The sequence below is a fragment of the Papaver somniferum genome, chromosome 5, assembly GCF_003573695.1.
Source record: "Papaver somniferum cultivar HN1 chromosome 5, ASM357369v1, whole genome shotgun sequence".
NCBI classification, from domain to species: Eukaryota; Viridiplantae; Streptophyta; class Magnoliopsida; order Ranunculales; family Papaveraceae; genus Papaver; species Papaver somniferum.
This window is the reverse complement of record NC_039362.1, coordinates 167,917,181-167,989,269: the sequence shown is the minus strand read 5'-3', so window position 1 is coordinate 167,989,269 and position 72,089 is coordinate 167,917,181. Positions and strand designations below refer to the sequence as shown.

The 72,089-nt window shown below is 36.7% G+C and overlaps 1 protein-coding gene and 1 long non-coding RNA gene across 4 annotated transcripts; one reads left to right on the top strand and one right to left on the bottom strand.

Moving 5' to 3' along the window:
• The first annotated feature begins 34,873 nt into the window (after positions 1-34,873).
• Positions 34,874-40,773, top strand: LOC113283569 (squamosa promoter-binding-like protein 14). Its single transcript, XM_026532884.1, has 11 exons — positions 34,874-35,227; positions 35,607-36,291; positions 36,524-36,717; positions 36,807-37,633; positions 37,721-37,795; positions 37,893-38,000; positions 38,088-38,205; positions 38,355-38,490; positions 38,607-38,745; positions 38,849-39,448; positions 39,620-40,773. Exons 2-11 carry the CDS (start codon positions 35,657-35,659, stop codon positions 40,052-40,054), a joined length of 3,267 nt encoding a protein of 1,088 aa, XP_026388669.1. The 5' UTR covers positions 34,874-35,227; positions 35,607-35,656; the 3' UTR covers positions 40,055-40,773.
• Positions 40,774-59,779: 19,006 nt separating this feature from the next.
• Positions 59,780-62,833, bottom strand: LOC113278096. Of its 3 annotated transcripts, XR_003325293.1 has the most exons (5): positions 62,495-62,833; positions 62,177-62,310; positions 60,954-60,989; positions 60,618-60,806; positions 59,780-60,174 (listed from the first exon to the last, which is right to left on the bottom strand). It is a non-coding gene; the product is annotated as an uncharacterized LOC113278096 (long non-coding RNA). The 3 variants fall into 3 exon arrangements; XR_003325292.1 differs by having other exon boundaries at positions 60,954-62,310; XR_003325291.1 differs by having other exon boundaries at positions 60,618-62,310.
• Positions 62,834-72,089: the final 9,256 nt, after the last annotated feature.

Genomic DNA, 72,089 nt, shown 5'->3' with positions numbered 1-72,089 from the left:
TTAGGATGTCTTTGATTTGAATCCCGATTGGTGGGTCGATTTCAATTTGAAGCAATGGTTTGAGTATTAATTTGAAGAATTGAGCTGTATCCACAGAAAAAACATGAATTGAGCTGTTGTGATTGGTGGGTCGATTCATGTTTAAATCCCGATTCAATTTGAAGCAATGGTCGATTTCAATTTTTTGAATTGGGATTTACAAGTGTGGAAGATGGTGGATGCCTACCGTTCCTATACAGGACTTCTTCAAACAGCAACCAAGGAATTGAATCGGGGGTTTTGATGTAATCTGAAGATGGGTTTTTTCCCAATTTGGTTTTGATCAAATGGTGGTCATGAATTACAGGAGACGGTGGCTGAGATTGGGTTTAATGGCAGTTGTTCTTGGGTCATTGTAAGAGTGGTGAGAATCAAGAAGATTCTTGTAAGAAATTGCTTATATGTAAAAAAGATATATAGTTCCACTGATACTGGTAGAGGGGAGCTGCATTGCAGTCAGTTGTGGATAGTGGTATTCTGGACCTTACAGGAATTTTCGGCATATATTGCAAGAAAGAATGTAGAGAGTGGGATCTGGAACCAACTACTTCACTAATTCATATTGTCTGCATCAATCTACGCACTTACTCCACAAACATTGAATGTGCTGATGTCACTACCAAGAGGAAAGTGTGTTATGTTTGTGATTACACTCAGGAAATGATTAAGTTAGAGGTCTTTTGGGAAGTTCTCAGATCGTTGGATTCGCTAATTCGAGACAAGAGGCATGTGGAAGCAGTGGGTAAGCTGATATGGCAACTTAATAATGTTGTGTCTAGTAAGATGAGGATCTTAAGTGCGAAATTATGGCAATCTGATATTAATGTTGAGAAAGAGGAACATGACCTCATGTCAAGGATTCAGTTAATGATAATAGCACACAATTAAACATCATGTGGTGTCGAGGATGGCTGGATTATGTCAAGAGTTGCTTCAGGTTTGGTACGAAATTTTCCTTAGCCTTGTACTTCTGGAGGTACAAAAGAAACTACTTGGATAAGTACGGACTTGGGTTACATAGCTCATATTTTGCTGGTGATTTTGAATTCCTTTCAAGTCGAGAGTGGCAGCAGTTATACTGGAACATAGGATACATGAACTGTATCAAGTGCATTATAGAGACAGCTGGGGTTTTTGTTGCGAATACTCAACCTCTTTTTAAGCAACTGCAGACCTCCATATATCATGGAACAACAACACGAGAGCAAGAAGAGGATATCAACTCCATGTCATCTAGTGCATCACATAAGATGCTCATTCTGCCGTTCTCTTTCTCACAAATCAGCCGGATCAGTTGAAGGTGTTGTTTCGTCCAAGTGAGAAGACGGAGAGAGGCAAGGTGTATACGCTGGCTGATGGGCTTTATCTGCAAGTCGAGAAATTGGTATGGAGTCTCGTCGTTCTCATGATGGTTCATGGCAACATAACAACGCAATGGTGATTGAATTGGTTTTAGACGGGTACACTATGAATTTGAGGGCGTATATGTCTTTTACTAAGCTGGATAACTGTCACCTATGCATTAACTGATGGCAACAGTTTTTTTGGATGGAAAAGGTCAAATGTGTGGCATTAAATAAACTCTGAAAAAAACGATGGCATTTTCTTGAACTGCAAATTGGAAGTGTGGCACTTTATTAAAATCCCCTATTTTTATCACGACAATAAGGCCCTTACTTCATTAGTGTTAATGATAATAATTGGAATCTAACATTAATAATTAATAGTTAATGTTAATGATTAGTGGTTAATGTGGATGATTATGTAGTCTTAGTTTCAATGTTTTTTTTGAGAGATAGTTAGGTTGGGGTTTGTTAATGATTAGTAGTTAGGCTTTTAAGATTTGCTGAACTAATAGATAATTAAGGTTTGTTAACACACAGGTAGACTTCAAAACGAGGTTTAATGTCCTTTTTATAAGTTGAATTTGTCAAAAAAGTGAATTTTTACAACCTAGATCTACTGACCAGATGAACGGTTCGGCTGATAGCTGACAAGTTATCAGCCAAACTTCACTCTTTTAGGTTCGGCCGAACTTCACTTTGTAACTGACGAGTTTAGATTCGGCTGATTCGAATAAAATATTGAACATCCGAACTAAGTATGTTTTTTAACACAGTGAAGTTCGACTATCATTTTCATGTTTAATTATCAGCCGAACTGTTCTTCAGAAACATAAAACAAGAAGGAAGAACAAAGATCTGGGTTCCAATATGCGGATTTGAAGCTAAATCTCTTTGTGAAACTACTTCACACGACTCATTTTAACCAATGATCGAAGATTTATGGATCAATAATTAATTACCGACGAAAAATAAAATCAAAACTGTTTGATTAATGATTAAATCAGGTTAGGAATGAAAATGATTTTTTATTTTGGAAAGAATTTAGATTTTAGTTAGTTTAGGTTTATGTTTTAAATTTAGGTGAAGAGTATTTAAGTAATTTAAAATAATTAAGGATAACTTAGTAATTTTCCCATTGCTAGGGCACCCCTTGTAAACCCACCTTAGATAGGGAAATGGTTTTGTATGCCTCAAAACATTTGATTATGCCTCAAAACGAGTTCCTTCTATTAGGAAGGATACTATCCATAGTCCAGAACAGGCCTAGCAATGGGCTAACCTAGGCTATAGACCGTCCTTGTTTTTAGCCAATATAAATATTTATACATTTAAAAGTATGCATGTTTCGCCCATTCCTATAACATTCCAACCCATTAAAGGTATGTTTAGTCCACTTATGTCACTATGATTTCAAAGTCTAGTTATAATTAGTCCACTGTAAATTTATCTCGTCATATTTATTTGTCATCAAATTTCTTTTCTCAACAAAATTCTATCTTATTTTCTTCCGTAAACTATAAATTTCTCTCCATGGTCACTTTCGGTTATTAATTTTGTTCGTTTTAACTCTTGGTCGTCTATCTATCTGTTATTCTATTTGTGAATCAGAATTATCAATTAATTACCCGATTCATTCCAAAAGAAATTGGCGGCTTTCGACTTCCCTGCAAATTAATGACATTCCAACCTTACCTAAGGAAGAATCCTCGGTCCGTCCCTTCCCTAGTCATAAGCATATGGCACTCATGAAAGTGTGGTAAGAAGGTATTTCCCAAACTATAATTTTTTATGTGGTATGTCATACAAACAAAATTTCATTTGAGGTTTTCCTAAATGGTAGTAATGAACATTGTTGGAAGCTTCTCTTTTTTGCGGTAAGCCAGAGAGTATGAACCACCTCTTCATCCCTTGTAAGAGCATCACTCATGCGACCTTAAAGGTCTTATATTTTTTGGCCACATGAGGTATTTGATGTTTTAACCTAAAATTGCCTCTAATAGGGATATAAATGGTAAACGTCAGGTAGTTATGTAGACACTTTTTAAACCATCCTCCAGATTCAGAGGTTCCTTTAGAGGTTGTAGGAAACCTAGTCACCATTATATATGGCTATAATTACATAAGCAAATAACCCATTTTAAATCAACAGTTTCAAAAATTCCCAACCAAAATAAAGATAATTAGGGTTAAAGATGTTCTTTATTCACCTCCTTAAGGAGATTTTTATCTCACGTCTATAAAAAAGAACTTCAATATAAGATGTTGGAGAAAATGAGTTTTTAATAAATGTTTTTAGTCTTGATGTGGTTTGATCTTAGGACCTAAGTGTTCTACGAATGTTCACTCATTTCCTTTGAGTGAATGACACTTTTTAGTCCCACATTGTGGAATAAATTTTTGATGGGGCATGTGGGACAAATCAGATGTTGACACGTGTTTTTCTTATTAGTTGTTTCAACAAATTCTGTTTCAAAAAATATCAAAGATAACATATATATAAACAATTAAGATAACCAACATTTTCTCTAAAAATGCACTTCTTTTATATTTTTGGAAATAAAATTTGTTGGAATCAATTAATAGGAAATACACATGTCAACATCTGATTTGTCCCTCATACTCCCATTAAAAAACTCTCATCAAAAATTTATCCCACGTTCGGTATACCAGAGTAGAATGGCCTCCATATATCTATTATGAATAGTATATAGTATAGCTAGGTGGGTGGGAAAGGGAGAGACCCGGGACAATCATGGCCTAACTTATATCATATATGTGCATATACCATGCACCAAGTCTTGTGTCTACTTGAAATTATGTTTGCAAGTTTTTCTTTTGGAAATTAATTCCAAAAAATATTTTCCTTACGTATTTTAATTATGGGAAAATTCCCTTTTGACATTTATCTTGATTTGTTTAACGAGAAATTTGAAACCCTAGATTTACTTTTTTCATATAAATTAGAACTCGATTTTTGTTGCGTCCATAAGCGGCTATTATCTCGTCTTCTTTTCCATCTTCTTGCTTTATTTTGTGCATTAAGTATTTATTTATTTCCAATCCATGTTGTTAAATTCAAGATCAGGTAGCTTACATTGTGCTAATACGATATATATAGGGAAGTTTTATCCCGGAAACATCTTTGCCCGATGAGGTTTAGCATTTCTCATTCTTGAGTATACCCATGAACTAATATGTAAAGGACAACTTGTTGAACCTGCGATTCTGCCCTCGTCAGGTTGTTTGTGGTTGTGTTATTTTCATTTGATGTTTCATTATTATTACTTGATACATCTAACGTTGTTGTTCATTATTATAAGATCCTAACAATCTTAACACATCATTATTTTTTGTAACAATGGGAAAGAACGACGTTGAAAGACCACGGAAGTTCAACAGAGAGGATTTCAAGAGATGGCAATCCAAGATGTTGTTTTTCCTGAGTCATTTTGGATACAGTACTGGTTCCTTTTAATAAATTATTGAATGCTGAAGATGATAAAGTGTTTTACAAGAGGCGGAACTATCTGGCTAAAAATCATATTATGAATTGATTGGAAGATGGGATGTATGATTTTATAATGCTAATTTTTTTACAGTGCTTATGATTTATGGACTGTGTTAGAAGCAAAGTACTAGGCAGAGATTACTGGTAGCAAGGAATTTCTGGTGGCGAAGTTTATGGATTTCAAGATGATGAATGATAAGCCCGTGGTTGATAAATTCCTTTAACTTAAGCAAATCATTAACGAGATTTTTGCTAATGGTATGGTCATTGATGAGACGTTTCAAGTATCTGCGGTAATTGAGAAGTTTTCGTCTTCTTGGTCGGAGTATAAGAGAAAAATGAGACACTGATGAGATCAAATTCGTTTAATTGGGAAAGAAGATTCCAGTAGAAGAATTATTGTGCGCCAAAAACAAGAACGTTTCATCTGCAAGGGACATGACTAACAGATCTCATGTGACTAAACACAAATATTCCAACGCTGGAAAAGGTGAGAACAAACGCAATTCTAAGCATGGTCCTTAGAAGAAAAGTACGTTTCGTAAATTAAAATCTAGTATTACTAAAACTAGGGATGCTTGTTACGTGTATGGAATCCCTGGTGATATGGCAGTTCATTGTAGACAACAAAAGTACCATAATAAGAAGAATAATGCTAATTTCGCTGAGAATAATAAAGAAGAATTTTTTGTTATAGTGTCTGAAGTTGATAGACACATTTTGATGTCTCATTTGTCTCGATTCTATATATTGATAGTGCTCATTTTTGTACTTATTATGGTGTTTTATGTGTGTGTAGGTATTTTTGGGAAACAAACATTTTTGGAAAACTTGGCTCGAAAAGTGGCAAAGGCACCCTCGCTCTGGATAAGGGCACCCCAGTAGTGGATAATGGGAGGTCCTCTTCTTCTTCAAATTCAAATTCTGGTTTTTGGAGGGAAAAATGGCAGCAGAATTAGGGTTGGAGATTTGGATGAATTTTAGAGAGACTAAATCGCTGATTTCTTTGGGATTGACTTCTTAGGCCTAAACAGACCTGGTATGGGTGTTGGATTGAATTACAATTGGTTGGATCATGGTATTTAGGGAAAACAAAGAAGGAGACTTTTCACGTGTTCTGTTTGGCTTGATTTTTGGTGATTCAGTGAGACTAAAGGACAGATAAGATTTGCTAATATTTGTATCAATCTAATAGAGAGTTTAGATGGATTGGGACATCTCGGAAACGCGTGAATAAAATAAAGAAAGATATTATTGTCATGACTTGCAGGGAAAGAATAAAAAGAATTACTCAGATTTTTTAGGGTTCTTTAGGGTATAAGAGGCGTGGTCGAGTCCCGGAGAAGGGAGACAAGTTTTAGAAGAAGTTTGAGAGAGTATAGAAGAACACAGAGGGAGAAATCATGAGTTGCAGGAAATCGGATTCTGCTGCTGCTGCTGAAGAACACGAAGAACATTTAAGCCTCAGAACAGTCGTTTATAAACCGTCACCCTTTCCTTTTGAAATATTGTTGTGTCTGTGATGCATATATTATATCGTGTTTTCTGTAACAGTGAGTTTGCAACACTGATATTCGCTGCAAATTCTCTGTGTTAGCACTGTGACCTCTTTTTAAACACTTTTGAGCTATGAACCATTATTTTGAGCAAGTGATTGATATGAGGAGCTAGGGATGTCAATGGATATTCGATATCCGGTAGCCGTTTCCGAATATCCGGATTCCGTTATGTTAATATCCGACATAACGGTTATCCGATATCCGATAACCTTAACGTAACAGATATTCGTCTATTAAAATAACGGTACTGGTTAAGGGAGTTTCCGTTAGGTTAATATCCGATATCGTTAGTGTATAACTATATCATAAAATCTTCGGAAATTTTCGATACCTAATACCCTTTAGGTTTACTCATTAGCCATTTGATTACGTCTTTCCTAAGTAAATATCGGAAATTATCGAATATTGGCGGAAATTAACGGAAATTATCGGAAATTATTGGAAGTTTTTTGTATCATGAGTAGATAAAGGAAATTATCGGAATAATATCTGATATCCGATAGCTTATCCTTAACCTTATCGATATGGAATTTTTGAATTCCGTCGGATATACGATAACCCTTAACCTTAACCTTAACCTTATCGGTATTGCCAATATCCGGCGGATATTTATCCGTTGCCAGCCCTATGAGGAGCTAAACCCCTTAGCTGGGGCGACGGAGGAAGCCATTGTTCCAAGAAAAGTGGTATATTTCTATTTTAATTGATTTTCGCCATTTCTTATATGATAATTATTTGCTTTGAATAAAAATTGATTTAAGGATTATTATAGAGCAGTTGTTATTTCTTTTGATGAAAGAATGCTTAGCCTAGGGTTTTTGATGTTCTATGCTTTCGATTTATAATTGTTACTTTGAAAATCTAATTTTGCAACATATTAGAATCACTTTTCACGTAAAGAATTGCATGGATATTGATTAGATTGAACCACTCAATTGGTTCATGGTGGAATCTTGAGTCTTGGTACTTTTTATAATATTGATACCAACTTTGTTTTGAATTTTCTAGTTTAATTATTAGAATTTGAGTCTAAAATCGTCTTTCATAAGTCCGAGCAACGAATCACTTTTTACCACTTTCTGCAATCACATCAGCGACCAATGAGATGGACTAGTGGGTAGACTCTAGAGCTACTAAGCATGTTTGTAGGAACAAAAATCTGTTGACCTCCTATCAAAGGGTAGGGATGGCGAGAAGCTCTATATTGTTAACGCAATGCATAAATTATCTAGCGTAGGCTGCATACCCAAATTCATTATGGATAATGATAGACGCATTTATGTGTCTATTTTCATCTTGCTTTTCTATATTGTTAGTACCCATTTTTATACTTATTTTGGTTTTTTATGTCTTTGTAGGTATTTTTGGAGAAATAAGCGTTTGCGGCGAAATTGGCTCGAAAAGTGGTGATTGAAGTCCTGGAAGAAAAATGTTAAAGGCACCCAGAAGATGTACTAAAGGTACCCCAGAAGTATGTTGGAGACATCCCAGAAAAGTGTTATTTGCATCCCAGAAAATTACTAAAGGCACCCAAAAATCGTATTTGGGCACCCCCTAGAACAAATGCTAAGGGGCACTCATCTTCTTCAACAAGTTTGAATTCAGGAATTGGCAGGAACTTGCGGAAGAATGGAATTAGGGTTGAGATTTTGGAGGGCATTAAAGGAGACTAAAGGGATGATTTTGTTTGGGCTCACTCATTATGCCTAAACAGGATTTATATGGTTGTTGTGATCGATTTGAATGGGATATATAACCGGGTTTTCTATAAAATATGGAATAAAAGATATCGGGCAGGTTTCGAGTATTTTTGGAAATTCAGGGAGATTTAAGGGAAGACAACTCTTCTGGAGATTTGTATCAATCCAGTAAGGTGTTTGGAAGGAATTAAACAACTCAGATACGCGTAAGAAAATCAAGAAAGAAGATTTTTCCGTAACTTGTACGAAAAGAGAAAGGGGAAATTTAATCGGAATTTTGGGAGATTCAATCGGCCAATTATGTATAAATATGATAGGTTGGTGTCACAGAAGAGGTACGTGGTTTGGGAAAGTTTGGAGAAGAATAGAGGACGAAATCAAGAGTTGCAGGAAAGTTGTTATGCTGTTGCGGCTTAAGAACACGAAGAACATTAGACACATCAGAACGGTCACAAATTTTACAACATATGTCGTTTATGTAACAGTGTATTGCAACACTTATATCCGTTGCAAATCTCTGTATTAGCACTTTTCACCTCTTTGTATACACTTTTGATCTATGAAACAATATTTTGAGCAAGTGATTGACATGATGAGATAAACCCCATTGCTGAGACGACGGAGGAAGCTATTTTTCCAACAATTATGTGGTAACAATTATTTAATTAATTTCTACAATTCTTCTTATGATTATTTGCATTGAATAAGAATTGAAATAATGATTTTTATTAACTAGTTGTGTTTCACTTGATGGTGCCTGCTTAGCTTAGGGCTCTTGATATTCCATGCTTGATATTAACTAGTTGTGTTTTGAAAATCTACCTTTGGCAATATTTTAGAATCAAAAATTCTTTTTATTGGAGCTATATTGTCTAAAATTGCATGATAATTATTAATATTGAATCACATGAAAAATTGGAAAATAGTGGAATCTTGGCCTCAGTGTTCTCAATACTCTTGATACAAACTTTTTTAATTAAATTTGTTACCTTTAATCGTATAATTTAAATCTAAAATCGAATCTTTATAAGTCTGAGAAACAAACTTCTTTTTATCACTATCACAACTACATCAGATAACAATCATAAGTATGAACTTTGTGTAGAATGTAAACATACTAATAAACCATTCAGTAAGAATGTCCAGATAAATTCTAAACCCTTGGAATTAATCCATTAAGACCTAGTTGATATGAAGTCAATTCAAACTAGAGGTGGTAAGAAGTGGTTTGTCACTTTTATAGATGATTTACGAGGTACTGTCAAATATACTTTCTTAGGAGTGTGGATGATGCTTTAGAAGCTTTTAAGATGTATAAACTAGAAGTTGAAAACCAGTTGAATGCTACTAGGAAAACTATTAGGTCTGACCATGTTGGTGAGTATGGAATCCCTATTGGAGAATTTTATATAGAATATGGTATTTCATGAAGTTACGCCTCCTTATTCGCTGCAGTCTAATTATGTAGCTGAATGTAAGAACCGTACTCTTAAGGATATGATGAATGCAATGTTAATTAGTTCAGGATTGCCTACGAACTTGTGAGGGGTGGGGGGGTGGGGGGGGGAGGGGTGGGGGGGAGGGGGGGTTATCTTCCCAACTTTTTATATCTTGAACAGAGTACCTTTTAAAGTATCAGTCTCCATATGAGTTACGGAAAGGTAGACAACCATCTTATGCTTGCTTCAAAGTGTGGGGGTACGTATTTGGAAAATGTGACCATCCGCCCACCTAAGAACTAAGATAGGGCCCAAAACTGTTGATTGTGTTTTTATAGGGTATCCTGAGCATACTACTGCTTATAGGTTTATGGTTGTGAATTCTGAAATTTCTGACATAGGGTTGAATACTATCATAGAGGCTAGGGAAGCTGAGCTTTTTTAGAATATTTTTCTTATAGAACTTAAATATCGAAAGAAATGTTTAGATGATTCTCTAGATTTTTTATCAACCAGTCAGTCATTACCTTTAGAGGAAGATGAACCAGAAATAGAAACTAGAAGAGGCAAAAGGGTTAAAACTGAGAAAACCTATTCTAGTTGCATTACTTATCTAGCTAGCCGAGTCTGAGTCACATGCATATAAAGAATCCATGACTTCTTATGAAGCTCCATGGCGGAAATAAGCTTTCATTAGTGAAATGGATTCCATCCAACAAAATCGTACATGATACAATGCAGATTTACCTCCAGGGTGTAAGGCCATAGGTTGTAAATAAATCTTCAAGAGAAAATGTAAGATAGATGGAATTGTTGGAATTACAAGGCTATATTGGTGGCTAAAGGCTACAAATATAATAAAGAAGGTATATATCTCTTTGATACTTATTCACATGTGACCGAAATTACTTTCATTAGGATGTTAATTTCTATAGCTTCTGTCCATAACCTTGAGATACATCAGATGGATGTAAAGACAATAAATGGTGAGTTAGATGAAGATATTTATATGGAACACCCTGAGGGCTTTGTAGTGAAAGATTGTGAAAAAGAAAAAGTGTGTAAACTGGTTAAGTCATTGTATGAATTGAAACAAACACCTAAATAGTGGCATGAAAAAAATTGACCATGTGATGATTTCTAGTAGTTTTAGAATTAATGAATCTGACAAGTATGTTTAAACTAAACTTGTTAAAGATGCATGTGTAGTTGTATGCTTGTATGTTGATGATATACTTATACTAGATACAAATATGGATGTTATTAACTCCACTAAGAAATTATTGAATGAGAACTTTGACATGAAAGACTTAGGCCCCACTGATGTGATATTAGGGATGGATATTATAAAAAAAAAATCTAATGGCCATAGTCTGAGTCAATCTTACATTGTTGAATCCATACTGAAGAAATATAATCAGTTTGACTGCAAACCTGCTAGTATTCCATATGATTCTTCTTGTAATCTCAAGAAGAAAAAGGGTGAAGGAGTTAACCAACTTGAATACTCAAGACTCATAGGAAGTCTGAAAGTACCTATGTTGTGAATAGGTTAAGCAGGTATACTTGTAATCTAGGGCAGATGCATTGGGATGCACTTATAGAGTGTTGAAGTACTTAAAGTATAAAATGACCTTCTATTTGAATTAGAAAGGGTATCCTTCCATCTTGGAGGATCTTGTGATGCAAAATGGGTAACTAACTCAGAGGATTCTAAATCTATCAGTAAACATGTATTCACTCTAGCGTGTGTGACTGTATCTTGGAAGAGTTCCAAACAGACATGTATAGCTCGATCTACTATGGAATCAGAGTTTATCGTGTTAGATAAAGCAGGAGAGGAAGCTGAATGTCTAAAATGCTTTTGATAAGACATTCCTCTGTTGGATAGGCTTATGCCATCTCTATCTATATATTGTAATAGCAAAGCTGCTATATCTAGAGATAAAAACAACATTTATAATGGGAAGTCTATACATATACGTCGAAAAAAAATTCTCTGAAACAATTAATCTCAACAGGCGTTATTTCCATTGATTTTCTAAGATCCAAGGAGAATATCACAAACCTTTTGATAAAATATTTGTATAAAGAGATAGTTAGTGCTGCATCGAGGGGGTGAGATTTAAACTCATGAAGTAAATTTCCATGAAGGATATATAATCAACATTGCCGACTGGAGATTCCAAGATCAAGGTTTCGTATGAGATAACTAATTTATGGTGATTAAAGGTATGCACTATCAAGAGAATTACATTATCTGTCCCTCCCTATGGTGCATTGTTGTGATGGTGTGACTGCATGTGAAGGATGAATTTTCAAAAGTCTCAATGAGTTTTATAGTTTCAATTTTAGACTGAAGTGGGGTGTAGCAGTAACACTCTTGATAGAATCACCTATATGAATGAGGAAGTGGGCCTCTTCCTATGAGAATCTGAGTTTTTTATAGAGCATTCTGAGAAACGGGATACGTCGAGGGACAAAATGTATACAATGGCATGAACTTAGAAACGCCTGGAGGATATCATATGTGGTTGTTATCGCGAATTGAACCAAATGCTAGCAGTTCAAGACATCGAGTTCACTGTCAAATAGTTATGATAACTACTCAGCAAGCAGCGATTCAAGACCTTATGGACACCTTTACCTATGTGGTATTTTTCACTTTTTGCGAGATTTCATTCACGTGGGGGATTGTTGGAGAAAATGAATTTTTAATAGATGTCTTTTGTTCTCCGTGTGGTTTGATCTTAGGACCTAAGGGTTCGTTTGAGTAAATGGTACTCTTTAGTCCCACATTGGATATACTAGAGAATGATGGCCCCCATATACACTATTATGGATAGTATACAATATGGGAAACCGGGTACGGACATGCAAAGAATACATGGCCCAACCTATGCCATATACATGTATACGATGCACCAAGTCCCATGTCTACTCGGAATTATTTTTGTAGTTTTTTATTTAGGAAATGAATTCCAAAAATATCTTCTTTAAGTGTTTTAATTATAGGAGAATTTTTTTCTTTGAAGTTACCTTTATTTGTTTTAAAAGAAACCTAAAACTTGTTTTATAAGAAATTTGAAACCTTAGATTTACCTTTATCCTATAAATTAGAATTCGAGTTTTGTTGAAAACTTGCGTCCAGAAGCGGCTGCTATCCCGTCTTCTTTTGGAAATTTCTTGCTTTGTTTTGTGCACCTCGTGTTTATTTACTTCCAATCCATGTTGCTAAGTCCAAGAGTGGGTAGCTTATGTTGTACTAACACGAGCTATATCGGGAAATATTATCCTGGATACATCTTCGCACGTTAGGATTTAGCATTGCTCATTTTCGAGTATACCCGCGAACAATTTGTTAAAGACAACTTGTTGAACTCGTGATTCTTCCCACGTAAAGTTGTTTGTGGTATAATTATTTTCATTAAATATTTTGTTATTATTACTTGATACATCCAACGTTGTTGTTCGTTGTTGCAAGATTCCAACATAAGATTCACACTAAATTATCATTAGAGGTGCTCTAAGTGTGCTTATGAGTTGTGGAACTTTCGAGGAATGAGCTAAATCTCTATTTCATTGAAAACCCTTATTACGTCTTGGCACTAAAAGCTACACGAATTGTGGTAACTGACCTTGCAATGATTCCTTAGACAATATGGATTGAGAAATACAAGGCTTTTTTCCGATAAAAAGATTGAATTGATGGGTAAAACTGCTAAGGCAAAATAGTACTTCTTCACCGAGCTTTAAATTTTATAGAAATCATAGGAATTTCTTTTGAGTTTGCGTTAGGATCGGAAATAATTATATTTTTCGAGTTGCTTTTTATTTTCATCTCCCGCTCTTCTCCTCTTTTTGTGGTTTCTTGCGTCTCCTTTACTTCTCATGTCGCACCTATATAGTTGCTCACTTTTTGTTTTTTTCTATCTTGCATTCATATTCTCATTAGATCATAAAAGTCTCTTGTGCTCTTTTTTCTTTTAATCGATGGAAATTGTGCTCCATCAATCAAAGAAAACAATTTAATCAGTTGGGGCAAAGCATAAAAATTATAAATTGTGTTTAACCTTGCATGGAGCAAACATACATTTGACAATTAATGCTTGCACGATTAGATTGCACGGTGATTACTGCATGTGCTAATCGGATGTGGACATGAAAGGTATCAAATCACATGTTAATCAAAATTATGAATGGACCTAAATAAATGATGCAGATAAAAACATCACATGTTAGATCTTTAATGAAAGGAAAATTCCAAACACAAAATTGGTTAAAAAGATCAAAATCAACAATTTTTGGGTGAAATGGACAATTAGATTTTGATACTGTTTAAATGGACAAAAATGTAAAAATAGGCAGGATGTAACCAGTTTCATCGTGCCCATTTTCAAATATTTTTTTTTTATTTTTAATTTACACAGGATGTGACATCCTTCCTATTTTTTAAATTTAAGCTAGGATGAAACCAGTTTCATCCTTACTATTTCTTTTTTTTTGGCCATTTCACCCAAACTATTTTTTGCTCGTCCATTTGAACCGTGATTTAAAAATATTTGGTCAAATGACCCATTTTCCGAATTCCAAAATGTACTTAAATTAGTAACTTCTTCACCGGACGTATAAAACAATCATTATATAAATGAGTGCAGTAATATATTTTACCGTTTTCGGTGTCTCAATAAATTCTTTCTCAGCCATGTTTGAAGGTGATTTGTTAAAATTTGTAGCTCTTTCCATTGCATCAGCTCTAAATTGATGGAAGAGGCGGGATGAATTCCCACTTGCAGTACGGGGGATTTGTTGTGTTGTATATGCCCTGGCTTTTGTGGTGGTCATCCTTTACGTACCGATATCAAAATGGAATCCGGAAAGGTCACTCTTATGAGCTTCACAGTTAAGCACCCTAAAAAGTGAAAAACGAATCTCCGTACAAGTATCAGTGAGTTTTATACGTTCTACACAAGACACAATTTAAACGTCTGTATACTTATCGTTTAGTTTTTTTTTTCTTTTTAAAATAAAAAAGGATCCTGTGTTACTTGTGTGGTGGCTAAAGATAACTAGTCGATTACTGTGTAAACTGTATTTTTAATATCTGAATCCTGAAAAGGTCGGCCATTTTCTTCATGGAAAAGGAAGGAAGAGGAAAGAACTAGTGGGTGGAACCCGTAAATGGCAGGGCCGAGAATAGTATTGGTAAGTACAATTGGTCGGTGCCTCAGTGGTGGGGGAAAGAGACTTGTGTTGTGGTATAAAATAACTAAAAAAAGAAGAAGAAAAAAAGCTTGTATCTGTATTCAACGGTGTACAAGTGGAGAAAGATAAACGGAACAAAAGTTGTATTTTACTATGCATGTGCTTACGCATCAGCAGTTCACAGTCTACCACGGATAATTCTAGGTTTACAGGAGAAAATACCCAAATAAATCCCGTCAATCACAAAACAGCGGACTCATTTTTGTCTTCACCTATCCAAATACCAGAAGCATCACCGTTCGTTGTTCATCGGATCCTCTAATGGGATTCTCCCCGATTATATTGGGTGCTAACATAGATTTATTGGACTACCACCGCCCTTAGCTTAACATCATCGAGAAGATCTCTGTCCATAATAAGCTTTATGAATTGTTTCTTGTAATTCCGGAGAATCCACTTACACTTCTCTATTTCCACCCACTTTAAGCTAATATTCGGGAATATATTTCTCTTACAAAGTTTTGTGTTTTCTACAAGAAAAATAAGTATATATCTATCAAAGTGATTAATACATGTCTTTGGACATGTGCACCTTACATGATTTTGAGTCGGGAATTAAACAGAAACCAAATGTGGAATGACGTGTGACATGGCCTTGCAAACAAAAAAAACTGTTAAGTGGATAACTTTATGTATATTCAGGGCGGAGGTAGAATTTTTTTGTTGGGGATTAATATATACCGTAAAAAAATTTATTATAATATGCTACCGCGGCCGCAGGAGGCTCCAAATTTTTAGTGTTTTTTTTCCCGATTTTTTTGTTGCAAAATGTGCGTCTGAGGTTCTACAAAAGTTGCAAAATGCTTTAATCTAAGATTAGGTTAAATAATTTTTAATATTTTCGTTTATTTTCACAAATTTTGATAATTATACAAACTCTTGGATTATCTGAACTTATTAATAGCATTTCTTAAAAAAGGAAACAAAACTTAACATACGAACTTATATTATTTAGGCATGTTGTAGTAATTTATTGAACTCGGGAGGTGTGATTGTAGTGGTGGTGGCGGCTAATCCTATATTGAGAGGACCGACATTTATGTAAAATTGACATTTTCCAAACCTATTGGAGTAAATTTGTAATTTCTTCTATTGAATGGTTCAAGCAGGAAGAGGAATGCAGTTATCACCACACAATCATTCAATAATTTTAATAGTACATTTGTACCCTTTATAAATAATTGTACTTTGGTTGAATGACTTATTCAATCGTGTAATATTAGTAGATAATATCACCATTCACCAAGATGAAACAAAAAATACTCATTCATATGATTAAGAAAACTGATTTAGTTGATATAGTCTAATCTTAATTAGTTGAATCAGTGAACTATTTAATAATCTTAACAAGAGCTGAGAAATTATGTGTGTGATAGGATCCGGAGATGCCTATATGTGATAACCGCAATCGCACGGTATCTACAATGTAGACAGAGACAAGTACGGGTCGTTCCCACGAGGAGCGGTGGAAATACTATAACCAATATCTCTAATTGAATAAAAAAAAATGATGTTTTTGGATTTTTAGAATTAAGGATTTAAAAAGAACGAAACAAAAGAAACGAAGATTAATAAAACACAATGAGAAGGAGTATGTAACTAGGGTCTATGAATTCCACTACTTTTTATAATTGTGCACCGAAAAGAACTCTAATTCCAAATATGTGTTTATAGCTTTGTTCTATTGCAACACATATTATTGATATAATTTCCGATCATAAACTCGCATTTGGTGGAAATACTATAACCAATATCTCTAATTGAATAAAAAAAATGATGTTTTTGGATTTTTAGAATTAAGGATTTAAAAAGAACGAAACAAAAGAAACGAAGATTAATAAAACACAATGAGAAGGAGTATGTAACTAGGGTCTATGAATTCCACTACTTTTTATAATTGTGCACCGAAAAGAACTCTAATTCCAAATATGTGTTTATAGCTTTGTTCTATTGCAACACATATTATTGATATAATTTCCGATCATAAACTCGCATCTCCTAAGTATAGCCCATCAAATTTCTAAGCATGACCCATCAAATTATAATAACGAGAGAATTATCGAAAACATAATTTATAGATTCACAATTATTATTTGCTTCGTCTAAGCATAACCCATTAAAAGAATCAACCTAAGCATGGATTATCAAATACTAACACATAAAATTGTAACCTAAATGAATTAATGGACTTGGGCTATTGTGTCATACAAAGCCGGTGAAGCAACAACATGTATTCTTTTTTAAAATCAATAAACCATAATTATTGGATTTCAAAACTCAATTCATATAGCCTAATACCAAATTATTCAAAATCGATTCAAGTGGTCTTAATGATGGAAATAGTTTTCTCCGTAAAACCCTAACTACAAAAGAAATCTAGCAATACATCAAAATGGATTTCTCAAAACCCATAAAAATAATCAAGAAAAGGTAGAGAGATTAAACCAAAAGAAACGTCTTCCCCTCTTCCCTTTGTTACGCACACGCTCCAAGTTCCTCCTCCCTGGCCGCCGGCCTCCTCCTCCGTCTGTCACTAACAGAGAAGAACCAAAGATGATTCTCCAAAACTGGCCTCCTCTCTTGATTTTGTCTCGCTCAGAATATATCGTCTTGTTAGGGTGTCCCGAGTAAGACCTATCAGATCTCAAGGCCCAGTCCACTAACCCTGCTTCTTAATCTCTTTCCGTCCATTCCCTTTGCATTTTATGAACCTTCCCAATCTTGGCCATCCACCGGTTGTACAATAGTTCAACCAAATCTTCACAGTACGAACTACTTAGCGTGTTGCACGAGACAAGACTGAATCTAGACGTCATCAGCTCCTTCTTTTCAGCAGAAAACATCACCATTTGACCGCCTGCCAATAACAGCCAGCCTTGCTCTTCTCGACTCAGGTCACGGCACCACTTCTCCAAGTTCTATCCTTGCTCCGTATCACTTCTCCAAGTTCTATCCTTGCTCCGTATCTTCTCACCGATCGACGCCACATCATTCAAACCTGCAACCCCGGGCTTCATCGAATCACAACTCCATCTTCTTCTCCGCTGGTTCTTAATTCTACAAAGAATTTCTGCAGCAATTTCAGGCCAAGTATGATCGATCTTAATTCAGCCATCATCAAGCTTCTTGCGTCTTCTCTGTACGTGACTCGAACCACAGTCCCCATCAAATCGGCAACCTACTAAGTCTCTTATTTCTCCTTGTATAATACTCGAGCCAACACCAGCATCTCAAGTAACTTTTACACTGCCAATTCATTCGGCATTCCAGGACACAACATCAACTGCTTCCCTTCATCGTCTGCATTCAAAACAATCAACAGCGTCTGGTTCCACTGGTTTTGCTCCCGTATCTTGGTGATGTACATCAGCAGCACCCTACGTTCATATCTTCTCAACCAATACCACCGAATCAGCTGTAGACGAAACCATCGAATGTAATATAGCAACCAGTACTACTGCTTAAGTCTTCTTTTCCCTTTTTTGATCAAATGGAGTTACAGTTCATGCCTAGAACTCCCATTAAGTCTCTCCATCTTGATGTTCGAAGATTATTTCATTGGCCAAGACCGACGACTGCTGCCTAATTGAGAAGGAGAACATGAACTCCATCGGCAGAGAAAACTGCAACAATCACTCTGAACTCTGATGTAGTTAAGAAAGCCTTGACTTTCAAACCACTTCATCTGCACGATAAGAAAACGAGAACTTCTTTTTGGCCTCCTCTTTATAGTTTACAAACAACAAATGATGCCTTCTTTTATAATCCACATAGAAATGTGTAGAGGAAATGCTGCCACGTCATCATCCTTTAAGCCCCAGTGAAATCTTGGTTCTCCCTCTCTTATGTCAGTGAAAGCCACATTTGATGATCTCTTGCTGGCACAATGAAATAATTGAGGCGTGTGCTCGCAAGTGCCATTTTAGCTTCATTTAGCTAATTATCTTTGGAAAGATCTGATTTCTCGTACTTTCTTCAAAAGTACTAAAATAGAGTTATTAGTCGAAATATAGATATCGAGTCTTATCTAATATAAATATGTGTACAAAATACACCATTTACGTTCTTATCAGTGTGTACCCAAACATTTGGAAAGTTTAGGGGTATTCAGTCTCCGCAAAACGAATCAAGCGACGCTAGCGAAATGGGGTTATAAGTATATAGAACAAAAATCTCACTTATGGCATCAGATAATCCAAGACAAGCACAGGTCTTCTCCATCTTTTTGAACCCCAGTAAATATAAAAAAGAAGTTTGAAGTCGTCAATTGGAAGGAAATTGTGATAAAAATAGCTATTATGACGCACATTGTTATTGGCATATTAACTCAGGCCTGGATATTTTATTTTGGTATGACTCTTGGTTGGAACGACACCACTCAATGATCTACGCCTATTATTATTTGAAATTATTTGTAACACTGCGTGCATATGTAGATATTGAAGATGAGATGGTGAGTTGGATGTTTGATTTTAAAAGAAAATTGAAATAATAATAAGGGAAAATTAATTAAAAGTGATATTTTTTCTCCAAAAATACCTCTCCCTTCATTCCACGGTCTTTGGACCTTCGTTTTAAAATTTGGATGATTAACCCAAAAATACTTAAATTTAGCATTATATTTTTTTTTCCCTCGAAGGTTCTGTCAGTATTGAAATAGATAGGGGCATGGTCACTCCACACCCATGAAAGGTGAAAAATATCAGTTCTAGCATGCATCAACCACCACTCCGAAGTACAAAGAACTCTATCAAGCCTTTCAATAATAGGTTTTTTCAGTATAGCGCAATTAAATTATGTGAAAGGTTAACCCAAATCAATTAATTTTACGTCTATTTTCATATTTCTCGGAATGATTAATGATTTTTTGAGCATGTACACTATACATGGTTTTGAATCAGGAATTAATCGAATACTAAATGTGGAATCATGTTTTACATGGCCTTGCAAAGTGCATAACTTTGGATAGAGGATGTAGGAACACGTGGTATAGTTAGATTGATTTGAGCTTATAATGCCAGCATTAATTCTTTTATGTGGACTTAATAAAAATCGTTAGAATTTTAGATAAACTCAAACTACAAATAGAACATCGTTTTAGACTTTGTCGTGGGTCAATAGTATACGAGAAGTTTTCGCATGTTTATTAAGTTGTTTGAGTAATAACTTAGGCTTAGTGAGGTTGTCTATGTTGACATATATTGAATATGTTGTATCCTCGCTTATTTTTTCATGGAGTCTGACGCCTTGTTATGTTTCCTGTTAATATATTCCACCTTTGATTAAGGAAGATTATTTAATGAAGATTTCACCTTCATGATATTGTTATCTGCTTGCCAAGGTATATCTGTATTTTTGTTGTTAATAATCCCTGTCGGTTTTTTACAATATGTAGGAATTGGGATGTTGGAAAGTAGGTTATTTGTAAGCCAAATTGTCGACATAAATAGTGTTGTAGCTTCTGCCTGAAGTGTTCATGCTTCTTTGTTGAATCTCGTTGCTAAGTGTATGCGCAATTTTTGGCCTAGCGAATATAGAATGAATACATATCCCGTTGAGAGGTCTTCTTCTTTGAATGATGCATCGATAAAAATAATCCAATCAGTTTTAAGTGTCTCACGGTTTGAGAATACAAACTATGAGTTTGAGAGTCGAATGGTCTACTATCTAGAAATTTCCTAATTTGCTCTATCAATATTCATAGCTTTGTATTAATTCTATCAAAACCACTTGTTTTTCCAAGTAAACCACAGTATATCACTATTTCAGTGACAAATGATATATAATCTGAAGAAGACATCTAACTAGCCACCCATTCACTTATGGATATAGTTGAGTAATTTGTGTTTACAAAATCTAGGGGAAATGAGAACCAAATTGCCCTGGCAAAGGGGTACTCACGAAATGGATGGTAGACTTTAAGGATTGCACATTAGGTATTCTGGTGAAATTGTGGGCACATGTAAGGCTAACCTGGTAGAAGTTAAAAGAACCGATTGCACAAATTTTTAGAAGAATAATCTAATTCTAGGAATAACTGGGATTTTCCAAATCTTATCCTAGAAAAAGTTACATAGAAAAAAAGTTACCCTCCACTCAACCATGTATTACTCTAAACACAAAGATGTTTGCACTGTCAATCATAAACATGAAAAAATTTAAGAAGTTAAAACGTGTGTATACGAAACTTCGGCAAACTTCTATCTAATATTAAGATTGCTAATAGAGGGAGCGAAAACTAGCAGTGTACCAAGCCCAAAGTGACCTGGATAAGTTGTGGTCTATCAGACTTAATTGGGGCCTATAAAATTTTCATTCCCATACCACCAAATTACTCTAGGCATCCAAACTTCTAAAAAATACTAATTTACCCCCACATTAATTCCTAGAACAATCTCATATAAATACTAATCCTTACCATTTTCAGTAAATCCAAAAATAAAAAATCCTAAACCTAAAAAAACTTTCTATTTTCATCATAAACTTTCCAAATTCTCAAAAGCCTAATAAAAAAATAAATAAATTCATCCTCTTCTACGACGATCTTCGATCCAACCAAGAAAACGGTAAATCTCTATCAACCCATTCTATGATTTACATTTCTTCATTGATTCAATGTTTAAATCTTCGATTTTAGAAAATCAAAATCTCTGATTAACCCAGAATCGGTTTATATGATGATTAACATCAACCGATTATGTGTTTTGGTTTCCGCCATGAAGAGCAAGCACAATAATCGGTTTATATGATGATTAACATTGACCGATTTTAGGGTTAGAAACGAAAACATCACCAGAATCGGTTTATAAGTTTAAGATTATCAGACTTGTGGTTGCTTTAAGTTCTTAACACTATTTTAAATTTAGTATTTTGGATGATCTTTGTGTTGAACTTAATGCACTTGAAGTTTTAATTATAATTATGTGTTGTTGCTCAATAATTCTTGCCTGACATTCCCACAATCGGTCTACTCGATACGTCAATATAAACCGATTGTGCAAGCTATTTTTCTTGTATATTTTTCAAGCTAGAATCGGATCACATATGCATATATATAAACCGATTGTGCAAGCTATTTTTCCTGTATGTTTTTCAAGTTAGAATCGGGTCACATATGAATATATATAAACCGATTAGTTTCGGTGAAAATTCAATTTTTTTACATGTCTTTAATCGGTTTATTTTGGTCACAAAAAAGACCGACTCCTGGTGGCATTAAAACACAATCGGGTTATATATACCTTCTAGAAGACCGATTATATCAAATTATTTCACGTTTTCCAAAAAAAAAAGTCGTTAGGGACTTTCTCTATAAATAGAGACCTCACCCTTGGACTCAATTTTCCACAAAATTGATCATTTTATTCCCGCTCACTCCATATACTCCACAACTACTCATTTCATACATATACATACAAGAAATGGCATCGTTTGACTCCGCAGAAGATTTGGCAATCACCAAAGCATGGTATGCAGAAAATCGACCTAGACGTCAATCCTCCGAAAGGGAGGATTCCACAACCTTTTGGGCTAGGTGCACAACAAATTTAGCCAAGAGTTTGGGAATCCTAATGCAAGAAGTGTTCAACAAGTCCATGATAGGCACCTAGTCATCGAATATGCGATACTTGCTTTTTTAGCTCTCCAACCTCGAATTTTTAACGCTCGCCCCTTCACCTTGTCCATTGCACAATTTGTAACTAATTTTGTGGTTTTTTTACGTAACCCATGTTGTTTTATCTTCCAATGAAACACCACTAACAAATGTAAGTTTGTTTTTTGTGTTTTTGTAGCACGAAGTCGTGAAAGCGCGCTACTTGGAGGAAAAGGGGGAAGCATTCACATTCGATGCAAGCTATCACTTCTTGGCAGAAAGAATCCCAGAGGATAACCCAGACTACTTGGATGTTATATCGTCTTCGGAGGAGGAAGATTGATGGCCTTAGAAGTTTTTGTATAGGTTTTGTGGGTAGACCTCTATGTAAATCCTCACGAGACTATAACTCGTCCACTAGGGTCGCTTAGGGGTTTAAAGGCTTGATGCATGTGCTAAAAAAATGCATCCTACAATAATAATGCAATGAATGAATATTGGTAATGAAAGGAAACAATCGGTTTATATATGTCATAAGTAAAATCCGATTACCAAGATCGGATTATAAACATGTCAATGTAAACCGATTATAGATGTCCTCTGTTAATTCGTAAACACCAATCCAGAATCGGTTTACAAGTGAATGAACGTAAACCGATTCTGGGTACTGTTTACGAAAAAAAAATGTTTGATGTTTTGATGATCTCTCTAACATTAGTTAATCTCACATCCAAAACAAAATTAACTATTAATACGATTCATCAGTGCTAATTATTTAGGGATAAAATAGATAATTATTTTGATAAGGGGTGATGTGTAGGTGATTTCTAATGATCTTTTTTTATCATCTAGCTATAGGCTTCAATTTAATTAGGCAAAATAAAACCCGTTTTGTTTGATATGGACTACCAACTATTTTGTCTTATTTGAATATCGGCGCATCCAAACCTCGGTCCTATTAACAGCCTTGAATTTCTATTGCCACAAATCTTCGAAATCAGATACAAACAGGTGCAAATCCAATTCTAAGCCAACTAATAAAAATAAAAATAAAAATAAATACTAATAGAAATGGGTCAATACTAATACTCATCGATCAAAATAAAAATAAATACTAATAGAAAGAGAACTCAAGCCCATAAAAAAGAAATGGGTCAAAAAGACCCCACTGTGTGTATTCGGTGCGTATTTTATAGTTGTGAAAAATACTAGAACCCCCTACTATATGGGTTCAGTATTTTGAAGCCCCACCAAATGGATCATACATTGTCAACTCCATACTTTCATAAAATGATATTACTAGGCCCAAAATATCAAATTTTCTTCAGATCTGGCCCATAATTAATTATTATGAATTTTGATAACGACAATACTACCCTTCACTATATATACAAGAGAAATCTCAGTAGATATTTTCATTTCCCATTTCTCTTTCTCTCTCTTCTGCATTCTCCTTCTCTCTCTGCTCCTGCGATTTTAGATCTGTGAAGAAGAAGACGAGACGATTTGATAGATTTTGCAGGTAATCATCAGTTAATCTACTAATACGAATCAGTCTTTGTATCGATTTAATAGATTTTGAATCGAATCTAACTTTCAGTCGATTCGAAGCAGCAGAAATCATTTCCGATTAGGTTTTATTCAATAGTTGATCTGCAGCTTCAATACAAATTCATCAACAAGCTAAGTATACAGGTAAGTATCCTCCTATCTTTCTGATGATGCTTCGATTGAGAGTTTTTAGTTGATTTAACTCAGATTTTTTTCCTTCAGAAAAGTATATTAGGATTTTATAAACCTAAATCTTTAGATGCTTCTCAATTATCTTATCTAAATCGAAATCAGAGATTAGATTTACAATCATCTTCTTACTTCGGTTGTTTTAATGTAAATTTTTTGAAAAAATTTGAACAAAATTTTTGGATCTGTTCTTCGTTAAAATCGTTGTATGTATCTATATCTAGTTTCGATCTATCTGCTGCTGTTGATGAGTAGGTTTTTGATTATTCATCTACTGGTGATGCTTGGATAGGTGGTAATTCAGTTTGAATTTGTTTGGAGTGGATGTTGACAGGCAATATTGAGATGCTTGTGGTTGACTATGCTGAATTTCAGGCATTAAAACTAAAGGTGGTTGCAATTGAAGCTGCAGAATGGACTTAGTTTCAACTGAAACTAGGAATTTTCAAGGCTTGCTCAAGTCAAAGGCAAGTTATTTCTTGCTTTTATCAAGTACTACTGTTAGTGTGTAAGCTTCAATTGTTCTTTCTTTAAAAAAAAAATAGGTCAGGAAGTGGAGATTTTAGGTTAAATTCGTATTAAGTATTATTTCCTGGCACCTGAAAAGTTAGTTACTGATTGATTCTTAAACTGAGATCCAACCATCGGATATTTGTGATTTTTGAATATGTTATACGTTACTGTGTTGTCACAACTCGACCAAAAATTAAGAAGGATCAGACCAGGAGACGTCACTTAAACTCCTGTGTTTCAGAGACTGTTTCTGTAGGTTTTTTGTAATTCAACAGTTCTGAAAACCTGAAATTCTTTAGTTATACTACATAGAATTCTTTGAAATTTTAATGGAAGTAACCCATTTAGGTGAAGAGTTCGCTGTAAAAATTTCACTTGAATTGGAGTTTCAGAAGTACTCCAACCAACTGACTTTGTCAGATGTGTCCGTAGGAATCCAGCCTGAGAAAAACATAGAGAATCAGTTATAATTAAAATTCCAACCGTTACGTTGCTGTGAAATTTTGGGAAAATGTATGTGTTATATCCATGTATATGTGGTAGAAATTTTTTTGGGATCAGGTTAGTGTTCATAAGGAATGTGATATGTCCAGTTATGGTGTTTGGTGTAAAAAACTGATGGGATTGTTCTGAACTGTTGTGTGCTATAGCATGTATTTTGCAAATTTTGTTTTACTTGTGAAAATGAATGTTGCATCGAAGTGCAGGTGTAACTTTTGGTTGCTGGGAAACAACGTTCATATGAGGTTTGTGCTGCTCAAAAACTGTTTGCTTATGCAAAGTTTTTCAGTATTTTGGTTGAATAGGAGGATTTGTATCGCATAGGAGATAAGAACGGTTTAACACACTATGATTGCATGTCTGTTTTGGTTATAAATGATGTTACAGTAACATAGGATGTAACTAGTTGCAACATATGCAAAAAAAAATTTACATTTAAAGCTTTTGGTGACTGCATATTGAACATGGCCTTGAACACTTGTGTCTGTGTAGCTGTTGAAGTAATTCATGGTGATGGTTATGTTAATTTTAGAGAGGATGTTTTTATTTGGACCTAGTGCTGGTATTCACATGGTAATACAAGATAGGGAGAGAGCTAGTGTTAATGTTTATGGTGTTTATGGTGTAAGTTATGTCTCATTAAGCTTATAGAGCTTCCCAAGGTTAATAATTCTGCGATAACTAAGCCTGGTCATGCATTTCTTATTCTTCATTGGGATTAGCTCTGTAACCCTTAATATGCGGATGTTTAACTCCTAGTACATAAGTCATATGAATGTGTAACTTCTAGTTACACATGCATATAGCATGTGTAACTCTTAGTTACACATATGAAACTTGTTTTACAGTGTGGTAGTTAAGAGTCAAGATATTACATGCGTGGCTTCATAGTCTGTTGTTAACTATGCTGAATTTCAGACAGTGAAACATATGGTGGTGGTATATGTGCAGGATCTGTTTCAGTTAGCGTGTTCATCTTGAGTAACATTATTGTGTTAGTGAAATTCTTTGTATAAAGGATCTCCTCTGGCTAATAAGTGGCGGTGGTGGTATATGTGCAGGTTTTGGAGCCGGTGGTGGTGGTGGTGTTGGAGTTGGAGCTAAGGTGAGGATATGCCTTTGTTATATACTTTTTGCTGTTAAATTTTGATGGATAATATGCCGCCAAGAGTTTCTGATGCGCATTATATGTTGCATACATGTTTTGATTTCCATTTGCGAGCTTGATGAATATGTTTCTTGTGCTGAATTGCTTTTACATTCGGATATTGATTTTGGTTTTCACTTTGAAAATTTTAGGGATCTTGTATTGTCTGGTACTGACTACTGTGCTGCAATTTTCAGGGTGATGAATTGTTTCATAAGAAGCATGGGATTCATATATCTGGGAATAGTGTGTCGTTGCCACCTCAGAGGTAAAAGCTCAACCCTGTTGACTTAATCATTTGTCCTTCATATGAGATGATAATTCTTGAAAACCACATTTTAGATCTCAATTACATGCCTCAAACAATGTATAATAATGATGCATTATCTCCAGATTACAGAATGGTAGGATAATACTGATTATTAGACTGATTAGATACATGTGTAACTCTTAGTTACACAAGTGAGATGCATGTGTAACTATTAGTTACACATGCTAATTAGATGTGTAGATACCAGTTACACATGCAAATTAGATGTGTAGTTTCTACTTAGATGTGTAACTTTTACTTACACATACTGATTTTGGGTACACATATCAATATGTATGTGTAACTCCTAGTTACACTAGTCATATGCATGTGTAACTGCTAGCTACACTAGCCAGATGAATGTGTATCTCCTAGTTACACATGTTATATGCATGTGTAACTCTCAGTTACACAATTCAGATGCATGTGTAACCGCTAGCTACACTAATCAGATGCTTGTGAAACTGAAATATACATTGTTTTATGTACTGTTCATTTTAATCGTATAAATACTGATTGCTTGTTGTTATATTTCAGGTTTTAGATAACTTCATAAAAGCTAATTGCTTAAACGTGGTAATGGTCTCGCTGGAACTGGAGTTGACGCTGAATACACAAGTCAGATGCATGTGTAACTCTCAGTTACACTAGATAGACACATATGTAACTCTCAATTACACTAAACAGATGCGTGTGTAACTTCTAGTTACACATGCTAAGAAATTATTGTAAATGAATATTAAAGTAATAACTTTTTTTTTTGTGTTTTTTTTTTATGTCTATTTATTTGCATATATATACAAGTGTAACTTTGCATTACACATATCATAAGGATGTGTAACTTCTGGTTACACATGCCATATGCATGTGTAACTTCTGTTTACACCTTCGCACTGTATTTTGATAATTTCGGGCCTAGATTTAATAATTTTGGGCCTAGATTTAAATTTTATTTAATTATGGGCTTGACAATATGCATAAGGGTATCAAGGTCTTTTAAAAACTCGGGGCCTAGATTTAAACTTTTTTTAATTAAGGGCCTCATATTATGGGTTATCCATGGGTTGGGCCTGAGACTAATTTCCCCTTTATAGTTTTGGCACTCGGAACATACGTACACTTCGATTTATCGCGACTATGTCGACAGTCGACTCGTTTCCACATCCACGCCTATGCTTCCTTTGTTTGGTAGACTCCTACGGACATTGTTCCATAGGAATTTTGGGAGAATCCTCATGGAAATATATTCTATATCAGCAGCTCTTGAGCATTTCGCTTTGTTTTCTTCTTCATTTCATTATCAAAGCATATGACCTTTTTCTAATTATACGACCATCTTTAACTTAAGCTGGAATGAGACTAAGCCAACAAAACGGTGGATAGTATCAAATGTGATCTTTAAGTTTCGTCGGCGTATGATTAATTTCCCGTTTGGTTTTCTGTTTTTTGTAATGAGACGGGTGGGAATCATTTTTGTTTTAAGAGATGGGTGGGTGGGTGGGAATCAATTTGAGGACAATGAAATCCATTCTAGTTGGCGAAAAATTTCTTTTCGCAACATATGTTTATTGGCAATCAAAGTTCAAAGAGTTAACCGTATAATAAGATTATTATTAATACTATCATGAAACATGAACTCAATGGAATTAATTTAAGTGGTCAATTATTTTTATGTTTTTCTATGAAGGAATCAAGAAAACTATATTGAATCGAAATACTTTAAAAGGTAGTAGTAGAAAACCAAATTCCAAATTCTTTTGCTTTTTCTTTCATCATAGTCGAATTATGTTTACACATAAATGAGGAACTGAAATGACACTTTTATTCTTATTTTTTGTTGGGGTAAAATGACAAGTTTTATTCTGATTACATAGAATTTTGTGTGTCACGTTGTAGCATGGGGATGGGTTAAGATAACACGATTCTTTCTCTTTTGAGTTAAACAAATGGAGTCATAGCGAACCTATTAGCGAACCTATAGCTAATTGAGGTAAAATTTAGAACTATAATTTTGGGCATACCAAAATCTTCCAAGGCATACTGAATGAAGACAAAAAAGGTTGTGAAATAGTAAAATCAGATAACCCCTTAACCCAAATTTTTTTAATGGCAAATATGCCCTTTACGTATTAGTGTTAATAATCTTGATTAGTGATTAAATATTTTGTTTAGTGATTAAAATAATTTTCAGAATTATAAGAGTTGTTTAGATGAAAAATTTGAGGAAAAAAAATCAAAGTTTTGGTTGGGTTAAGAAGGAGAGAAAGAGAAGGAGAAAGTGAGAAAATTCTAATTCTTGATTCAACGGAGGATGAGGAGGGTCATCATTCATCTAAAAAACCTAGGAAAATACATATCAACTACAACAATGATCCAGAAATGGCTGATTTCTTCAAACTCAAGCTCAAACTCAAACACAAACTCAAGATGATGATTTTTATGAGCCAAATCCTGATGATGAAGACATTGATGAGGAACCCAATGCTTCTAATACACAGGTACACTTATATCCTATACTTAATCTCACTTCTATAGCTCTCAATTATCAAAAGTTAGGTTTTTTGAATTATGGTTCGGCGAAACAGGTTGAGGTTCGGCTCACATCTATGAGCCGAATCTACCAATTGATGAACGGTTCGGCTTACTGAATCTGTTTACTGCATGCGCCGAACCTATAATTTCCAATTCCAACCCTTTTGCTAGACATTAGTTCGGCTTATATGAAAGTTTCATAGTAAGCTGAACAACATCCTGAATAGCCCGGAATAGAATCATTACTAATTCGGCTTACATATCCAAAATCGTATGTGCCGAACATAATTTTTTAATTTCTGGGTTGAAATATTGTTACTGGTTCGGCACATATGGAGAATATTGTATCAACCGAAACCTCTTATGTTCAAGGTTCGGCACATAATATGATTATCGTCTGAGCCGAACATGAATTTGTTAATTTTTGGGTTAAAATATTGTTCGTGGTTCGGCACATATTGAGGATATCGTATAAGCCGAAACCTGTAAATGTTTATAGTTCGGCACATAATGTGATTATCGAATGCGCCGAACCTTGTTATTATATTCCCTTTCTAGTGTTTAACCTTGTGATATTCTTTGTAGATCGTGCTTGGACCCATGGAAAATCAACCTGATCCAGTAGACATAATTCACGAGGATTCCAAGGATCACTTCCAAAATGATTTGGTATGTAAGAACCTTTTGTTTACCTTAATGTTGTCGGAATATTCCAAAGTTTTTCTTACAAATTACTTGTTTTGGAATGAACGTAGATATGGAAAACTAAACCAGAAGTTTTGGATTGGCTTGAGGAACACGCGATGAAGATAAATTGAGTACTAGTTAAAGGACAACAAAGCCGATGGGATCGGTTTGAAATGATTTGTGAGCGTAGTAGAACCGGCGCTAGCAAGGTTAAAAAGGGTACTGTATACGTTGGGAAGACCGGGAGAAAGAATAGGACGAAGACGAAGAAAAGAAATTGCCCTTTCAAGATCGTTTTCAACCTCATGAATAAGTCCATGAACAAAGAAGATCAATATTAGATAATGAATAAAGATATGGATTGTCGTCATAACCACCCACGTCCCAAAGACCTTCATGGACATGCGAAAGTAGCGCGACTCAAACCCGACGAGATGCTAGAAGTGGATAAAATGACACGGGCACGTTTGCCACCTTTTAGGATTCTTAGCAAATTGAAGGCGGACAACAAGAATAACAAGTCGACTATGCAAACTATCTACAATGCAAGAAAAAAGATTAGAAGACTCAATTTGCAAGGTAGGATGGTGATGCAACAAGTAATGTGGTTAGGGGTGAAGAATAACTACGCTTTCCAAAAGAAGTTGGATGACTTTGGTCAAGTCACACACCTTTTCCTTGCCCACCCGGAATGCGCCCAATTGGCTCTATGCTTCCCACAAGTTATTATATTGGATTGCACGTACAATCCAATATAAAAGGACCTTACATGAAATTGGTAGGATGAGAGGACCCAAAAGAGATAAGTCCGGTAGGTATATGAGGCCTATCAATTTTATATACGATAACTACTTGGAAGATCTATCGCCAATAATTCATGAGCATATTATAGCAATGGACGACGTGCAAGGCGATGGAAATTGTGGTTATTACATCACGGCGGAACAACTTGGTCCTTTTATGGAAGGGAATAATCGGGTTCCCCCTGAAAATGAAGTGAACTATATTCGGCAACGATTGTTACAAACCCTACGTAAAAACAAAGAATTCTATAAGACAATGATGAGATCAGGTCCAAGAAAAGATGCAGGGGTGGCAGCGGAGTACGTTGCATTCGAACGTCGTTTGCATGGGGATTTTATCATTACCGAAGAACATTGGATGGCAATGCCCATTTGTGGGTTTTTAATAGCGGAGACATTCAATTGCGTCGTACATTGTTTCACATGGACGGATAGTAGCTTTACTTACGCGCCTCCAACAAAACCTTGCAATGATGGTGCAAAGGATAGAAGACTTGTTCTTGGATTTGTTCAAAATTGTCATTTTATCGGCCTCAAACTTAGACCCGGTTGCCCATTACCACCCTTGATGAGTGCAGCCTTTTGGCCTAGATTTGAAAATAATTTTGCGATGGATTGGTGTGCAAATTATGCGACAGAAATGGATCTTTAGAAATCTTTGCATGTGCAGCCTCCAAGTGGACAAGTAATTACGTTTCAAGTGATGAGGATGAAGATGTTAAGCAAGAGGTCAGTGAAGATGATGAGAATGAGGTCAGTGAAGATGATGAGAAAGAGGTCAGTGAAGAGGATGAGATTCGTTTAGGATCTCCATAAAAAATGTTTCATGGATTTATCCGTTTATTTTGTGTCAGGTTCGGCTTATAAGAACAATTCACTGAAAGCCGAACCTGACAACAAAAAAATACCAGAGTTTTTTTGTCAGGTTTGGCTTATAATATTATTTCACTGCAAGCCGAACCTTGAAACTTTAAAAAACCAGAATTACTTTGCTAGGTTCGGCTTGTAGTATATTTCTGAAGAAAGCCGAACCTTTCATGATTCATGAACACAAGAATTATTATATCATTCCAAATAGACTTTTCAAATTCATAGAAATTGTGGATTACATCCCTGCTACATAGTAGGCTTGCAATTAATTTATAATATCCTAAACGGGTAATGAGAAACCTTCTAAGAATGTGGTAGTGATCTTTGTATTTGAAATTATTCCCTTCCATCGTCGCCATTCCTCTAGAGCTCGAACTTCAATCTCAGAGTTTGTTTCACCTTTGAGTCGATATCGACTCACAATCCGAACTAAAGCTATGAAGTCTATGACTTTTTTTTTAATACTTATAATTCGGCAAAACAAGGACGCACTATCCCGGTTGTGAGGATTACCTGTTTCCGTGCTGAAGGCTTCATGAATTCTAACCAAGTAGTACATACTCATCAGACCATTTACTCGTCGTTCTTCACCCTTCTTTGGATAGTATGCTACATAATTAGTGCAAAGAGATAAATCTTCTTCTAGAGTAAACTTAGGAGTTGGGGGTGCCATTTGTTGAGCATATGTGGTTAAGAATATGAAAAAACATGTAGGTATATATAGAATATAGTTTTACAACGGCTATATCTTTCAAAAAAAGAGTCGTTCCTAGATTTTCGTGAAAAAAAGTAAAGGTTCGGCTTATAGAAATTTTAGAACATAAGCCGAACCTATATAAGTAACGGCTATTTTTTTATCTAATTTTGAAAATTTTTATAGATTCGGCTCACCATATTGGTGAGATTTAAGCCGAACTATATACTGGATTACACCAATAATGATTTTTAAGGCTCGGCTTATAACTCAAATTATAGAAAAAGCCGAACCTGAAGGACAAATGATTAAAAGGAAGTTGGAAACACAAAAGGGCATTTAACCACGACCCCTCTTCTAAGCACATGCAAAAATTCTGAAATTCAAACAACATTTATTCGGCACAAAACTAATACTACCATACAAGCCGATCCTATGCACATGCAAAATTTCTGAAATTCACAAAACATATTCGGCACAAAACTAACACCATCGAATAAGCCGATCCTAAATATAAGTCTCTGTATCACTAAGTTCGGCTCAAAACGGATTTCAGATATACGCCGAGCCGTTCATATGCACTTTCAGGGTTCAATTTCAAGAACAGCTCGGCGCACATCTAAGATTTGTTTTGCGCCGAACCATACCCTGTAACCGCCGCAGAAACATGATTTTGACGAATTAAATCGACCAAACCAATCTAAAACATCAAATACGAGATGGGTTTGTAGAACTAACCTTCTTATTCTCATTTCCGGAGTTGGTTCTTCTTCAATCTCTTCTTCCAGTTGATTTTGTGGTTGATTTTGAGTTTGTTCTTCACTCTCTAAATCTTCTTCTTCTTCAATGGGTTGTTGAGTCGATCGATTTGAACGAGATACTGGCTTACGACGACCCATTATATAGATGAGTTTAATCGTCGACTAAATTTTCACGAATCGACGATTAGATTTCCGCGATGAAAAAAAAAGAAAGGGAAGGGTGAATGAGTTCGGCTGTGGAGAGGAAGAAGAAGAAGGTGAATGAAACTGATTTTAGGTGTAGTTGATTATAGGTTTTGTATTAGGGTTAGGGATAGATTAGCAGTAATTTAAAGGATTTAAGGGCATATAGGTAATTGAACCACCCCATAGGGTACCCCTTATAAGGTCACCCAAATTAGGACTAGTGCTTTGTATGCCTGAGAAGATTTTGGTATGCCCAAAATCATGGTTCAAAATTTAAAGCTAATCGTTGATGGCCTGATGGGAACTCTCTTTTCTAGTGGAGAGAGTAGTAGTTGATCGAGATTGATTGGCGTGGCCCAGTTTGTCCGTCGCCTGATTGATTTCCCTGTAAACATGCATCAATTTTACTTGTGGAATGCTTTCCATTAGCAACTTTATCTCATGCGTAATCCCTCTTAGATACCATGGAATTGTGTCACATTGGTTTTGCATCATTTGGATAAGTGTTTTTGAATCTGTTTCGAACCAAATCATAGGCCAAAGTTGTTGTTTTGCTAATCTTGTTGCTAATAGAAGTCCCCATATCTCCGCTACTATCACTGTTGTGATTTCTAATGGGGTTGTCATTGTTATGATTACTTGTCCCGAGTGTGATCTATATATGCATCCTAATCCTGCTGGTCCGGGATTTTCTCAAGCTACTATATCAGAATTTATTTTGATCCATTTATCTTTGATCCATTGCCGTTGTGGTGGTTGAGAATTGTGATGTCTCTGAATCTTCGCCGTGATCTTGCTTGAAATTGCTGGCATGGACATATTGGTGTGAAATGTTGTTGTGCCCACTTGTTAGGACTCTTTCTTGTTTTCTTTTCCACCCAACCCAAACACACACAAAATCTCGTAATGTTGCAAAAGAAAAAAAAAAAAAAAAACAATTGATGTGCGCACAAGCCTTGGCAACCTATAACTTGTACGCAGGACCAATTGTCACATATCTGAATTGGAAGTGTCAAACAAAGATTTGTTACCTACCAAAATACATCAAAAATAACCATAATCAACACCATCTAGATAATTCGTACCTTCATTTATTTTTTTGATTGATCGGTTATACATACCTTCATTTATGACAATGGATTAAAATACATGTAATATCTACTAAATCTTACATTAATTACAATTATAAAACAATTAAGGTACACAAATGGACTAGTTTAATTATATGCTTCCAACATTATTCCTGTTTACAGAGGAGTTAGATTCTGTAGCCACATGTCTTTCTGAAACATCCTACTATAATCTCGGCTCATGCCGGGAATAATATCTCAACTGAGTCAACTCGGCATCCGAAACCGATTCGAATCGAAAATGATATGACAAGAATAAAAAAAGAACATACGAAACGGAAAATGAAAAGAAAACGAAAACGGCGTGAAATAAAGACAGAAAACAAAGGAGATGGGAAAAGAAAAGAATCCGAAATTCCTCGCTATCGCCATGAAATTATTGATAGGAATGTGGGGCCCACTATTCTTTTCCTCCTCTTCCTCTTCCTTTGTGTTGTCCTCAACTGTTTATATGGGCCCGAGGCGGCTATTTCTAAACACCCTTCGCTTACCACTCTATTTACATTTCCATGCCATCAGAGAAATAAAAGAAGCTCAACTACATACACTGCATTGAAGAAGAAGAAGAAGAAGGAGGAAGAAAACTAGTCATACATACAGTCAATACTGAGGAGAAAAAAAAAATTAAACAAAGAAAAGTTTGTCTTTTTTATTAATTTTTCTACTTTATTCGAAGAACTTTGATCTTAATTTTCTGATTTCAGATCTAAAATTAAATAAAAATTTGAGCTCAGTTTTCTAGTTCTGAAATTCCTGGGAAGAAGAAAAAACAGAGTTTGAAGATGATGTGTGGTTTTATACGTTAAAGTTTGAAGCTTTTTTAGTAGGGTTTATGATGAGATCTTAATTCAGGCGATAGAGATGGAAGGAGGAGAAATAAAGAAGACCTAGATTTTTGTGAAGGTATGTGTGTAAATCATCTTCTTTTCATGAATTTCGTATGAATTAGTTCTTATTCAAAAGATTTTTTTTTTCATTTTGATGAGTGAAAATTGGAGAGTGATGTATTAATAAATTTGGGGATTTGTATTTATTTTTATCTTTTCTACTGTATTTGGGTTAGTAACAAAGGATTGTGACTAGAGAAGAAGATAGTTTTTATTGGGGGTATAATCTTTTTGTGGTGAGGGATAAGTTCAACCAGAAAGAACAAAATAAAGAATTTCTTACTGAAAAGTAGTTAATTTTGATTTTATAATTTGGAGTAGTTCTAAAAAAATGTTATTTATTTCATGTCAATTTGATTTTTTTATTTTTTGTTCAATGTTTGGTGTGAATTTAGGTTGCAGTGACTCAAGCTAATAGGTTTTGTTGAAGAGTTAGGGAAAAAAAATGGAAGATGTGGGTGCACAAATTGCTCATCCCATGTATATTCATCAATCACTTCCTGGTAGATTTTGTGAAGCCCCAAACATGGCAAGGAAGCGAGATCTGCCATGGCAAAATCCTATGTTTATTCAACAACAGCAACAACAACAACAGTTTCAGCAGCAGCAGCAGAGATTTCAGAATTCCAAAGGTAATTGGAACCCAAATGGTTGGAATTGGGATCATGTAACTTTTGTTGGCAAACCGTCAGATGCAGAGGTTATGCAAATTAGACCAGCTGCTACACCTATGGTTGTACAAGAACAGAAGAGTAAAGTGGAGGAAAACCGGATTCCTGTGGCTATGAAGAAGGATTCTGTAGATGAAGAGAATTTAACATTGAAGCTGGGTGGAAATCTGTATTCTACTGAAGATAATGCTTCAAGGCCTAATAAGCGTGTCCGATCTGGATCTCCTGGAGGTGGTGGTGCTGCTGCTGCTGGTGGTAACTACCCTATGTGTCAAGTAGATGATTGTAAGGGAGATCTCTCAAATGCTAAGGATTATCACCGGCGACATAAAGTTTGTGAAGTTCACAGCAAGACCACCAAAGCTCTGGTGGGTAAGCAGATGCAGAGATTCTGCCAGCAGTGTAGCAGGTAAATTGCCAAATATATATCAAGCTAAGTAGGATAGTATTTGATTCAAATTAATCATTTTACACAAGAAAAGAAGAAAATGAAGGAAATTGTTGGGTGGTTCTATTTGATTTTGGTTCTGTTATTTCTCCATCTATCTATTTAGATTTGCAGATATTAGTATTAATTCTTTTGTGATTGATTTCTTTTGAGGAATTAGTGTTGGCTAATTTTTACTGGTTTTCTCTTATAGGTTTCACCCTCTTTCTGAGTTTGATGAAGGAAAGAGAAGTTGTAGGCGTAGGCTTGCAGGGCACAACCGTAGAAGAAGGAAAACTCAACCAGAGGACGTCTCGTCACGTATGGTAATACCTGGAAACCAAGATAACCCAAGCAATGGAAACTTAGATGTTGTCAATCTTTTGACCGCCATAGCTCGTCTTCAAGGTACGGGAGTTCAGTCATTAGTTTTTTTTTCTTGCAGTTTTACATATTTTTTGTAGAAGTTTATTGATTTAATGAGAAATCTGTGACAGGAAATAATGTTGAAAAATCTGTACCTGATAAGGATCGGTTGATTCAGATTCTTAGTAAAATGGCTATGCCACCTGTTCCCTCGAATTCTGTTACCAGAAATTCTTTACCTGGGAACTTCGATTTGAATGTTTCGCAAGAGGTTTCTTCAGAACACCAAAACAAAATGACCGGAGGCAGAAACACTCCTGTTCCATCAACTATGGATATGCTTACAGTTCTTTCAACATTGGCTGCATCTTCTCCAGATGCACTTGCTTTTCTATCTCAAAGAAGCAGCATCAGCAGTGAAAACGATAAGACCAAGGTTAACTGTTTAGAGAAGGCAGCTGATCAGAACTTACCAAGGCAACCAGTCCCAGGGTTTTCATCTGCAGGGGGAGAGAGAAGTAGTACTAGTTACCAGTCCCCAGTAGAAGTTTCTGATGGCCATGCTCAGGGGACTCAACCGAGTTTGCAGCTGCAACTATTTAGTTCCTCGCCGGAGAACGATAGCCCTCCGAAGATGGGATCTGCTTATAAGTATTTCTCTTCGGACAGTAGTAATCCAATGGAGTCTCCTTCATCATCACCACCTGTTGTGCAAAAATTCTTCCCTATGCAAACGACTTCTGAAATTATGAAGCACGAGAGGATGTCAATTAGTGGTGAGGATAATGGGGCGGTTGAAGCTAGCACCACTCGTGGTTGGTCCTCTCCCTTGGAACTCTTTAAAGGGCCAAAAGGACGAGTTGAGAATCGCTCGGTTCAAAATGTACCATACCAAGGAGGGTATGCTTCATCTTCGGGATCAGATCACTCTCCTTCTAGCTCAAATTCTGATGCACAGGTAATTTTTGGTCATTGGTCGGTTAAGTAGATCCATCACCACTGTAAGTGGGGTATCTTAATTAAACTTTGTTTTGTTAATCCGCAGAATCGAACAGGGCGTATCATATTCAAACTCTTCGATAAAGATCCTAGTAGTTTCCCTGGGACCCTAAGAAATCAAGTAAGCCTCAAGTTTGCTTTTGTTTTTATTTCATTTTGAGACGTCAGTTTCTATTCCTTGAAGGCCTAATGTTGTTAAATAATTCTTTTTGGTTCAGATCTTAGAATGGCTTTCTCACAGTCCATCTGAAATGGAGAGCTACATTAGGCCTGGCTGTGTCATTCTCTCAATTTATGTGTCAATGCCTTGTACTGCCTGGGATCAAGTGAGTGTAATGATTTTCTTTAACATCATTGAACAATCTCTTCTTAGCTTTACTCTGATCATTTTTTGTGTGTTTGCTGAATGTCAGCTCCAAGAAGATCTCCTCCAGCGTGTAAATTTTCTTGTTCGCGATTTGGATCCAGGATTTTGGAGTAATGGAAGGTTTTTAGTTCATACAGACAGGCAATTAGCATCACATAAAGATGGTTTGTATTTATACTTGCATCTTCATCATCTGATTTGCATTTTTTTTATCAATGTTTAGTCATAGGTTCCTAGGGCCACTCTGGTTAAGCTTACTATCTATGCTGTAACAAAGCTTCTATCTGACATTGTTATTTTGACTAATTTTTAGGGAAGATCCGCTTGTGCAAGTCATGGAGAACATGGAGCGCTCCAGAGATAATGTCTGTGTCACCTCTGGCAGTTGTATGTGGGCAAGAAACATCTCTTATGCTAAGAGGTCGAAATCTGTCTGTGCCAGGGACCAAGTAAGTAGACTATGCACATTACTGTAGACAGTTGTTTCTTTTCTGTCAGAAGATTCTTATTATTTTCAATAGAGTATAGCTAAATAAATTCACCTTCCCTCTTGTTTTCATGGCAGAATTCATTGCACTTATAAGGGAGGATACTTGTCGAAAGAAGTTTTAGGATCAGAAGGCACTGTATATGATGACACAAGCTCAGAAAGTTTTGATTTTCCAAGTGGTTTTCCCACAGTCCTTGGTCGCTGTTTCATAGAGGTATCATCTGAATATAACTTTTAGAACTGTTCTGGTCCCCTTTTTTTTGTGATTACTTGATTCATAGTGGTTAACCTTCTGATGTTTTTGACAACTTGTATAGGTAGAGAATGGTTTCAAGGGAAACAGCTTTCCTGTTATAATTGCTGATGCTGCTATCTGCCACGAATTGAGACTCCTAGAATTTGAGTTTAAGGAAGATGGTAGAGTAGGTGATAATGCTTCAGAAGATCAGATGCAGGATTCGGAATGTCCAAGATCTAGGGAGGATTGCCTATATTTTCTGAATGAACTTGGATGGCTTTTCCAAAGAATGAACTCTACTTACAGTGACTGTCCCAGTTTCTCTCATACAAGGTTCAAATTTCTTATTACATTCTCGATTGAAAGGGACTGGTGTACTTTGATTAAAACACTGTTAGACATACTCGTGGAGAGAAACCCTGGTAAGGATGGATTATCAAAGGACTCGTTGGAAATGCTTTCAGAGGTCCACCTCTTGAATCGGGCGGTGAAGAGGAAGTGCAGGAAAATGGTCGATCTTCTCATTCATTATTTTGTAAGCAGCTCTACTGATTCCTCCAAGAAGTACCTCTTCCCACCCAATCAAACTGGCCCTGGTGGCATTACTCCTTTACACTTGGCTGCTTGCACACTAGATTCAAAGGAAATGGTAGATGCCTTGACAAATGACCCTCAGGAGGTAATCATATCTTTCCTTGTCATATGTATGTCTAATTTTCGAATGACTCCTAAACATGATCCCTTCAAATTCAATTTGATACATCTTAGTTAACTTGAGTTGTTATGAATTTCCATATGTTTATTTTCAACTAATTCTCTACCATTATGTTGGATTTTATGTAATCTTCAGATTGGGTTGAACTGCTGGAATTCGCTGTTGGATACAAATGGGCAGTCTCCATTTGACTATGCCTCGGCTAGGAATAATCACTATTACAACAGGCTGGTGTCTCGGAAGCTCATCGATAGAAAACGTGGTCAGGTCTCTATATCAGTCATGGAGGAGGACACCTCCTTAGATAACTCATGGATAGTTGCAGAGGAATCTGTGAAGGCAACTCCCCATCCAACGGAAACTAAACCATGCGGTAAATGCTCAATTGCGGCAACGAGATATTACAAGCGTATGCCAGGTTATCAAGGGTTACTTCACCGCCCTTACGTGCATTCAATGCTTGCAATTGCTGCTGTATGTGTTTGTGTGTGTCTATTCCTTCGTGGCTCACCTGATATTGGCTCTGTAGCTCCCTTCAAGTGGGAGAATCTTCATTTCGGGACAAGTTAAGTAGTATTGAGAAGTACAAGCGAAGGAATTACTAATTGAAGGAACAAATACACCAGCTTTGAGAAACCAACTGGCTTAAAATTGTGGAGATTGGCATCTACCAAGTTGGATCACTGTAATTGCTTATTAGAGAGAGCCATAGAATATGCCGTGATCTCTTTTAAGGAAAGAAACAGAGCAAACGAGGGAAGTAGCCAAGGAAAAGAATCCAAGGCAACTGATAATTCAAGGATGGGGCTATGCGCGGGGAAGAAGCTTGCTTTAACAAAGCTCAATGCTGCAGAGATGGTTCAAGTAAGTTGGTTAATGCAGTTACTATCTTGATTTATCAGTTGGGTTCCTTTTTACGTCTCCCTTATCGCCTCTATACCTTCGAGCTAACCATGGGTTCTTTTTTTCACTCTCTGTAAAATGAAGGGATCGGTAAGTAAGAAGTGATCCTGAACCTTTTAATCTTATAGATAATTTTAAGAGATAAAGAGATAAATAGTTGGTGGTGGATAGATAAGGAAGAGAAAGGAGGAGGGATTGGGTTGAGGGTCCTGTATCATCTTTTTATTTATATTTTCCAAGTAATAATAATAAGAAATATATATATAGTGATTATTTATTGTTCCGTGTACTTTATGTTTCATCTCCCATGTGTTGTACCTATTTTTGGTGTCATTTCATTTTTGATGAGTAATTGAATGGATAACTTCGATTGTTGCTGTGGTGGACTGCTTGGTCTTACTCCTTTAAATGCTGCAAGCTTTGTCTTCTTTTTTTTGTTTATTTATATTAAAGAGGTGAGGGTGCGTTTGGCACCGGTTATCCCACATTTATATTGTATTTGTATTCTGAATTATTAATATTTTTCTTCTTCTAATGTACTATTGGAACTGTGTCAAACAGTCATTGGTAGTTTGGTACCACTCCATCTTCTAGTTCTACCCTCCAAGTCCCCCCGTACTTTCCATCCATGCAAAACATACCATGAGTATCCATTGTAGACCAGTGGATATCCAAGAGGTGCAGGTTCATTCACAGGTTTTATAACTCAATTATTTTGGTTTATATTATATATTTCAAAAAGAAAGGAGGAATAGAGAAGGGGCCCAAATCGACCACCACCCATCACGCTTGGTGGTGTTGAGTCTTTATCTGTCTGGTTAAACACAAAAGAAATGAAAGATGGAAGCCTCATGGGGGAATGCATATGGGATTAGGTTTGTATTCTCTTTTGGTGGTGGTCATAATCGCGGGAAAAGGGAATTTAGTGGGGAGTGTTGGCCAACGGTGTGGGGAAGAAAGAATGGCGCATGATATTGTGTGTTGTGCTTAGAAGAAGTTAAGAGCACTTACGTTTCGTAGAAGAAGCATATTCCTCTCCTCCCTTTGCTAAGCCTGAGCTGTTGTATTATGTCATATATAATGTCTGTCTCTGTTTTTAGTCAATTTAATCGAGCCAAAAAGCAGGCAGATATTATTTCTTAAACACTCAAGTAGAATATTCTCACTAGCTCTTTCGCACAAGCTTTACAATGATGAATTCAAATTATATACACACGTTAGTTGTATGGAGTGGACATGCTAGTTGGTTGTAGATTGGCACCGAGATGGTGGTATAGAAGATAGACCTAGTGTTGTGTCGCTTACGGTAGGTAAGTAGGGAAAAGAGAGCTTCCAAGTGATCTGATTAGTGTATTTGTGTGTCTTTGAACGTGTCACATGACTATTTGACAGATAGGACTGAGCTGATTGACAGATCTAAACAGATTAGTACTTGTAGCTAATGTCTCGTACATTTGTCAGCGTTTCCCGTGAGCTACAGCTTTGTGATATTAATCAGTCTTGTACGAAACCTGTGAGCGTTAGCTGTTTCATCAGGGTAAAAGTACGTACGGCCTGCCTAGTGGGGGCACCTCTACCACATAGCTAGAAAGAACTTTGTCATAGACCTTCGGTCCTACATCTCTAATTTACTGTCGAACATTTTAGGGGAACGTGTTCGTGATGCGATAACCTATAAACCTAACAAGAACGGGAGAGGAAAGAGAAATAATTTGTACCGGCTACTCTAATGGTTTTCTGCCAAAACAATTTGGACCATGGATAGATTCAAGAATGGTGGGTGAACTATGTGAGCAAATGTTCTTAATTGGCCTCCAGGATTTTCTCCCAAGATGTTTCGGTCACTCTATGCATACGTTCCGTGGAGGACCTATCATTTCCAAAAATGTTCATCGTTCCTGGAATTAAGTTCTAAATTAGCGACACCAAATGGAGATTTCTGGGCGAAAACTTATGAGTACCAAGTAGGTAAGTAAGATCGGTTTAGTTTGTCTATGATTGTATTTTCGGTTCGGTTTTTATAATTGATGGTCCTACACGTGTTATCTTTTTGCTCTGGAAATTCGATAACCTCTAAAAACATCATTGTGATTATGCTTCAAAAAAAGAAAAAACATCGTTGTGATTTGCGGGTTTGTACCAGAGATGAGATAAATTGTAAGAAAAAAATTATAATAAGAAGCCTGCTACCTGCAAGTCCAGGTAACTACACAAAGAAAGGAAGAAAAATTCCTCCCACCCCCATGTCGACGAGTTTCAAATTTGGACGGTGGGTATCATCATCCAACCAATTTATCACTGTATTTCTTTTTTTTCGAGATAAAAGATTATGTATCAAAAAGAAAATTAGAATCTATAAAAAGTTGGTCACCGTGGAGATGAGCACATTGTACAACCTTAAAGATGGTAATGGTTAAAGAATCTTAAAAAGTCAGTGTGACGGAACGGGAAACTATACTTGCGGGAGCCCACCGCGCAGGCCATAATTTCCCAATGTGCCACTCTGATACTAGTGACCAGGTCTAAAGCTTCACAGGAAAATGCACGTTCTTTTGCCCTCACAAACATGCTTGGAAAACATGATGCAACTTTTACACTATTCCAACTTACCCTCGTTTTACGAAGAGTTTAAAGCCATGAAGGCTCACACTGATGCATTCTTGCGTGCCTCACTGGCTTCCAGTCTTGTCCAGGCACATGACATATGCCTTGGACTTGCACATAAGCATTGAAAGCATATTCCCAGCTTCCTTACTTCGCTAACGCTTTCCTGAAATAGGAAAAACGACTTTTTGAAGCTCCAAATGATGGAATTTGACGAAATTCTAAAGACCATGTGGATATATAGATCGACATGTTTTGATCTTTGGATCGTTGCCCATCAAAATGGACACCTTTTGCGCTAAATTACGGTATTCGAGTCCTTAACTTCCAAATAATCTAGCACGCGTGCTATAACTTGTTCATTTGCATCAGTCAAGGTCATGTCGTACCTATATTGCACCATCCTTGTGATGCAAGTGGCTTATACAAGCTCCCCTAACTTGCATACTGATTTAGCTTTCGTTCCTAGCCATACCCAATTTGCAATTGATACTGTTCTTTCAGGTTTTGGCCCAAAATTAGGGGTGTCAATGGATCCGGGTCCGGTTCCGAAATTAATCGACCCAAAACCAGACCCTATTATAACCCCATGTACCATCGGTTCCGGATAGATGCTGGGTATTAAGAAAGCTATCAAAAAAATCTCAAAAAACTAATATCTTTCTTTTTTTGGCTTGACTGCAAATTATTTTTATAAAAGCTTATCATGATTGCTCTATTAATAATCTAAATAAAGACCAAATATAAGTGTGGAAATGAAAAATGAAAAAAAATCAAAGCTGAAACTAGCAAAATAATTAGAATTTTTCTAAAATGTTGAATTAAATACTACCTTCGTCTCTAAAATGTTGAATTAAACCTGCCTATTTTTTAGAGACGGAAGGAGTAGTAAATAACCGGGAACCCGGTACCTGCGGATACTCGCCGGGTTCTAAATTGCTGATGGATCCAATTTTAGGACACGAAACCGGACCCTAATTCATCGGATTCGGTTCCGTGTAATGGTTATCCGTTGACAGTCCTACCCAAAATTCTCTCACAATATGTGTAATTGGTAGTAGGCTAGTGTCTGTAGCGTCTTAATACAGTTTGGTGTTACTTAGAAATTGATCTTTGGAATCACCAAGTATTCTCACCCTGAAATCAGGTTCACGGACTTGTGTCTATAAACGTTCTAATTTGAGAGATAGAGATGTAACTCTAAATATTCTTTCTTGATTGAGATTCATTAAGTTGAACTATCAGAATTATATTTGAGTTTGTACATAAAGATTTCCTAAGAAAAAGTTGGGGGTGTATTTTGGTACCCCAGCTTTTTCAGAGCGACATCAAAATCTACAAGGAACGTTGAAGACGTTTAAGGTTTACAAGCAGTAATATATACAAGGAAGAGCAAATTTCATATTCAAGCAAAGCAACATACAACGATCAGATTCTTATATACATGTTGGTGACTTACAATACAGTGAGCAGAATTCTATATCAAAGTTGAAGACTTATTCACAAGAACGAAAAATATTAAAAGATGAGAATTATTGAAGTTTATGATACGAAAACAATACAAGTTGTGAAGATTCAAGTGGTAAAGTATTTCTTTCAAGGCTATGAATAATTTTATTATTGTAGTTGTAATCTTTCGTCAAAAACAAATAAAATAAAATTACAAAAATACAAGAAAGATTTGCATTTAGGTTGTTATTTGTTCAATAAGGCCATGAGGAAGAAAAATATATAAAAAAGTTTCAAGCAACAAATAAATAGATGAAAAGAATTACAAATTGTCGAAGTTCTATGAAGTTCAAGAATTTATCATCAACAGTTGAAGACCGAATGCGAAGATGAAGAAGACGAGCCGAAGACGTTTCTATTGGATGATGTGAGAGTGGTGCTATCATTACTGCCGATCGGATGTGGATGTGAGTGAGTACTCCCATCCTTGCAATGGTGGTTGATTTCCTTTCTTAGAGATCATCAGAAAAATATTTTTTATTTCACATGATCTTGTGGGGTCTCCAGAAATAATTTGGAAAGTTTCTTTCCCACCATTCAACGTGTGTAGCATTTGTCTCTTCATTCCTACCTGCACACATGTGAGACCCAAAAAAAAAGCTGTCTTATTGAGTGCAATTATCATAAACTTTTTTAAGTAGGGTAGAAATCAAGGAAAAATGTGTATTGGTCGCTCTCGAACATGCATTCTCTTATTATGGCATAGGTTTACCGGTCACACTTTCTTCGATTAATCGCATTTTACATGTTAATTTTTTCTTATACTTCTGACTTCTTGACAATATGTCGAGAACCCTTATGTCTTCTTATATATTTGGATGCTTGGTACACTGGAACTCTTTCAAGTTGGAGTAGGTTCTGTAGGTATACCTCTTGTAAGCCCGCACGAGACTGTAACTCGTCCACTAGGGACACCTAAGGGTTTGAAGGCTTGTTGCATTTGCTATGTGAAACCGTTTCCTCAACGAAAGGGAGTTCTTGTACTTTAGGTTAGGTAGTTTTCTCGAGGACTATCAAAATCCAAGTGCGGGTGAATTCGATAAGTGCATAATTCACATGATTTTAGTGTACATTTCATAGTTGTTTTAGCTATATTCTTGCATTTTATGTTGTACTACTCTTGTTTTCTTTCATATTTTCTTTTACTATGTGAATCATCTCAAAAAGAGTGGAAATTACTACAAAAGATCTACAAAGTGTAGAACTCCAAGGATCCAAGTGTCTAAAGCCAAAAGAAGTGGAAGAAGTGCGGCAAAAAGGAGTAAAGAACGTCGAAAACACAAGAAGAACTAGAAGATCAAGTTCAACTCATCCAAATTCAAGATTTCTTATCACTATATTGAACAAAATTTAAAATGAAGAGAATGCAAAAAGAATGAGGTAATTCCGAGTTTGTATAAGGAAGTTATGGGAAAAATATTGAAGCAAAAAGAATGTTCTCATAATCGATGTTTACGGAGGCTTACGTAAACCGATTCTGTGAGAAAAAATACACAGAAAAAGTCTGTTTTTGAGCCTTCAACAATCGGTTTTTATGGGGGATTATGTAATCCGATTGTAAGTGGATTTTTTTTACAGAAAACTCTCAATTTTCAGAGCTAAGAATCGGCGTTTAAGAGGTTTGACATCAACCGATTGTAGCTTGACGGGGGCCACTTCCAAGACACCTTTTTGACTTATAAATCAAGGTAACATGGTCCCAAAAGGATTTTAAGATCTAGATATCATGAGTACTATATAAGAAGGCTTCTACGATGTTAAGAAGGGATCTTTGATATTACTTTGCAAGCTTGGAGAAGAAGAACATCAATGGATCTAGGGTTTCGAAGCAGTTTTCATCAAACGTAACAATTTCTTCTATAGTTTATCATATGTATAACATGGATGCTCTTACATTTATGAGTAGCTAAACTCATACTTGATTAAGGATGAATTCTAAGTTCTAGACTTGATTTGAATTAATATATGCATTTGTTTTGAGTTCTTCATATTATTATTGTTTGCTTATACTTTAATGAATGTCTATGATTGATCAATTGATTGCTCTAGGTGGCCAACTATAATAGTTTATTGATTGATTTATTGATAGTAAAGGGTTAGGATATCAATGTAATTATTGAATAACCTGTACAAAATTAGAAAACGTGAGACCTTGCAGAGGGATTCTGTGGAGCAATGGCGTGTAGAAACAACATTAGAAAGTAGAACTTGCGCTTAGAGCCTAACTACTAGGATTGGCCTAATTCATAAACATAAAGTATTTGAAAAAGTTACACCTTGAGTGCACTACTACTTGGTGGCTTGGACGAATATAATCTGATATCCGAGCGCTTCGGTATCTAGTGACCAAAGGACTTTAGGGGATAACACTGCTCTAGATGCTTTCCTATGGTTGATGATAATATATGATTAGTGATGAATTGATGAATATATTAACTCACTGACGGTTTAGGAACTAAGAAGATGTTTTGGGGTAAAAACTGATTCTGTTGTTTTTGGTAAATTTGGGTGTGTTGATGAGAAACGAATTCAAACCCTAAACAAATGCACTGCACGGAAGTACTTTTAGATTCGAGAGATCAATCTGTAAGACTCTGGCCTAAACTAAGAAATGGCCGTTCCAGATTCAATTCGGTCACAAAGTGAAGGAGAAGGGTTGATCTTAGGGAGGGAAGCGAAGAATGTGTTTGAGATCAGAATGTTGAATTATGAAGGTGTGGTTGTTTTATGACTTGTATCAGAATATGGAACTGGCTTGCAGAACGTAAGCTATCAGTTCTTGGTGTTTTCTGGATACTTGTGTTGATAAAAATTGTATTGTCGAAATAGGTTGAAATCCTATTTATAAAAATCATGTTCGAGCACACCCTGATCTCGTAGGAAGTGGAGGTGATTAAGCAATGGAGAAGTGGGGTTGTGTAAAAAGTGATGATCACCACGTTTCCATTACGAGGGAGAACTGATCACACTTTCACCTACTAGTCTCATTACTGTTAACCATTCGTCCTTTTCTGACACTTTATCGTAATTGGCGCGTTGCATGCCGCACGCTGTAAACCGTCATACCAATATCCCAGTGAGCATCCCCCAGTTTGTGACATGTTTGATGTCTCGAGTGAATGGGTCAAGTCGTGAGACTCGCCGCTAAAAGCAGCACATAGTGCTTTTTAGGTCAAATAATAAATTATTTGTTAAATCAATATTTATAAAGCATCACTTATAATCGATGTATATAAATCATCGCTTTTAAACAAGCAGCTGAAAATATTCGATGTGGAGGAAGCATCGTTGTTTTACAGCTCCTTCGAATTAGTCGCGAATTTAGCGTCTTAAAAAGGTAGCATGACCGTCCACCTTTGGGTGATCGTTTGAGAACCCTATGGGTGAGATACCACTTGGTTGATCGCTCCCTATGGAGGAGGGGTGGCCGATGATCACAGCGCTACCCTGTTGGCCTCATGAAAACAAATCTAAACCATCCAACCAGGCTAGCGAAGTTGGACGGACGAGATGATTTGAGGCAGTTGCATATTGTCGTTGATGTAATTTAGGGCTTAAGAGCCGTGTGGCCAACCCTCTTTTGGGCGAACGATTCAAGGCAATGAGTGTTAGTTTGAGCAGGCTGATCGTCCATGTGCAAAGGTAGGTTGCCAGTGAGCATGCTAATACCTTCGGGGCCGCCTGAAATTGAATCTAAGCCACTCGATTTGGCCGGCGAAGATGGATGGTTGTGATCGGTTTGCGACAGTAGTGCGTTGCCGCAACACAACTTAGGGTTTCCAAATAGCGTGTTCACCCTACTTTGGGCAAGAAATTCAATGCGCTCTTGGCTTGCTATGAGCAAGTCGACCGATCAAGGACGGAGTTGGGTCTCCGGTGAACACGCCAGTACCCTTCTGATCATTTGAAAGAAGATCTAATCCATCCAACTAGGCTAGCTAAGTTGGGCGGTTGTGATGTTTTTAAGACCGTTTTTGCCAGTCTTAGCTCGTTTGAGCACATTTTTCAACAGCGCGATCACCCATGTTATGGCCAATGTTCAAAGACGTTGCGGGTGAACTGAAGGGAATACAACCATCTGGGATGCTAGTGGGCCCACTGGTGGTCGCCACGGTGATTGCCTAGTTCTACCCCCAAACTTATTATTTGCTAGTCCTCGAGCAAATCTAATATAAAATGACTACACTTAGCACGTGCAGCAAGCCGTTAAATCGCTAGGTGGCCCTAGCGGCGGAGTGTTGTCTCCGGAGGGTTTACCAGAGGTGTACCTACAAAACCTTTACTCCAGACCCTAGCTATCTACGCAGAACCTTGGAAGGTACTAAAGAATCTCCTTGGTTGGCATACTCTCATTGACTACAGGAGGAAGTACCCTGATGCGAAATTCCAATTGTTGTACACGAGTTTGCACTCAACATACTAAAATTCATATATAAGTGACAAAGCTCTACTCAGATAGTTTCTGTACATCATAACCGGAGTCAACCAATCACATGGAAAGATTAAGAAGATGGATAAAGAGATGGTTAAAAGTGAACGGTGTTTCCCATATATGTCTGAAGGCCTCTGCCAAGGTGAACCTACGGTCTGACTAATATCAACACATCTGGCATATACAAGGGAACCAGTGGTCGATAAACCTAACTCTAGGTCAACACAACTGGCATATACAAGGGCACCAATGGTCGACTTTATTGAATTTATTCTGGTTGGTCTAATGGTCTGGTCTCTTTTTTCTTTTTTTTTCCTTTTTTTTGTATATCTCAACCACTCAATTCCACCCTAGCAAAGGTAACAACTTGAATCGTGTGCCCCACCAAATCACTTAAAAAAAATAAAAATAGAAGGATTAGGATTCAACGATATATGGCGAAATTACCATGTTTTTTTTTTAATTCTAACACATGAGCTCTGTGCTTTTATGAATAGACTCTTTAGATGTTTCCATCTAATCAGATTGGTTCCGCAACTCCTATAACCAAGATGTTCCCATCCACTTAGATCGGTGAGTGCCCACCTTAATAAGCATAAATTTCTAAGCTCTGGAGTTTATTTATTGCAACTAAAAGTTTCTCCCATACCCCCAAACTTAAATCTACATTGTCCTCAATGTTCTAAAGATAAAATTAAAAGCATGAACAAGGAGAAAATGTTACCACTTGAAGCAAAAGAGTTAAGGAAAGATATTACCGTGTTGCATGAGCATGGGTTACCTCCCAGGAAGTGCTAAGTTTAAAGTCTTCAGCCAGACTAAGAAAGTATTAGTCACCACGAAGAATCATATAGCAGCAGCCGGAATAATTTCAGGTCATCTGTATCAAAAAGTATTACCCAAACGAAGAGAAAATCGCAACATACCATGGAGATACCGAACATACCCTTACTTAACTTTAAGATAAAAATATCTAGTTGTGGTTCAGGTTCGGGTTCTATAACTGGGTCTAGATAAAAGGTTTTCATCAGATGGACTTCCTCAAAGGCAGGATCCTGAAGGTCAGGTTGTAGAGTCTGGAAATACTCAACTAAGAATTTAGAAGCACATAAAAGTAACCTGAATAACTGGAGATCCTATAAGTCAATCAAATTTGACTTACATAGCTGACCATAATGAACGTGGTGGTCTTCCTTAAACTAATGTGTCAACCCTAATCTCCTAAAGTAATTAGGTTTAGTCTCAAAACTCAATAATTGACACATCTGAAACTTATACGTCCCCACAATTGGTTGAAAAATATTTGGTGGGAAAAAAAAGTCAATTTGGCTACTATCGCCTGGGTAAACCACATCAACCAGAGGATGGGTTTCTAACAACTGAACTTCTTCTTGGAAATTATTAGGTTCAGGAGATCTAGTATGAAGGTATTCTGGCACAATGGTTTAGGCACATATATCAAGTCCTAAGTGAGGGGACTTTCTGAGAGTTAAAGGTAAGGCACTAGGAAAGTGATAATCACCCCCAAACTTAGAGTTTTCAGTGTCTCTAGATAGACTAGTCACAATCTCCCTAATTTCTAGATCATCAGATTCTTGAAAATAGTAAATTGATTCTTCTAAGTTACAATCAGCAGCCTCACTTATCTCTACGAGTTTATCTTCTTCTAAGACTAGCGTTTTTAACTCGCTAGACTCTAAAACAATATTCTCAGGGTAAACTCTTTCCGCTAAACCATTATTGGCTTCGCAAAAAAGAGATACTACATCGTCTAAAACGGGGATACTTCTAGTCAAATCCTCGTCCTTTTGAATAGGTGAATAATTACTAAAATTATTTGGATTTGAACTAGAAATAATATTATTATTGTAAATCTCAATTGGAGTAACAAATTCCTGATCACTATGCCTATATGTGTCTGATTCTTTATCAACACTATCCTCATCATAATCATCATTATAATAATATGAAAATGGTTGAACCTCATCTAAACTAGTAGTGTTACCAATTCTAACCTTGTCATCTTGATTATGTGAATAAAAACCATCCTTATTTTCAAGGGTGGTATTAGGAACACTATATTGGAAGTTAAGACTATCTTGAGAAATTTTTTCCATAATCCTATTTGTACTCTCATTAAACTGCTTGAGGGACTCTTCTAGAGACATCTTAGTTGAATTCTCTACAGACTCTTCTGGAAGCGGAATATTATAAGTCTCTTTCATAAATAAGTGAAACTTTTGTGTTGACTCATTGAAACCCTTGAGAGACTCTTCTAGATAAATAGGAGGATCATTTTGCTCGTATGACATGTGGGTGTGTGAACATTAATTAGGCTCATCATGGTATGACCCATAACCTTCAAAAGGTGGATGTTCCCAACCACTATTCACACTATGGTCAAAGTAGTAATGTCCATTTTGTTCAATTGGATATTCGTTGTATTGGCTATTGTACCAGTTTGACATTCTCAAAATAAACCCATTGACAAGGCTGACTCTACCACGGCAAACCTACTGATTTCTTGCAAACAAAAAGCATGATGGCTCCACTTAGATTGTTTCTAGACCAACTTATAATCATTCGAAAGGGAATTCGTTATAATTTAAGCAAACCCCTCTGGAATCAATCCGAGTTAAAGTAAGTTGAATAGAGGCGAGGGAAGCTCGGTGGATCTTTGATACCCAAGGCCTCACCGGTATTACAAGGCGGCGCAGTTACGCATTCAACTTACAGAAACCGTCAAGAACTTCGAAGTATGCTTAAAAGAGTAACCAATATTTTTCGAATGACTTACTTGTTAAGCTCGTTACCCTATTGGTCTCGTTCTAGTCAAAATTTTAGCCTTAGGTTCGCGTTTGGTGTCGTTTTCCTAAGGCGGGCAAGAAGAGAACGGTGATGAAATCCGAACCTTTATCTTGTATGGCTTGTACTTGCCCTTTACTAGGAAATTAAAGCATCCGTTTTCAAGTCCTCAACATATATGCATACGAAGGAAGACAGTAACTCGCTGACAGGGGATTCGAGAGTGTTTCGACAAACTTACCTCCCGTACCAGACGGGGGACGAACCTTTGTAGTCGATTCGGGCCACGACTCCTATGTCATGTACGAACCCGAGGGGCCGAGGTGATATCGTAATCACCGTCCTTCTCTGCAAACAATTTATATTTAAACTACCCTTCCGTAGGGTTTAAAAAATAATGTCCCAAAATTTAAAGTCCAAAGTCCAAAAATATAAAGTGCAAAAGAAAAAGAAAGTCTAAAAAAAAAAATCTACAAAAAAAAAATGTCTCTTTTTTTTTCCTATCTGTTTTTATAAAAAAAATCTTATTCTTTCGCTCCTTTCGCTTTGCCTTTTACTCCAGTCTTTAAGTATTCACCAAAAGCTTTGGCAAAATTTTCTTTCGCTCCAAATTCCAAAATCTGAAAGGAAAAGACAAAAACCCAAAAACGTAAAGAAGAACAAATAAAATAAAAACCTAAAAAAAATAATCTAAAAACTCTAGCCTAAAGAAAATTCCGCGTCGGCGGCGCCAAAAATTGATGTGATTTCAATGTTGTTGTAGTAATAAGATTCGCTCAAGACTTGTGAAAGCAGATTTTAGACTTAATTTTCAATAAAAAATATAGGAAACTTAAATAAAAGTGATATGAAAAATATGGAGAAGACTGGGGCTATGGATTCCACTAACTACCAATATCAAAGTGATTTATATTTTCTAATTATAATTATGAAAATCCTTCATTCAAGTTGATTCTTAATATTGTAAAAGTTGATTTTTTAGAAATAACAATTGTAAATTGAAAGTATGGGACATCAAAACCCTAGGCTAGCATGCTCCATTAATTAAAATAACAATTGTTTAACAAAAACCATTTTATCTATTTATTTATCAAGGCAAATAATCATATAATAATTGCATAAATTAAATAAAATAGAGATTACCACATTTCATTGGCGAAATAGCCTCCCCCGTCGCCTCAGAGGATGGGTTTAGCTCGTCATTGTATAAACTTGCTCAAAATATTGATTCATGCTCAAGATTTGTTTACAAAGATGAAATGGGGAGAAAATAATGAGAATCGGGTGTTTGCAACGTTTATAATTGTTGCAAAACACTGTTACAAAGAACGATAAAAAGGAACTGATGTTGTTGTATCTCTGCGACCCTCGTCTGGTTGTCGTTGTCACTGTAGCATGAACGACTGCCTCTGGTGGTCTTTTGTTCAACTGTAGCATATAAGACCGCTCTGTGTGTGTCTTATGTTCTTCGTGTTCTTGGTGCAGCAGTAGAAAAGTTTTCTCTGCAACACGATCAATCTCCTCTCTTGTTACTCTAAACTCTCCCAAACTCTCCGTTCTTTATTCTACCACACCAGAACCCTTTATATATCCAGTAGCACCAAGAAATCTCGTTATAACTCAAGATAATTCTCTCTTAACTCGGCCTCGATGAAAAATATTCTGGGAATATTTTCTTCCCTGATTTAGCTTCTCACGTTGTTTCCCCACGCCAAATTAATCTCAATGTATCCAGTCATTTTCCAGAAGTGTTCCAACATGCAGCAGCCACGCGAAAATCTCTTGGTCACTCAATCAGGACTCGGAATGGAAAACCAACCCGTGATGCTCTGATTTCATATCTTGGGTTATCTAGCCAAATTTGATCGAAACAAACACCCATAACAACTTTGTTCTAACAAATCACATCTACCCATGAAGTTTCAGCGATTGAATCGCACAAAAACTCCTCCAAAATCCGATCAAAAAATCTGCCTGTGAATAGAAATGTTTTCCCGCTAAAATATATATTTTTTTAATTTTGTGAAGAAAGTCACGCCTTATCCAGTGGTCGCCCCTTATCCGTTGCTGGAGTCTGAATAACACATGTCCCTTGGGGTGTCTTTAGTAATTTTCTGGGGTGCGAATAGCAGATGGGTGCTGAGGATGAATTTGTGCTACGCATAACCTTAGGTGTCCCTCAGCCAAATCTGGGGTCCGTATAGCAAATGTCCTCCAGAGGTCCAAAGAGCACTTTTTGAGCAACTTTTTCCGCACAAGTGTATTTATCCAAAAACACCTACACAAACATAAAAACACCATAATAAGTACAAAATCAAGCACTAGAAATAGAGACACTAAGGACAATTCAGACACAAAAATGTGTCTATCACTAGTGGGCCCGTCGGTGGTCGCCACGGTGATTGCCTAGTTCTACTGGGAGCAGGTTAGGCTTGTCAAATTTTCTGGCCAAATCGTGTGGTCGTGATTGCTCTTTAAGACTGACATGGATAGTATAGGTTTTACTTAAGGAATTTAAGTGTGTCGATCTTGCTAAATTTTAATTAAAAAGCACGTTGACACGAAAAATCTCTTTATCAGAGAGTGCCGCAGCCTGTACGAATACTTTCATGCAGATCTCAATACTAACATTTCGGGAAATTAGTGCTACTCTGCTGCGAATGAACGTTAATCGTCATGTCTTGCCAACATTGAGAGTTCAGCTTGGGAACATAGCATTGGAAAATACTAGGCGGGCTCCGGCATTAGTGAGTAATGCAGCTTAGGCTCTATACTAGTGAACAATTCATCTAGGATCTTGAGTTTCAATATAATATGAAGATAGACATAGGCACTCATCAGACTCTGATATATTCTCCAAATTCCCTGCGGAATATAGATATATCAAGGTCTACTACTTCTGATGCCGGGTCAGGTAGACAGACTTTTACAGTTTTCGCCCTAAGCTAAAAACCACCATCAACATTAAGTCCCTTGCTTAGCACGTAACAGTGTTGCGGGGTAAGCACCAGATGGTGACAGACGAAAAATAAAATTGAAAAGACGAAGCAGGTAGATATTACCTTTGAAATATAAATCGACCTTCAGCAGTGGGATCGCGCAGACATCTATTCATGTTCATGGATCAAGAAGGAATCCTTCTTCTGTTCAAACTCTAGAAACTCTGTTCTTATGAAAAGGGGTATCATACCTCTTCTGTTTTTTGTTGCTCGTCCGGCTCCGTGCTTTCGTCTGCAGCGGCCGACTCCTCTTCGTCACTGTCAGCAGCTCGATCACAAGCGTGCCAATCGTCAGCATCAAGGTAAGTTCATCTTGTGTTCGTATTTTAGCTGTGAGTGTAATATCCATGAGTAGTTGACCAAACTTGGACATTTAGCTCGGTGTGAATGACTTTCTTTGTTAGCAGTGGTAGAGCCAGCATCAACAGCAACAAAGCAATCTCCAATAGTTATAATCAGCATCAAGGCGAGCCAGGAGAACTCAAGGTAGGTGTTGTTTTCTCTTTTGTGCATGTAGCCACCTAAAAGTACCATCGATCTTCTCCAGAATGTGTAATAAAGTTCCGACTCCATAAGAATGAGTATGTGAATTTCAAAGTTTACCAAACTCCATTGCAATCCTGAGGTGGATGGATGAAATATATGTTCCGCAATGATTATGTCAGGGTTAATCTTGGAGAGTGTAGCTGCGTTGTTGATTCGTCCTTGAATTTAAGTTATTTGGTGCATGGACTGCTGAGCCGCAATTAGAATGTTCTTTAAACTCTTGAGAAATTGACCAGAATGAAATTGTATTTATTCTGGATCTTTAGCTTACATGTTTATTCTTGCCCTCTAATTGCGATGATAATATGTTGTGGATGCTTGTATAGTCAAAATCTACTGGAGTCGTTGGGTGAAGTTGACGAGCTGAGAGGCATTCCGTCACCGACGTACTGCGATCAAGTCTTCAAGGCCTTCGTTCCAAGCGACATCCTTTAAACCATTTTCTGAATCTTGGATTGTTGTATGGAATGGGATGCGATGAGCAGTCCCAAGTTACACTTCTATCTGGTCACTAGAATAGATCCGATGTCGTGGCCGTATATGTGAATATATCTCTACAGCGTATTTTTAGAGGGAAAGAAATCTTCATCAAAATTCGCGGCGCTCTGGTTGTCTACCTTCTATGAGGTGGAGAGATTTTTGACGGCGAGGGGATTTTTGCAAGTCTTCAATCCCCCAAGTATGATTCACGTGATTCTTCGTATGCAGTTTTTCTTCATGCAGCAGTTAATGCGAATTTTCTTGTTTGTTGACGAATCGCGGAACATTCACAGGAACTGCAGTTCTGTTTTACTGTTGATCATCAGGAGAGTACCTTAATAGGAATCCTGCAGCTGAGGGGCGTCGTATCTGGATTTGCTCATGGGTGATACGACCATAAGTATCTATGAGTCTTCTTTTGGGATCTTTGCTGCACGTGTACGGCTTCATGTTGAGAAATTCATGCGGATCGTAAAGCTTTGACAGTGATGATGTTGATATCAGAAATAACCTGGTTGAGGAACATGAAGGAATCTCGTGCTTGCAGTCCCCAGGTGTAATTATACTGAGCTTATTTTCTCCTGAAAGACGTACTTCCATTGCATTTGCTGGTAAGGTGGTTGACGAATTGACGAAAGTGGCAATATTTTGGATCCGTCATTTGTTAACTAATGGGCGGAGTCACACTTGATAAACCTGTATTGTATCCAAACTTATGGTAGCCCATGCACCCCTTCCATAGATATGACTTTGTCAACGATGTGGTTGTTGATGCGCAGCTTCGTGCAGGCCTTGAGTAGCCGGTGGTGAGTTCTGAGTAGGTGATGTGGAAGACCTGATGCAGTTCATCTGTGTGCCTTGCTAAGGCGTTGAAGCGGCTTCGGCTTCTGGATAGGACATTGAAGCGGCTTCTGGAGCGAAACGTTGAAGCGGCTTCTGGAGCGAACGTTGAAGCAGCTTCTGGAGAGAGCATTGAAGCGTCTCCTGGAGAGCGTTGAAGAGGCTTCTGGAGAGATAATTGAAGCATATTCTGGAGAGACTTGAAGCGGCTCGTGGAGAGGACGTTAAAGAAACTTCTGGAGAGAGTGTTGAAGCGACTTGTGGAGCGGACGTTGAAGCGGCTTCTAGAGAGCGTTGAAGCATCTTATGAAGAGAGCATTGAAGCGGCTTATGGAGAGCGTTGAAGCGGATCCTGGGGAGGACGTTGAAGAGGCTCCTGGAGAGAGCGTTGAAGCGGCTCCTGAAGAGGACGTTGAATCGACTTCTGGAGCGGACGTTGAAGCGGCTCCTGGAGAGAGAGTTGAAGCGGCTCCTGGAGAGAGCGTTGAAGCGGCTCCTGGAGAGAGCGTTTAAGTGGCTCATGGAGCGGACGTTGAAGCGGCTTCTGGAGAGAGCGTTGAAGCGGCTTTTGGAGAGCGTTGAAGCGGCTCCTGGTCGTGTTTTCTCCTCATGGGAGAGAATACGCTTCATGTTGAGAAATTCATGCGGATCGTAAAGCTTTGACAGTGATGATGTTGATATCAGAAATAACCTGGTTGAGGAACATGAAGGCATCTCGTGCTTGCAGTCCCCAGGTGTAATTATACTGAGCTTATTTTCTCCTGAAAGACGTACTTCCATTGCATTTGCTGGTAAGGTGGTTGACGAATTGACGAAAGTGGCAATCTTTTGGATCCGTCATTTGTTAACTAATGGGCGGAGTCGCACTTGATAAACCTGTATTGTATCCAAACTTCTGGTAGCCCATGCACCCCTTCCATAGGAAACTGGAAATAAACGCCGAATATGACTTTGTCAACGATGTGGTTGTTGATGCGCAGCTTCGTGCAGGCCTTGAGTAGCCGGTGGTGAGTTCTGAGTAGGTGATGTGGAAGACCTGATGCAGTTCATCTGTGTGCCTTGCTAAGGCGTTGAAGCGGCTTCGGCTTCTGGATAGGACATTGAAGCGGCTTCTGGAGCGAAACGTTGAAGCGGCTTCTGGAGAGAACGTTGAAGCAGCTTCTGGAGAGAGCATTGAAGCGTCTCCTGGAGAGCGTTGAAGCGGCTTCTGGAGAGATAGTTGAAGCGGATTCTGGAGAACCTTGAAGCGGCTCGTGGAGAGGACGTTAAAGAAACTTCTGGAGAGAGCGTTGAAGCGACTTCTGGAGCGGACGTTGAAGCGGCTTCTAGAGAGCGTTGAAGCATCTTATGAAGAGAGCATTGAAGCGGCTTCTGGAGAGCGTTGAAGCGGATCCTGGGGAGGACGTTGAAGAGGCTCCTGGAGAGAGCGTTGAAGCGGCTCCTGAAGAGGACGTTGAATCGACTTCTGGAGCGGACGTTGAAGCGGCTCCTGGAGAGAGAGTTGAAGCGGCTCCTGGAGAGAGCGTTGAAGCGTCTCTTGGAGAGAGCGTTGAAGCGTCTCCTGGAGAAAGCGTTTAAGTGGCTCATGGAGCGGACGTTGAAGCGGCTTCTGGAGAGAGCGTTGAAGCGGCTTTTGGAGAGCGTTGAAGCGGCTCCTGGTCGTGTTTTCTCCTCATGAGAGAGAATACGCTTCTTCTGTTTGATTTTCCTTTGCAACTCTCATAGTTTTAACGGTTACGATGTTGAAGTCGGAGGCCACGTCAATCAGCGTGCTCTCAAACTCAACATTCTTCAAGTGAGCAGGGGCTTGGAGTCCCCAGTTGCATCCATCAATCGTGCTTTCCCGGAGAGGTTGGGGTTTAAGAGCGGCTTCCCTGGATGGAAACATCCGCTTTCCCGATACAACACGGTTGACGGCTGCAAATATGTCTTGACATTGTGTTTTGGAGAAATACATAACCTCACATAAATGCTCCATTATAGACTGTACGATTTGTGGACGGAGTCCCCAGAAATCATGCATCTCCTGACGGGAAGAGGGTCTCTACGAACTCCTTCAGTACCTAATTGAAGTTCCCCTGTATCTACATTTTCTTTGAAAATGTGCTTCAATCTGTTGCATTCATTAGTTGGATGATTGAAGAACATGTGGTAACATCAATATTTGGGATTTTCCATTTGTTCCTCAGATGGTGGGGGCCTGATATGAGGTACTTTGATGGCATCATCTTGAATCCATACTTCCAGGAGTTCAATCACTTCATAGATCGGTAACGGATAGTTTGGAGCAGAATCTCTAGTTTCTTGTTGTTGTGCAGGAGTCTCATCTGCGTCCTTCCGGGTGGATCCATCTGATGCGCTGGTGTTGTACGTTTGAGTTGTTGTTCCACTGCTGGAGATTTCCTCTTTCCTCTTTCAGTAGCAATTGGCTGGAGGTTGGATATTTTATTGGAAGGACGCCTGTTTTCCTGAACATTTTTACGAGCTTCTTCATTCTGGGACGGTTTGGATCGACTGAGTAAAGCAGCAGCAGATCTCTTAGAAGCTTCTGATGCAATATAGGAATTGATATTTTCCAGGAAGGACGCACATAATGAAATCACCTCTTCATTGAGAGGACTCTGATGAGGAAACATCTCTTGATCTTCACGAGTAGACAAGTTAGGTTGGTGGCTACCTTTCCATTCAACGTGACCATAGGATTCACTTCCTCACCAGGGATAGGAATATGAATCTTGGAAGGACTACTATTATCAGTATTGACCCAAAATGAATTGTTGATAGCGTTTCCTCCAGAATGAATACATGTGGGTTCCTTCACTACAAAAATACTGAGTTTTAGTGACGCCGGATAGTCGTGGCAATTAAACCAAAAATCCGTGGCAAAAGATAACTTGCCACGGCTGTATGGTCGTAACAAATAATTTATTGGCTAATTGTATTAGCCACGATCTCTGCCACGGTTTTTGCATGGAAACTACTATTTGATCATTTGCTGCGAGTTCCAGCCGTGGCTATTTAGCGCACATGTGTGCCATGATTTGCTATTGTTGCCACATGTTATATGGTGGCAAAAGGTCACCTTAAGATTTTCTTATACAGTATGTTTATTATAGCTTAATTTGGTTCTTTAGCAAGTACCGAAACTTCATTCTAAAATTATTCACCAATAATTCATGTAGGAAAAATATTGAAATCTTTTATTCATTCGTTAATAAAAATCAAATACATCCCGAAGATTCAATTACAGATAAGCTAGCTAACTCAAATAATATTATCGTCGATTTTTTATATTGAAACATACCAAAGCAAAACAAAACCAAAAAGCCGACTGACATATGATACTAGAAGTAGAAAAACTCCAGGTGTTAATATTTACTGAAACAAGATCAACCTGTCTCTCCAGAACTCTAAGAGATTGCAATAAGACATCTCTTTTCGCTTCAACCTTGAATTGAGGATATTAAGGAGGAATAGATGACATCTTCACTTTGCATTTTCGCATGAAAAGATAAAGATCAGCCATTTTTGTTGTAATTTTCAACCACCCCGGGCTTCTGATCACCTGCCACCTGCTCTTACAATGCATGTAAGCATAATCAGTAAAATGCATTCAGACCATTCTAATACCACTGGATGATACTTTCAAGCCAAATCCCAATAAGTCTACAACATGCACTTCCAAATTGTTATCAAACTTTGGTATGCTGCATCTATTGGTAATGGACATAACTGAGCTATACATTCCAAAATTATTCAACCAAAATCAACCCTTAAACAGGAGCAAATAAGGTGATGCTAAGTTAGACTTCACAACAAACCTTAGAAGTTGCAAATCTTAAGGAAATAATGTTATAGCAAAATCAAAAAGAAACGAATTAGAAAACATTTTGCTCCAATAATTCATTGAAGCTCTGTTAGTACAGATGTGTGCATATATTTTTATAAACTCGAATAGTCTACCTATCTTTACTCATCCATAAGCATAAAGGAAATGGAAAAGAAATATACATACCTCCAATGAAATCTGAAAGCACGAAACCATGGGTTAAAAAAACCAAAGTTCTCTTTCCTTATGCTGCATGATGTATTCGATGACCTCTTTAAGTCCATAAGTTATAGCCTTCTGGCTTTAAAGGTAACATTTTCGTCCCTACATACCTCAGATGTAAAGAGCAAACTTTAATGACTACTTTAATAATTCCTGCAATCCAGATAAATCAAATATTGAATACCAAAGACAATTGCAAGATTCAAATTTAGAAAAGATGAGTATTGCTATTGTGAACAGGATATCAGTAGATCGAGAAGTTTCCATGTGATAATGATTCCTTTGACCATGAGTACGTACCTCAGACTTTTCCGACGCTCGTTCAGCAGTCTGCATCTAAAATTACCAATCAAAATAAGGACATTCACCAACTTAGAATGAGAATTTCAATCGGAACACAAAATTTAAGAAAAAATGTAACTTGTACCAAAGGAACTTAAGATTCTTTCTTCTGAATGGAGTCTGGAGTGTAATAATGAACCACATTACCTACTTTTAGAGGCATACATTTTTCTGATAGGGTAGATTACTACATCAGTCAAGAGAGTTCCAAGGGGAACATGGATGATACGGTTTAAGACTTGAATGGTATAAGGGAAACAATATATTTTCTGATGCAAAAATAAAATCAATATGAAGAAAATATGCTTACTGGCTAGACTACGACCAAACCGGCGCCCATAGATTGCATACATAGGTTGGATATGGACAACAAGGTCACAAGTTTATGTTTGTGGAAAGATTTTCTACAAATAAAAGAGCAATTAAGAAAGGTTATGGTTGTAAATAGTGTACTTGGTTTTTCTAAAACATTACCACACTTCCAACGGTGTCTCTGCTCATGTTTACAGAGAAGGCGTTGCGTTAGTACGTGTTGTTTTGATTAGAATTACATGCTTGGAGACACAACCAAAAAGGATCACCTGAGTTGAGAAAGATTTCACCATTCAGGGCTCTATTACAACTAGTATACCTGCCTTCGAAACTACTAGGTATAGCTGAGTCATGCCACTGGTGGTGCTCTTTTCCACAAAATTGTAAGAGCTCAAACGATAAAGCTGAACACCCACGGGGAATGCGGGAAATCAAAGTGAATAACTACTTACAACCAAACACATACAACCAAACGTTTTACCCCTACACAAACCTCCAACTACAGAAATCTAAGTGAAGTCCTGAAACAACCATGATTTATATTTATATATGTCGATAGATACAAACGAACAATTAGGTAATCTGCAGTTTTACTTTTACATGAATTTTCTACAAGTAACCATACAAAAATTAATCATATAAAAAAATTTATCTATCTTCCCAATACTTCTATGTCCAAGAAAATATTAACTAGGAACATTCTATATATAACCACTCTAATCTGATAACACGATCTAATTGTGTCTATGCTCTATCAATGTAAAAAAGAAACACAACAAAGAAGAACATCATTCAAATTGCATAAATCATAACAACAACCCATGAATACATACAGTAGATGGTTTGCTAAATTAAATGAAAAAACATACCAGTAATCTCTCTAGAAATCTCATCCCCTAATCTTTAGGATGTTCATCTTTTTCTGATAAAATCAACTAACACCAACACCACTTATTTCGACCTCTTGTTTCCCATATTCCTATTTGTTTTCCTCTTCTGCCCTCTAAAATCAAATCGAGCAATTAGGGAATCCCACCACTTTATTAAGAAAATTAAACTAATTAGATTTCAAAATTAACTAAAAAGTTATAAAATTAAATTGCCAGACATGAAAATGAAACAATCTGGTGTTTTATTCGAGAGAAGGAAACAAAAATTATCTCGAAACAAATATGGATATCCCTTACCCGTATAAGATTTTAGTATCCAGGGTTTCTTTCGATTTGATTTTAATGGTATTTAGGGTTGACATGATTTAGGGTTTCAAATGAACAATTGATAACAAGGTAGGAATGATTCTCTTGTAGGATTGGAACAATGGAGTAGAAGAACTTGTAGGATTGGGTCAATAGAGTAGAAGACGAAGTATTGATCGAAGTTTAGGTTTAGTTTTTTTTTTTCTTCAGACCTATATGTTTAAGTTAAGTTACGGTGGCTTTGGGATGAAGATGATGGGATTGAGAGTATCGAAGAATAAGGAGAAGTGGGTAAGTTTCCTCTATTTTACAATTAAAAACGTGGACCAAGTTTTGATTCAGCGGGAATTTTTTGGCGCTTATAATTTGAGCAGTTATAAATTTCTTTCGTTTCTTTTCCCTTCAAAAAAAATAATATAAACATGGACCTATTGTATGCCCGTAGCAAATGCCCCACGAGACGTGGAAAATAAGTCATCTACTGCCACGCCAAAAACTAACCCGTGGCAATACCTCATCAATAGCCACGACTTAAATGAATCCGTGGAAAGAAGGTCGTGGCTAAAAGTCAACATTCTTGTAGTGCTTTGATAGTTGATCCGTGAGGACTTTCAAAAGCGTAAATACTTCGTCTTGCGTTCAAAAGCGTAAATACTTCGTCTTGCGTCTTGACAATAGTAGCTTGATTCCTGAAAATATCATTCAGGATTTTCATCAAATCGTGAATAGTTACTAAATATTGAGACTTCATAGCTTCGACAAGGGTTTTGAATGAAAGAACGGATTCAATTTAACATGTGAAGTATTGTCATTGGTAGGAAAAGTAAAATTGGGATTGAGGGTTTCTGAACCATTCCCAAGATCAAACATCTTGAGAAATTTAGGAAATCGAAAATGGAATTGGGAAAATGATTTTTGCAACCGAGAGATTAATCTCCCATTGTGTTTGCCAGTTGTTTTGGGGTAAAAATTGATTCTGTTATTTTTGGTAAATTTGGGTGTGTTGATGAGAAATGAATTCAAAACCTAAACAAATGCACTGCACGGGAGTACTTTTAGATTCGAGAGATCAATCTGTAAGACTCTGGCCTAAACCAAGAAATGGCCGTTCCAGATTCAATTCGGTCACAAAGTGAATGAGAAGGGTTGATCTTAGGGAGGGAAGAGAAGAAGGTGTTTGGGTTCAGAATGTTGAATTATGAAGGTGTGGTTGTTTTATGACTTGTATCAGAATGTGGATCTGGCTTGCAAAACGTAAGCTATCAGTTCTTGGTGTTTTCTGGATACTTGTGTTGATAACACTTGTGTTTTCGAAATAGGGTTTAAATCCTATTTATACAAGTCATGTTCGAGCACGCCCTGATCTTGTAGGAAGTGGAGGTGATTAATCAGTGGAGAAGTGGGGTTGTGTAAAAGTGGTGATCACCACGTTTCCATAACGAGGGAGAAATGGTCACACTTTCACTTACTACTCTCATTACTGTTAACCGTCCATCCTTTCCTGACACTCTCTCATAATGGGAGCGTTGCACGCCGCACGCTGTAAACCGCCAGATCAATACCTTAGTGAGCATCCCCCAGTTTGTGACATGTTTTATGTCTCGAGTGAATGGGTCAAGTCGTGAGACTCGCCGCTAAAAGCAGCACATAGTGCTTTTTAGGTCAAATAATAAATTATTTGTGAAATTAATATTTATAAAACATCGCTTATAATCGATGTATATAAATCACCGCTTTTAAAAAAGCAGCTGAAAATATTCGATGTGCAGGAAGCATCGTTGTTTTAGATCTCGTTCGAATTAGTCGCGAATTGAGCGTCTTAAAAAGGTAGCATGACCGTCCACCTTTGGGTGATCGTTTGATAACCCTATGGGTGAGATACCACTTGGTCGATCGCTCCCTATGGAGGAGGGGTGGCCGATAATCACAACGTTACCCTGTTGGCCTCATGAAAATAAATCTAAACCATCCAACCAGGCTAGCGAAGTTGGACAGACAAGATGATTTGCGACAATTGCATATTGTCGTTGATGTAATTTAGGGTTTAGGAGCCGTGTGGCCAACCCTCTTTTGGGCGAATGATTCAAGGAACTGATTGTTAGTTTGAGCAGGCCGATCGTCCATGTGCAAAGGTGGGTTTCCAGTGAGCACACTAATACCTTCGGGGCCGCCTGAAATTGAATCTAAGCCACTCGATTTGGCCGGTGAAGATGGATGGTTGTGATCGGTTTGCGACAGTAGTGCGTTGCCGCAACACAACTTATGGTTTCCAAAATAGCGTGTTCACCCTACTTTGGGCAAGCGATTCAATGCGCTCTTGGCTTGCTATGAGAAAGTCGACTGACCAAGGACGGAGTTGGGTCGTCGGTGAACACGTTAGTACCCTTTTGATCATTCGAAAGAAGATCTAAACCATCCAACTAGGCTAGCTAAGTTGGGCGGTTGTGATGTTTTTGAGACCGTTTATGCCGGTCTTAGCTCGTTTGAGCTCATTTTTCAATAACGCGATCACCCATGTTATGCCCAACGTTGCGTGTGAACTGAAGGGAATCCGACCATCTGGGATGCTAGTGGGCACGCCGGTGGTCGTCACGATGATTGCCTAGTTTCGCTGGGAGTAGGTTATGCTTGTCAAATTTTCTGGCCAAATCGTGTGGCCGTGATTGCTCTTTAAGACTGACATGGACAGTCTAGTTTTTTTCTAAGGAATTTAAGTGTGTCGATCGTGCTAACTTTTAATTAAAAAGCACGTTGACACGAAAAATCTCTTTATCAGAGAGTGGCGCAGCCTGTGTGAGTACTTTCATGCAGATCTCAATACTGACACTTCGGGAGATTCGTGCTACTCTGCTGCGAGTGAACATTAATCTTCATGTCATGCCAATATTGAGAGTTCAGCTGGGGAACATAGCGTAGGAAAATACTAGGTGGGCTCCGGCATTAGTGAGTATGAAGCTAGGAGCTTAAACACTCATTAGGCTCTATACTAATGAACAATTCATCTAGGAGCTTGAGTTTCAATATAATATGAAGAGAGACATAGGCACTCATCAGATTCTGAGATATTCTCCAAATTCCTTGCGGAATATAGATATATCAAGGTATACTACTTCTGATGCCGGGTTAGGTAGACATACTTTTACAGTTTTCGCCCTAAGCTAAAAACCACCATCAACAGAAGGATTCCTCGATCATCTCCGTCTCTATTGCTTATAACTTAATCTTCCAATTGCTTTGTTTATTTTACTTTAATCTAAAACAAAATCCTCATTCGTGACCTTTAAACAACTAAAAATCCCTACTTTTCGTGGGAACGAACTTGACTTTCATTATATAACTTGTTAATTGAGTGAAATAAAGATCACTAATTTGATTGCACCTACGACATGCATCACCTCCCCTGATATTGTTCTCTTCAGTGTGAATCCTAACTCTTATTTCTACAAACATCTTGAATGCATCTATAAGGTGTAATTTAAACAGAAACTAAGAACAGATTTGATCAACAAACTCACATAATGCAAATTTAATGTGTGCATGTCTTTAACAAATTTTACAAACTACCGAGCAAACATATATTTCTTGAGAAAAGGATGTCGTAGTGTAACATAAAGACCATAAATTAAAGGACTATAATAATTGCATTTAGGAGATCATGTACGAAAGAATTCTGACAAACCAAAAAATCATCATAACTTACACAATATACCACTATGTTAAGATTTTTTTTCCAACTCTATGACAATAAGTACCGAATCTAGAGAATCCAAATATTTTATTGAATTTGGATTTACATATAATCAATTGAAAGAGATTTGTTGCAAAATATTTTGGGTCAGATTTGTTTACTTTACCTTTGCAAATTCAATGTGTCATTCCATCTTCTAAAATAGAAAATCATTATATCAAGAAATCTATCTATAATTGATCAATAAAAAGAGATATTGAAGAACTGGGAATCGTCGGTCAATAAGAAGTTTTTCAGAAGATGGTAGAGGAAACCATCCAATAATAGGTTTCAATTGGAATTCGACGAAGTAGAATTGGTGAGAATAACTTGAATTTCTAAAGGCGTTTCACTGAGAAGAAGAGTAACGACTGACATTGAATGCTGTAATAACTCAGCATAATCAATGATTTTTCCGTTTAATGTGCGTAAGAAAACATGGTACGATCTCAACCATCTTTTATTGTCAAGATTGGATTAGTACACCCTTTACGGGATAAAAGGGTCCATGAAGTTCATACACAATGATTTGGGCGTGCACATTTATTAGGGATTGGGTCCACTGACGTGAATTTGTTAACAGTTTCACTGCAGTTTTTTTTCTTCTATTTAAGCAGGAAAATATGCATGACTGTATCATGTCAAGGTACAATCACATTTTTATATGCTAAATTACAAATGAACTTGACAACTTGCATAATAATAAGATACATGCCATTTACACCATACCAATTTAGGTTTCTTGGTTTCAATATCATTAATTAACTAATTGTATAGTCTCGGGAGGGGACAACCAACGATAGATTAATGTCTATTATATATAGTAGCTCGGGTTATATTATGTTTAACTAAATACATGGAGTGCAGTATCATGAACCAATAAAAAAAGAGTGAGAGCCCTCTCACATTTTTTACTCTCACATTCCGAACGTTATTTTTGTGAATATAAACAAAATAATTACGAAATTAAGGCTAATATTTTGGGATATGTTACTTTAACAAGGTCAGTGATCTGTGAAACCAAGATCTTGACATTAAGTTAAACAATATTTTCCTCAGTAACTAAACTTGGAGTGGCTTTTTGAGCAGTTTTTTTCGTCATATTACTAGGCTACCACAACAAAACACAAAGCATCGGATTCCACACATACTAAAATTAAGATTATCATCATCTTAATTTAAGACAAAACTAACTAACAATGATGATTTACAAAATTCGTGATTCATTAACCCTAGATTTCATCTACTTTTAAAAGAACGCGCGACTGGGAGATACTTATATTAATTGGGGGATAGAGGAAAAAGACAAAAACGGGATATAAATAGTAAATCAAAGTCACCCCTTATCCATGTATTTTAACTAATTCCTAATCTACCTCTCAGTAATCATGTTTAGTGGTTAAATATAATTAGGTAAGTTAATATATTAGTTTGATGATTATTAGAATAAATCATTTTCATTGAATTTGTTGGTGCAACAACATTAAATCAAGATATTTATGATCATGAAAGTTTAGGGGAAGAACCAACCAGGAAAGTAAACAAGCTGAATATACAAGTGCTCCAATTAGTCATATATAGATATTAATGTATTGAAATTTGATTTTTTTTTCATTGAATCCGCTATTATTACGCCTGAAAAACTCAGTGCCGACATGGTAAAAGTGTGAATACCATGCCGGCAGGGACCAAATCGGCATAGTATTCATACTTTCACCATGTCGATACACAATATCCTCCAATTTCGAAATTCTAAATACACTACCGGCACAAAAATTTCATTATCGAGCATGACGGTAGTGGTGCCGGCATAGTCGATTCCCAAGTGAACCGTGCCAGTTTGAGGACAAAAACATACAGAAAAAATATGTCTGAAATAGCAAGTTTCGGCATGGTATTCATCCTAAAAACCATGCCGACACAAGAAACAGTAGGGTATTCATCATGAACACAAGCCAGGAGCGGATTGAAACTGAAACTGAAAAGTTTCAATTTATGATTCTAACACAAACGAAGATTTAAAACAACAACAAAACTTTTTAAATATGATTGGGTATCATGTACCTTCTCGATGAAGCCCATTTCTTCTTCTTCTTCTTGCTTAACAACAATTCAATTTAACTTATCTTTAAGAACTTGTTAGGATTTGATTTTGATTTTTAGTTTTAAGTTTTAATTTAGATGCAAGGGTATTTTAGTATTTCTGCCCCCAAAAAACACCCCTTAGCGGACACTATTGGATGGGGGGAGTAATTTATATCCCCCAATTAGTTTCAATATCCCCCAATCGCGCGTTCTTTTAAAAGCACAAACTCCTAAGTATGAAGATAAATAAATATAAACTAATTATACGCCAAGATTTACATGGTTATTGATGGATTTTGGAATGAGAAACAAATTTAAGGTTAAATGACCATACCCATAACTAATAATTGAAGTAAATAATTTGACAAAGTAGCTAAAATGAAATAAGAACCCTAAAAAGATCAACTTGAAATCAGTTATAGGGTTTTCTTTTGCACTACCTGGTGATTCAAAGTAGAGATATCCCAATGACAAAGAAGAAGAAATCAATGACTTTATCATATGGATTTTGTATATAATTTCCCACGTAAGTTTCACGACTATCCCTCTCTTCAACTTCTTGCTTCAATCAACCCAAAATCCATAATCAAATTTCATATTTCTACATTAAAATCCAGCGAAACCAAAAAATAGATTGGAAAGAACTCATCATGATGGAAGAATTGAGAAGAACATAACAGGAGCATTGAGATTCAACTAAACCAAAAATAAATTTTCATTTAGTTTTTGTACAAAAAGATTGAGCAAGAAAGGGTTTCAATGGTGGTAGTTAGAGAACAAAAGTAATGGATGATGAAGATGGAGTCATTTTCGTAAGTTAGGGTTTATTTTGGTCAGGAAGGCGAAAGAGAGAAAGATATGAAAGGAAAGTGAGTGAAGTGAAGTGAGAGAAAAAAACATGAGATTTTAAACAAGGCTCGGGATTCTATAACAAAAAGTTTTGACAAAACCTTTAGAAAAACTTGCTAATCGTAGGATCCAATATATCTAGCGACTTACCTTTAAGATGACACGTCACTTAACTTATTTCTGGTTTGTGTTTGGCTCATCCAAATTCAAAAAAGAAAAAGTCGGTCCAAACCAATATATTGAAAGAATAATGATAAAGATAATAAAAATATTTAACTGTGTTTCAATTATTGAACATTCGTCTTCTTCCGATGCAACTATATAAGCAATGCGTACTGGTGCCCTTGATTTGCCATTCTTAGAGTATGAATGCTTGGAATTATTCTTTTACCATGAAAGTTTAAATTCAATCGTCTGAATTTTTATAACCAATTAAGATCATATACGCGGGATCATCCAAATTTTCAAAAACCTTAATTTAGAGGAAGAAGTATAACTTTGATTAGTTATTATAACAGTGGACTAATTAATTTTCCTTCCAATCCCTTATTACCGATCAAGAAAACTATTTTCCTTTCAAGTTTCTCTCGCCATTAAAGATTACTGTTATAAAAATGATTCCAGATTTAGGTTCAACATGATTAATCAATCACCACGCCCTTCCATCCAACGGTAACCACTCTCTAGGAATCATTAGAAAGTGCAGAAAATAATCATCAGAGATTGCTGATTCTTTTTTTCAAAAAAAAATAATCGGAGATCGCTAATTTATTTCCAAAGGAAAAAATATGATGACATTTTTCCTGAAGCTTCTCATTGTATATTCTTTCCTATATTCACGGAATGAAATTTGGCATGTCTCTAAATAATCCAAACACATAATGAAGTTCCATATCGTTCACAAAATTAGCCGTTAGATATATTAGATCCCACGGTTGGAATTTTTTTTCAAAACCTTTTGTTAAGGGATCCCAACCCTTTGAATAAAAGGTTTTGAACGGTAATAAGGTATAGTCATAGGCGACCGAGTATAATAGATGTCGTGAAGTAGATTTAGGGTTCCATTGTAAATAATGGATAGAGCAGCTTTTGATTTACATAGATAAATTTTGATCTGTTAATAGATTATGGGTGCCATTATATTCACCTCTGGTGTGAAAGGAGTTGCACTGGTTATGATTTTTAGCTAGAAGTTCCAAAAGTAATTAACACTAGAGAATTTCATGTTCTTGTAAATACAAAATTTTACATGTTTCCAACAGTATATCCTCCTAAAATATTTAGTTACCCGAAAATCTCTTAAGAATACATTAATATCTTTCTTTATAATAAGAGACCCTAAAATTGACACATGGCGTCACCATAATTAATTTGATTTGTGGTGAAGCCACCTAATTATTTATGTACATGTCATCATTGCCAACTCATCCTGGAAGATACGTCATAATTTCGAATTTGCAAAGGGTACATTCTCAAGGAAATCCTAACATGCACTGATTAGTTTGTACCTTCAAAGCCAAACGACGTAACCTCTGTTGGTTACCTTTTGAATGCTACAAATATAAGAAATCCTAACATGCACTGATTAGTTTGTACCTCCAAACCCAAACTACGCAACCTATGTTAGTTACCTTTCGAATGCTAGAAACATAATAGAATAATGGATTCACACTTATCCGCCTCAATAATATCTTTTCACGAGAACCTCTTTTCCAAAGATATTTCATCACCATCCATTGATATATAAAGAAACATATATTCCTCAAGGCAGTTATTCTGTGCCCCTCGGATTGTTAAGATATAATTCGTAATCTGCAAAAAGAACTCAACATTTTCGAGCAAAGGAATAATAACTATTTTTAGGAATTATTTTTAGAAAGAGGATGGTGTTATTTCAGTTATGGACCTGGAAGTTATTCCTCGGCTTGCAGTCTATAACAAAGATGTCATGGAAAGAGTAGACAAGTTTGAAGATTATGAATTGGTACAACAAGCAACACTAAGAGTTATTAATGGATACAGAGATTCCAAGTATGGGTGTCAAAACCTGACTTGATGTAATGAGATTTAGAATGCTTGGAACCAGATAAAGATGGGCATAGATATATTATCCCGACTTACCATTTATAGTTGCGTACTGAAAGAAGGAAGAGCCAGTAAACCGTAGGTAGAAGCAACAAAAATTAATTTTAAATTCTATGTTAGTGAAAGAAATTATCCGAGAGGTTAATTATGCAGAAGTCGACTGTATATTAGAATTAACCATGGAAGGGAAAAATCCATCAGGTGATTGGATTTCTGTCCTTTTCTTGAATAATATCTTTTGTTTCTCTCGCACCGTATCGTCTAAAAAATTGATGACCATACCTAAGTTATAATACAGTAATAAATAAATAGATGAGTGGACTCGCTTTATTTCAAATATGTCGGGCAGCAATCAAAACAATGAAAAAAAAATAAACATCTATTTAGCATGTTATCATGTATAACACATTTTTGTTTGGCTAGCTTGGATTTGGATTTGTATATGTTTATTTTATTCTTCTCAGATGTCCTTGGAAAATCAAAAATACCGACTACCGAGCGATGAAAAAGAAAAAATGAACATGAGACTGCTTTACTAGAATCAAAAATCGAGAACACAAAGTAACCTATTAGATGATACTTGATAATTGGGATGTATTAAAAAAGGAAAGTACGTACGGAGATTGTGATCTGGACGACAAAACGAAGCTGACACTACACGAAATCAGGGAATATGTAACGTTGAAAAAACTTTAGTATATATATATTGTAACGTCAAAAAAACGTTGGAAATGTGCCGTTATTATTAGTGTTACAATATTTTCTCAACGGTTCATTTCGTTACAATAAAAATTTATTAAATAACGTTTTCAATCGTTGGAATAAATACACCAACGGTTA

Coding starts and splice junctions, on each gene's coding strand:
- LOC113283569 (XM_026532884.1), top strand. CDS start 35,657: ATGGAAGATGTGGGTGCACAAATTGCTCATCCCATGTATATTCATCAA. Junction 37,796..37,892: donor CTGGGACCCTAAGAAATCAA/GTAAGCCTCAAG, acceptor TTTTTGGTTCAG/ATCTTAGAATGGCTTTCTCA. Junction 38,491..38,606: donor CTGTCTGTGCCAGGGACCAA/GTAAGTAGACTA, acceptor TTTTCATGGCAG/AATTCATTGCACTTATAAGG.